This window comes from Diachasma alloeum, unplaced genomic scaffold (assembly GCF_001412515.2).
Source record: "Diachasma alloeum isolate Michigan unplaced genomic scaffold, Dall2.0 Dall_scaffold_00280, whole genome shotgun sequence".
Lineage (NCBI taxonomy): Eukaryota > Metazoa > Arthropoda > Insecta > Hymenoptera > Braconidae > Diachasma > Diachasma alloeum.
Window position 1 is genome coordinate 366,504 of NW_021680419.1, and position 59,950 is coordinate 426,453.

The 59,950-nt window shown below is 37.1% G+C and overlaps 4 protein-coding genes across 18 annotated transcripts in view; 2 read left to right on the plus strand and 2 right to left on the minus strand.

Annotated features, from left to right (window-relative positions):
• LOC107038331 (probable JmjC domain-containing histone demethylation protein 2C) overlaps positions 1-14,358 on the minus strand; it is a 151,144-nt gene extending 136,786 nt beyond the window's left edge. For all 3 annotated transcript variants that reach the window (XM_015257373.1, XM_015257374.1, XM_015257372.1), the window contains exon 1: positions 13,991-14,358. In XM_015257373.1, coding sequence (XP_015112859.1) covers positions 13,991-14,146 — 156 coding nt within the window. In that variant the 5' untranslated portion in view covers positions 14,147-14,358. The remainder of the gene's footprint in view (positions 1-13,990) is intronic.
• Positions 14,359-17,653: 3,295 nt separating this feature from the next.
• On the plus strand, positions 17,654-38,218 carry LOC107038395. Its single transcript, XM_015257476.1, has 9 exons — positions 17,654-17,825; positions 28,081-28,153; positions 28,494-28,573; positions 30,277-30,511; positions 33,021-33,138; positions 33,233-33,380; positions 33,569-33,731; positions 33,844-34,534; positions 35,604-38,218. Exons 1-9 carry the CDS (start codon positions 17,794-17,796, stop codon positions 35,648-35,650), a joined length of 1,587 nt encoding a protein of 528 aa, XP_015112962.1. The 5' UTR covers positions 17,654-17,793; the 3' UTR covers positions 35,651-38,218.
• A 1,047-nt stretch (positions 38,219-39,265) lies between these two features.
• LOC107038387 (deaminated glutathione amidase) lies at positions 39,266-45,814 on the plus strand. Of its 13 annotated transcripts, none has more exons than XM_015257456.2 (6): positions 39,571-39,734; positions 39,808-39,955; positions 40,287-40,649; positions 40,932-41,144; positions 41,245-45,681; positions 45,777-45,814. In XM_015257456.2, exons 1-5 carry the CDS (start codon positions 39,697-39,699, stop codon positions 41,404-41,406), a joined length of 924 nt encoding a protein of 307 aa, XP_015112942.1. In that variant the 5' UTR covers positions 39,571-39,696; the 3' UTR covers positions 41,407-45,681; positions 45,777-45,814. The 13 variants fall into 13 exon arrangements, with proteins under 13 accessions (XP_015112952.1, XP_015112942.1, XP_015112940.1 ...); XM_015257454.2 differs by lacking the exon at positions 45,777-45,814 and having other exon boundaries at positions 41,245-45,269; positions 45,365-45,554; XM_015257464.2 differs by lacking the exon at positions 45,777-45,814 and having other exon boundaries at positions 41,245-44,857; positions 44,953-45,554.
• Positions 43,228-48,560, minus strand: LOC107038388 (ER membrane protein complex subunit 3). The gene is made up of 3 exons (XM_015257467.2): positions 48,357-48,560; positions 47,278-47,534; positions 43,228-46,832 (listed from the first exon to the last, which is right to left on the minus strand). The coding sequence occupies exons 1-3, from the start codon at positions 48,503-48,505 to the stop codon at positions 46,459-46,461; spliced, it is 780 nt and encodes a 259-aa protein (XP_015112953.1). The 5' UTR covers positions 48,506-48,560; the 3' UTR covers positions 43,228-46,458.
• Positions 48,561-59,950: the final 11,390 nt, after the last annotated feature.

The window sequence follows — 59,950 nt, forward strand, 5'->3', positions numbered from 1 at the left end:
CAACTCGGGCTTTCAATTGAAGGCCCGAGTTGAAGACCCGAGTTTGTAGCAGAGATGTCAGACAAGATATGAATGTTTTTTTGGGCTCAAATGAAAGAGCGGGTCGAGAAATGGCGTACTGATGTCTCTAAGAATGATTTTTTAACCAGGGGAGACTCCTATAGCCGATTGGATAATGTTGGCACAACTCGGGTAGGAGTCTCCCCTGTTTGGGAGATCACCCTTAAAATCATTTGCACTAAATTTCGGCACCCACTCCTGCACTCGGACCCCATTAGACAAATCTGAATATCATTAAGAAAACGTTCACATAAAATTTAAAAAACTATTCATTTCATCTTTTATTTATAAATAATAATAAATAATATGCGAATTTTTTATAATTGCATGAAGTGAACTTCTACGAAAATTAACTGATGTAGAAACTTTATAAATAAATCCAAAGGAAATCTTGTAACAAAACTTCTTCGCTCTGAAACTAAAAAAAAATCTTGAATTTTTAAAAAATTATTTAAAAAAATAAATCTGAAGTAAATTTCTAATAATTATCGGAAGTGAAAAAAAGTATTTAATGTGAATTCCAAAAATAAATTGCACGTAAATTTTGCAACACAACTTCCTCTCCCTGAGGCTAAAAAAAGTCCTGAATTTTCTCAAAAAATATTATTTTGGCTGAAAACGAAATTCAACGCTTGCGCCCATCGCCAGAATGAGGGAATGAGAGACGAGATGACGCGTCTCTTACGCACATATACGTATCCAGAGAGATGTTAGGTATATAGAGTTGGGGGGCACGCTCCATGCGCACGTCAGGGCCAACGACCTCCGGTTGATGCACACTACATGACATAACGCATTGGGAGCATATCCTAACATGCATGCGGGACACAAAATATGCTTTTGAGTTGTCCACAGGCCGAGACATCTTTTGTCAAGAGTCAAAAGGAAGATATTCCTTTCATCGAATCAGCCGAGTTTTGTAACTCGTAAAATGGAAAATAATGAGAAGGCATTTCAAAATATTTCTGATAGACTTGCAATTGCACTGACGTTAATTGCGTCCCGAGCTGGGCTGATTACAGAGCCGTCTGCTGTGATGAATTGTGGAGGAATGGTGGGGATATTATGTGGAATGAAAGAACTTTTCGAGGTCTGTCATTATTGAAATTCGGGGGAATTAACGGAAATTGGAAGGATAATTCAATTCCTTTGGTATTTAGACTGCGTTGGTAAAAAAAATTCAAGACAGTTCTATTGAAATTAGGATTTTGCATAAAATGTTTGATGAGAACTTCCCTATTTTATCTCTCTGTTCAATGAATAATTCACGCAACAACTCGATTTTACAAAATTTTGCCACTGAAAAATCAGAAAATCAATCGAAATTGAATTTTATTTCAATTATTCAGTAAAAATGCGAAAAATTCAAGTGATTTCATCAACATTTTGCTTTATAAATCCATGCATCAGAAATCTAGTGGATTGAAAGAATTTTTCTAGTGATGTGATTATCAAAATTCGGGGGAATGAATGGAAATTGAAAGGATAATTCATTTCCTTTGAAATTTAGACTACATTGTTAAAAATTGTCCTGATATTTCTGTATTCTAAAATTATAATGCTCAAGTTTTCACTCAACTTTCGTATTCTATCATTTTATTGAATAAAAGAATTCCTGTAACATCTCAATGAAAAAAAAAATGTTTTCATTGAAAATCAATGGAAACTGTCAATTTAATGTCAATTATTCGTTAAAAATATGGTAAATTCAAACGAATTATGAAATTTCCCATCTTCTCCCTGAAATCGTTACATTCCCTTCGGCTCTCAGCTGACGCTTGAGATTACATCAGCCTTTTCCTTCATAAATCCATACAATAGTGACTAGTGAAATTTATTTAATTGAAAACACTTTCTAGTCGTTTCCAAATTCAAAAGAAATCCCCACTCAAAAGAATTCGTGACAAAATCGTTTAACCCACTCCTCGCCCACTCGTTTCCCAACATTAATTGACAAAAAACATAAATCAAAATTGAAGAAGTGAAAAAAAGCGATAACTCTGCGAACAGAGAAAAAAAATGCGATGACCTTGTGAACGTGCGGACGGAGCTGCACATTGAATTGTGTCTTGTGCACAAGTAACTCTGTCTCTTTCTTTTACTGAAGTGCGTGACGTAATAATAGCTGTGCGCATACCGTAGTGACGTCAACCGGATCACTTGGGACACAAGGACGCGAAGCACAGAGGCGGAAAGACGAATATGAAGAGGAAAACAGGGAAAACAATTAATTGCTGACATCGCCCCCTCGAGTGAAATCAAAATTGAGAGGTAATCGATATCGACATTTCCCTGGGAAATCCAGAGGACTGAATTTTTTTAGTGGGAAAATCTTCACCGATGGAGAAATATTCAACAACAAATTTAATTCCTCAATTGATCTCATGAGTTCGACATTCTCAATTTATTCAGAATTAATTTCAGGGCGATTTTTATTTAATTAATTAATTTGTTATATAGTTATTCACTTATCATTGGATTTTAGTTCAATGCGATGACTTTTGACAATGTGATTAATTCATTAATTATTAATTTTGAATAAATAAATAAATGTCAACAATAGTGAAATATCAAAGATAATGAAATAAAATTTGAAAATTGAAAGTAATTTTATCTAAAATACGCATTCAGAGAATTCAATTTTTTTACTGGAAAAATTTTTACTGATGGAGAAATATTCAACAACAGTTTTAATTCCTCAATTGATCTCATCAGTTCGACATGCTTAATTCATGAAAAATTCATTTCATGGCGATTTTCAATTAATTAATATTGTTAGTTATTTATTCACTTCAGATTTGAATTCAATGCAGTGTTTTTGGAAATTAATTTGAGATAAACAAATAAATATTTTCGTTTATATTTGTTTCTTCATCTCAAATTAATAATTAATGAAACAAAAACAAAATGTACACAAATTCTAAAATTCTAAAAGAAATTGAAATAAAATTTTTAAATTGACAGTAATTTGATGTAAAATTCGCATTAAACTCGCAACTGCTCTCATTACCATCGACCAATGCCCAAAAAACTTCCAGTGACATAATAAATTTTTGTTTTGTTTATGACGGATAAAACGTACATAAAGATATCTGGACCAGTGAAATACGAGAGGGCCCACAGCGATAAACCCAAGCAATCTCACGATAACTTATCGTTTTATTTATCTCATGTTGTACGACGGCATTTGGCACGCGTTCTGATAAGATTCCAAGACTCCAAGGCGTGAAAAATAAATAAAAAGATAGGAAAAAAAAATGCTACATGTATCAGACGTTCATCACCGCGGGACAGGATTCTCGAAGCTCAAATCTCCGATTTCACGAAGACAAAAAAGAAATAAAAATAAATAAGTCCAACGTAACACAACATAACTAACAATTCACATTACGTGCATGCCATGCGAACGAGGTATTCCGAGCAATGGAGGTAAATATTCATGAAATATTTTATCTTCCACTATAGTTATTTAACCGAAGAATGAAGAATAGTAATTAGTTCCGAGTTTTATACGTATCTCTTGGGCGCAGTTAATTTACGAGTGCGTATACGGTTACTCGGAGGACACGAAGTGGGTGGTTTAACCTTGATACCTCCAGCAAAATAAGAGAATTAAAATTCACAAGCAAAAACATTGAAAAATCCTGGTATATCTCTAATGAGGCAGAAATTTATCCTAATAATAACAATGGCATTGTATCATGTAGATTGAAATTTCTGGACCAATTAAAAATCACGAATAGCACGGCAATAGTCAACAAAAGCTGGAGCAAAATGGAACTAGAGAAAATGGGGGAGTGAAAAAAAAATGCCCCGCTGTTTTGTTAAATCTGGGTGAGTGACCTGAGTCCCTGGACTGCCGTCGGCAGTGCCGAGAACCTGTTCTTGTTCCGACCTGTCTTTCCCTCCGCCCCTCGCGCCCTTCTTCACATGAAAACTTGGTGGAACAACCGAGGGAGCGTACAGCATTGTCTTAGATCTGCTCTGGACATTAGAGGTGAAAAAAGTTTTTTTTTCCGTGGAGGGAAAAATGGACGGACGGGGGTGGCCAGAGTTTTGTCCCAGGAATTTTTTTTTGGGTTGAAGAAAAATCATTGTTTTTGGGATTAATTTGCTGAATAGTTTTTTTTTCAGGGTGGAATTCCAATGATACTTTATCTTGATCTTTATCTTGAATGGAATCAATCTTCATGCAGGAAAAATTAGCAATCGATTTAATCATGCGATGGGAATGGTGGTTCGATCATAAATTCCAGGATATTTTCAATTTGAAGATTTCTGGATATTTCAAGTTTGTTTTTTTATTTTTTATTTGAGCAAGCGTGCAGCACTGTCTTAAATTTTTGCCAGACAGAGGTGAAAATTTTTTTTTTTTCTGTGGAGGGAAAATGGATGGACGCGGGTGGCCAGTTTTGCCCCAGTAGTTTTTGTAGGGTTAAAGAAAAATTCTAGTTTTTGGGATTAATTTGTTGAATAGCTTTTTTTTCAGAGTGGAATTCCAACGCTACTTCATCTTTATCTTGAATGAAATCAATCTTCATGCAGGAAAAATTATCAGTCGATTTAATCACTCAATGGGATTGGTTCGATCATAAATTCCAGGATTTTTTGAATTTGAAGATTTCGGGATATTTCGAACATTTTTTTGAATGAAAAAAAAAATTACATTGAATGAAATGAATCTTCATGCAAGAAAAATTATCAATCGATTTAATCATCCGATATGTTCAATCAATGCCCCCACATTGTCAACTTTTTGATTGAAATGTCGGGTACACTTCTCGGAAATTTCGAAGAATTTCGTGATTGCAAATTCAAAAATGCATAAAAAATTGAAAGAAACTGCAATTCAGTTCAATTATTCCTCGAAAAACGACAGAGATCGAAAAAATTCTGCGTAATTTGCTGCTAAACATTCACGATTTGATAGCAAAATTATGAATTTCATCAAACTCTCAGTGAAACCTGAAATTTCGTCATTTTTTCCTCTAAATCAAATTCAATGTCACTCTTCCTAAAATTACCAGTCAACTGCCCCTGAAATTCCATAATTTTTCCAAAACCCACAGGTGCCAAAATGTGCAATGACATACCCCCCAGTCTCACAAATCGCAAATATGTGTCATTTTTCACTTACCCCCTCCCCAAAGCCCGCCGACATTACCCGAACGATCAAAGAGCCCATTTGCCTTTCCACTTTTTGGCCCAGACGACTGAATCCCCTCCACTCACCCCGTTGAAATGAATATCTGTGGGTAGCGAACACTCTCTCGTCCGCAAACCTAGTCTAAAAAGCCGCCCACATGTGCCGTTGCACAGGTGGTGAACTCTTGATCTTATTCACCTCTCTCTTTTATTCCCCGGGTTTTTACTTTTTTTTTACCCGTTTCACGCTACTATTTACCGGTGAAAAACGCCTGAGTCCGAGTGCTACACAGGAGTATAACCCAAGAGGGTTATGCAAGCCGCTTTCTACGCGCAGGACTTGGAAACTGGGTCGGGGAGGTATTGTTTACCATGGTCTCTGTACCAAACGAGACGACTCTCCCTCCGACAATGATTCGAATACACTGTTAGAAAAAATATTAAAATTTCATGGACAAACGACTAGTAATTTTCACGAGAGAGACACTGAATACGATCTATTTTGGGAACAAACAAAATCATGATAATTCACATTTCATTGATATTTCAAGAATACACAGGGAGAAATATTCAATAAAATTTGCGTATCTTTTCCGTAAGTCCAGAGCAAAATGTGGTTGTAGGAAATTTTACGAAACTGTCACGGAATTTTTCTATCTGAGTGATCTGTGAAAAATGTCGATACCGTCACTTAAATTTTCTGAGTCGATTCCGTAATCGGTGAACGAATTGTGAGTTCCGTAATTTTTACTGAACATTTCTCTTTGTGTGTATTCACCCGAATTCTACTCATTTCTATTAATTTTCATGGAATAATTAAACTGAAATTTTCAGTTTTTATTGATTTTTTCCTTGAAATTCGAAATTTTCAATGACGAAATTAGCTGACATTTCAGTGGAACTGGGCTGTTAAAAATTTTCCACTGAAAATTCATAATTTCAAAAATCCGGAAATTCCAAGAATTTTAAAGGAATTCCCTGAACATTCAAGGGAATTTGGTATTGAATAATTATTTTCACTTGAAAATTCACGTAAATTGTAGAATTTTCGTTTTTCTGCATCTAAAAAAATGGGTCTCACTTGAATTTTCAGAGAAACTCAAATGGAATTTCAAATTCCATTGACTGTTGCCCCTTAAATCGAATTCAAGGTCTTTTTTTCGGAAAATTCCGTCAAAGTTTCCAAAAAGTGTACCAGAGATTTCAGCAAAATATTTTCATGAGTGTTCACCTTCCTCACCCTCTGAATTTTCAACTTCCCGCTGAAATTTTCGTGGGAGTGCGCGTAGAGACCAAGTCGTAGGAAAATAGCTCGCGTTACGTTCACGTAAGGGACCTCGTGGGTGTCTCAATTGCGTAATACATGTTCTTGCGTGTGTAGTGGTAACAGTTGAGAGTTAAACGTTTTGCTGTGCCACGAGAAGGAAAGAATTATTCAAATGGAGAACTATTCGAGTTGATAATTGTAAATTACTTTTGCCCAATTGTGGACTGTTTATGGGTCGTGTTGTGATATTACGTGGATAACAATTTTTTCGACTGAACGGGAAAGAATATCTCGAAATGTAGTTCGAGTGGATAATTTATATATTAAATATTTTATTATTCAACTTTTCCAGAGACTGAACTTGTTTTCTACTTTGATCTATTGAAAACAATCTTTAAAAAAAGTTGCTTCCATTAAAAATTACCAGCATTCAATTATTTTCTACAGAATTTTGATTGAAATAGAAGCGTCATTAATTAAAAAACAATACGACTGAATAATTTAAATGTTATTCTGCAATAAATATTTTTTTTTCAACATTTCCTCCCAATAAATAAATAATACATGTCTTTTTGAGAGTTGGAGGTTCCTGTGCCACGAAAAAAAATACTCAAACGTAGAACCATTCGAGTATAGAATTGTAAACTGCCTCTGCCCAATTCTATACTTCATTAACTTCCATTTGTATTGTTTGCCTGTTCATTCCGCAAAGTTACGTTCACAACAAATGTCTTTTTCTAGACAGTACAATAATAATACCTATCGATATTTCACGAACATGCTTGTCCAAACAATTTGCATTGAATGCAATGATTTATTCAGTTAATTATCAAAACTGAATGCAATTTTTAACATGTTTTCGACTCCTGATAAATTAGAATCCGGAGAACAATGCGATAGCGAACAGAATTGATAGGTTGAATTTACAATTGGAAAACGGAAACACAAAGTTGTAATCGAATCCAGTGCCTCGCGAGACAATGCTACAATTGGACATTTCGGTTGGGCAAGGTTATCGACCCCCCAAACAACCGGTGATGATAAATTGATAACGACAGTGCCCTCAATTTTTTTTTCTTCTTGACGGATTATTCCCGAGATGTGAATCCTCGTTCTTCATTTTTCTCCCCCGTTGTAATCCTCAACAATGGGTCCTCAAAGAATCTGAACTCGTGCGGGATTCAAACACGTGAGAGACATTATGTCGAGGAAAAACGAGATGAAAAAAAGACAGAGGCTGAGAAAACGACTACTCTCTTTCGGTAAAAAAAAAATCTCTGAGTGGTGGTGGTGCGTGTGCGTTGGTCTCTTTTCGTCTGGAATTAAGTAGAGCTCGAGGGAGTCGACTGGGTCAACGACCCCACTTTCAAACTATTGCTGGGTCCAACCTGTTTTTCCTCCGGCCTAAAAACACCCAATGCCCATTTCCCCCCGGTCGGCCACACCGCAGTGTTGAAGAAAAATTGGAATTCCGTGGACGGTCTGGGGGCTTTCAGAAATGTCGGTGACAGCTGCGTGTGAACTTTCAATGTGGCAAATTCCAAGTCAACTTGAGTTCAGATGAGTCAATCATATCGTTCAGAGAATTTTTCATTTTTTTGGAAATCTAAGAGAATTGATTTTTTTTTGTTTAAAAGTGCTGAATTTTCGACTGTATTGCCAACATTAAAGATGATATTCCATTAAATTTTCTATGTATTGAGAATTTAGAACAATCGTCTTAATTTTTATAAATGTTTCGGAGAATTTTTAATCTTTTTGGAAATTTAAGAGAATTAAATTTTCAACTGTATTGTAAAAATTGGAGATGACACTCAATGAAATTTTTAGTCGCTTGAAAATTTATAAAAATATTTGCCTCAATTTTCCTAAATTTTCAATCAGTTCAAATGTCCCATGGACTTAAAAATCGAAAATTCATAGAAAATTACAAATCAACTGAATTGTCAATAATATTTCAATTGAATTCACATAGTTTCAAGTAGAAATCCAATAAAAATGTCAAAACTAACTGGAACTCCGAATGAAACGTAAAAATTCAGCGCCAAAATGGCCCGAATTTCCTAGTTACCACTGAATAATTGACCCGAATTCCGCAGTTTAATTGATGTGATCCTCAAATTTCAGTAAAAAACCCCAAATATCCAAAAATTCCGCATTTCACCCCAAAACCCCCACCAAAAATGTCCAACCGTGCGATATTCCCCCCTCCCATCGCAAATTAAATCCACAACTACCGTAGATTCCTTTTCACCTTCACCAACAGCCGCTAAAAAATCCGAAATTAATTAAAGTTAGGTATAAGGGTGGTGAATACCCCGGAAGACTGTCCAAGACGTGGATTCCTCACAGCAAATGAAGCGTGAACAAATGGCTCGGGAGAGCGACCAGTTGACTGCAAAAAACCCGTGTGAAATTGAAGAAGAGAATTATTACCGCGCTCAATCCCTGTTATTCCGTATTAAACTAAATTCCTGAAACTCCGTGTTTCAAAAAAAAAAAAAATACCCCAGCCATTGCTTTCGGTAACCGCCGAATTTTAACGACTGGACACAACGAGCCAGTGGCGCCAATTTTCGGTAGTTTGTACCCGAGCCCCTGCTCGAAAAATATACCCCATAAAATTCCGTAGATGCAGCCAGCCACGCACATGTAGACAGGTAAGCACCTCTCCGGGAGTAAAAAAAACTATACACGTGAGTGCAGTGCAATGGGATGTAGTGTGTGACGCGTCAGAAACCGCGGGGGAGCCTTAAATGGTTTTCGTGGTGCGCCACAATGTTACAGTGCATAACGGTATGAACCCCGGACAGGTGGATAAACAGAAAAGCCACCGGCGTCGTTGGAGACAGCCCACCAAGCACCCGTTCGTCATTGGCACGTGGCATTAAATCCAAAATGATTCTGAAGAAATTGTATTCCGCACAATTTAACGCGTGGCAAATGCACTTGGCTTTCCTTGCTGGGTGATTCGAATGACTCTTGCCATTCCAATTCGAAATGGCATTTCGTTTCTGGATTTTTTTATTTCACAGCCCCGGGAATTTCTATCATCCGTCGTTTGAATTTTATTATTCTGCCGCTGAGTGCGCATGGAGGAATGGGATTGAGGTGAGAGAAGTTTCTCGAGGCGAGAATACGGAAATCAGGGCTAGGCAACCACTGAGACAATTGTTTTTTGTTGAAATCTTTTTCGATTGTTGGGGAATGTGGAATTCCACGAAATTAATTTGATTTTCTGGTTTCATTTGCAATATTTTGGCGAACATGGAGTTATTCAAAAATTGCTATTTTATTTTTAGCGACTGGAATAAAAGAATAATAACAATTTTTTGAACTTTCGAAAGCCCTAAATGGATAGTTATAAATAATTTTCTTTTGCAATTCTGCTGGTTTTGCATTCGGATTTTAACTGAAAACTCTGAAATTTCCCGAACCAACAATTTCTACAATTTATTCATAAAGAGGAGATGACTTGAAAATTAAGAAAATTGTCGAAAAAAAAATGTATTGCAAAATTTTATACGAGTAATGCTGATTACGCATAAACCTTCGTATTTTTCACGAAATATCACCAGAATTTGTTATTAAGAATATTCCCGGAATTATTGACTCAATAATACTGGTTGCCAAATTAAAAATGCAATATTTACAGTTCAAAAAATTTCTATTCTCGTGTGATCCCTCAATATTCATGCGCATGTCTCCTGCATTCCCACAATTACAACTGACATTTATTTATGATTGGCACATGGCATTACCCCGGAGAAATTGTCCGTCCCTGATTTCTTCTGGTTCAAATAAACACGTCATTGTTCAGTGACCTCGTCATTCACATGACAACTAAAACCTATGCGCGCATTGTCACGAGTCATTTTCAATAGGGTTTTACGTTCAAGTACTGTTCAAAATTGTTGACTGAAATTTCCGGTGTACACTCCTTGAAAATTTTTAACACACAGGGGAAATGCAATTTCAGGGAATTTCGTCATTGAAAATTCAAAATATTTTCGTAAAAGCAACAGAAGTTGTAAATTTTAGTTCAATTATTCCCCAAAAATTAAATGTATTCTTGAATTTTTTAATTAATTTGGTACTGACTATTCATGTTTTCATGGAAAATTCCAGTGAATTTTGGGAATATGAAAATTCATGATTTTTGTCCCTAAATCTAAGTCAGTGTCAGTCTCGTGAGAATTACCAGACAACGGCTCATAAAAATTTCATCGCATTATATTTCCACCGAAATTTCAGCGAATTTTGTCATTAAAAATTCAAAATGTCATGGAAAACTCACTGGAAACTATAATTTCAGTTCAATTATTCCGTGAAAATTAATAGAAACCCAGAAAACTCCTCGAAACATACTTTCAAGTTCCCAATAAATTGAAAATTCATCGTAATTTGGTGCAGCATACTGATGTTTCAATTAAAAATTCAAGTAATTTAGAGAATTCTCTTCTTCCTGCTTCTCAAAAATGTGAAATCTTCTTGAAATTGGAAATTTCATGATTTCTCTCCCTAAATCGAATTCTACATCGCTCTCCTGGAAATTACCAGTGGACTCTCCATGAATTTTCAATTTTTTCCTACCCGTGAGCATCAATCCCCGGGTCGCGAAAAAAGGCTGAAAAATAAAATGACGCTGAAAACGCGATAAAACAGAATTTGACGGAAAGGAGAGTCATGCGAAGGCTAGAGGTGCATGGACAATGTACAACGGTCTCGCATTCCGGCTTCAACTACGGTTCAATGAGTCCGATCTATCGATACGTCCTGTTGCGCAATTTCGATATTTCCCTCCAACATAAACAGCCACAGAAATAGCTGAAATAAACATTTAAAAAATATTTGGGTTACGAAATAAGTGCTTTTGGAGGATGTTTTCCATTTTGTAGAACGAATACACGAGAAATTGGAACGCAAGAACTTGTATCCGGTTCGTGGAGCGCTCATGAGGCCGCGCTCGACTGCCTCGTGCCTCGTGTCTGTCCGTTGAGAGCTCCGTTATAATGTTCTATTCACCACATATTTTTAAGGCACAAATAAAAAACATTGAGCGCCAGAGGATTTTTAATTCATCGACACAGTCATATTTTTACGGTAATTCAATTTACCCAAGTTTTTATGAAATTAGATATTCAATGAGGGCATTTTTCCTCCCTAATGAGCCACCACGCGGAGAAAGTTTGCATTCATTAGGGGATAATGGAAATACCATGAATTAATGAGTAGTTGTAGGTGAAGTTGACAGAAAATTGACTGAAGCGGTCGGAAAAATATTTTAATTGTCGTTTTATGAGGAAAATTCTCGTTTAGCCAATTTTTTTGTAACAATTCCAATTTTTCATCAATTAAAATCACTGTTAAATCTAAGCAATTGGCAAGAAAAATGTACACTGAGAGAAAAAATTAACCAACTTGATAGAATAAGAATCAATTTACTCGTGGAACAAGTAAATTGATTCAACACGACAAAAGATCTCTTCAGGGGAACATAATTTTTCGACAGGACTGATTTTTGCTCTCAGTGCATTCGACGCATTTTTGTTTGAATTCGAAGAAAAAATGTGAGGCAACAAATGAGTTTCCCTCTCTGTAATTTAATTTTGAAAATCTGGATGAATCTTACGGTATTTTTTAGGGAATTTTCGAGTAACAGTTGCGCGTCAATTTGCAAAGACAACTTGAATTTTCAGACTGTCAATACATTAAGAATTCCCAATAACAGTTGCCCGATTTTTCGCAATTCTCATTCTCTTACGGACGTAGGAATTGGCATTTCGTTGAATATTAAAAAATCGACGGACGAATCGTTCTACAAAATTTCATCATTTATCACACGAAATTTCTCGTGTTATTTCCACCCAGTGTCACTCGTCTCGTAATTTCCCTCTCAATTGTTGCCCACACTCCTCAGATTTTTCTAATTTTACAACAAAAATAAAAATAAAAACGACCATAAATTTAGAGAAAAACGAATACTCGGGCGCGACTTTGCGCCTCGTTGTTATCGATTTGACCATCGACCCGTGACGATTTCGTGCATGAACGGATCCTCGTTTAGTATCCCCTGGCCTCTGTACTTGGGCCTCTATATTCATCGACAATGTACATATGTACGACGCCCCGGTGTCATCGTATCTCTGTTCGTAAATCGCAAACCCATTAAAACCATCGGCATTTGCACAATGACACGCACTTGATTCTTATTATTTATTTACTGCGTTTATTTAAAATTCAACGGGCATTTTAAATATATACCCGAAGGTCATCCGTCCATTTAACCATCGCCTAAGAATAATCCACATGCGTCGCCATTTAATTTATCATTAGAGACCTCTTTAAGGATATCCAAGTAGCTTTTACAGTTTGGTGCAGAATCATCTAATTTCTCATTAATTTTTTTATTTTATTTTTTTATTTCTTTTTTTTTTTTTCATTTTCAATCATGGAATTTTAATTTCATTAAATTGCGTGAGAAAAATTTGAAAAAAAGCATGAATACTCTGCGTTATTCATATTATATTTTGCACAGACTTATTGTTTTTTAAACATTGAAAAATAATTTACTGACGAGAAAATCGCCAAAGTACTTGGATATCCTTAAAGCCCAATATCTCTTGAACCAAGAAAGCGATCAGGTTGACCCAGGGCTCATTAAAAGCCCTAAAAACCCCTCTAAAATAAAAACAAAAATCCATGAATTTCACTCTGCCGATCCCGCATCATTGAACCTCCAAGAACTCCCCCCACCGCAAAAACGAATGTTTGAATTTTCCACACCTTTTGTAGACACGTTTCAGCCACTAAAAAACGTCCGAATAAAATGAAAATTTTTCTGAATTTCAAACATGACTTAAAATGTTTGAGTACCAGTTCGTCCGAAATTCAGACACATTTTCATTTTATTAATCCATTTTTGAGTGTTTGAAAAATGTCTGCAAAAGGTGTATGAAATTCAGACATTCTTTTTTGGTGCGCGAACTTCGCAACGCATTCCGCGTTGTTGTACCCCATCGCCCATAACTCCCACATGTCCCCGCAACAGCGTACAGCCGACCCTCCCCCGTAGAGTCCCCATGGCCCCAAAAATAATCCCGAAAACCTCGCGGCGACTGCACGCCAATTTCTCCTCAGGTGTCCCCGGCCAAAATCACAATAAAACCCAGTCCACGATTTTCCTCACCGCTAAAAGGAGGGAAGCCAATCGAGAAGAAGGTCGAGAAAGTAGAAAACCTTTTTCCGCTCGATAATAACGTTCTCCCAAGAGTGAGAGAAACAACCGACACGAGAACAAGAGTCACCGACCGGCAAATGATTTGTTGATACTCCATACTCCCCGCAAAAAGCCTCGAAATCCTTCCCAGAATCAAGAAACCGAGTTAAAACGCCCCACGTCGAGTCGAAAATTTATTCTCAGAAGCTTGACTCATTTGTTTTCTCGCCTTGACACTCATCTCGACTCGATATTTTTCGTCAACAGCAATGCTCTACGAAAAAAACGAAAAAACATACCTGAAGATCGGGGCAGTTGTTATCCCTGTGGCTTGCAGCACGAATAACCCCAGCACGCCAGCCCCACTCACTTATTTTATTCACTTTGAGCTTGCTGAAGCCACTCACTGATAGGAACCTCTTTCCCACAATTTCCTCCCGAAACTTGTACGCCATATTAATCGGCTACTATCGCAACACCTTTTTACTGATCATTAACACGACACAAATATAATCCTCATGGGATTCACTGGTCAATCCGGTGGGTTCAGGGGCATAGGCACCATCTCTCCGACACAGGGGAGCGATTCCCGCCAACTGAAGTTATTTTATCCTCCTTCAGTTGGGCGATGTATCCCTGAGAGACTGTCTCGCCTCACGTGACGAGGCCTTCGCCACGTAAACCAAAAAAAACACTGGTCAGTCCCCGAAATCCCCCACCCCCCCGTGATTTTGCCAATTTCACTGCCTCCTCGCCCTTTTCACTCACTCCCTCGGCTGCAAATCCACACGAGATAAAAACAAAAACAACGGTTTCATAACAATCCACACAAACACTCGAACGAAAACTCAGTGTTTCTTTTTTTTTCTTCGTTTCTATTCTGTTGAGCAGTTTGTTCCTCCGGTTTTACTGACTTGCGATGGCTAATTGCACTGGTGGGATTGTTTTTTCACTGGTAAATAAAACGACACAGGTGTTGAGGTTCGGTGGGTGACGGAGGAACACACATGACCGCCCAGCGATATCGCGGAGCGCACACTGCGGCCTAAACAGGCTGGGAGGCACGGCGAAGCCATCGGGAGGCCCTCCACGACCTCTCGTTGTAAGCGCCCCACCCCCGCGACCGCTCGGGGTGGGGAAAGTCGGCGCTATGTGGCGTGGATACTACACCTAGCGGTGGGCTCGAATTTCTGGACCCGAACGAACGCTTTCAACACTCATTTCAGGATTTTTATGGCCATTTTTCGGGTGATGTTTTTGTTTGGACTTTCGTTTTGATCGTCCATGGGGGAAATGGCGCATTTAGGCGGCGGATTTGGAGGGGAATGGCGCGGGAATGACGGCTTTCCGCAGGTCGAGGGACAATTCTTGTTCGTTCTGATGGGATTTGGAGGGGAAAGTGTTGACGCGAAGTGGGATTTGCTCGGAAATTTTGGAAGAGATGATTTTTCGGACTTTGGGACTCGATTTTTTGGGCGGGAGGGGGTTTCGGGGGGAGGGACGGTCGAGGGGGAGGGGGCGAGGAGATTTTCTGGGGGATAGGGAATTTTTTTGGGGGAATTTTGAAAGGGCAATTGTTTCTCGGTGGGCAGTGGAGGCAATATTCTTGGCTTCCCGCCTTTTTCATATTGAGGGGAAATATGGAAAATTGAGGGATTTATCCGCGAGCAATTCAGAAATTTTCATCAATTTTAGTTTTTTCTTTTGTTCAAATTTTTCTTTTCTCTTTGATTCAATCGAAATTGAATTTATTCGTGAGAAAAATGCGTTTATTTGTTGAATTTGGGGTAAAATTATTTTTCTCGTTAATTCATCATTTGTACTCTCAGAACCCAGAAATTTTCCCCAATCAATTTTTTTTCGTTCACCTCTTGAATTTTTCGTCTCCTTTCCCTCTCAATTCTCCCAAAAAATTATGTCTCTCACCGTATCACAACCAGAATTGAATTTATTTATTTAAAAAATTGAATAAACAATTGAATTCTTATTATCACTCATCTCCCCCCAACAATGAATTTGAAATGGAGCATCGATAAATGTTTGGACCTAATTTTTGAATTCTCATACTGAAAAATTAATGGATTTATGCTCTCAAAACACAGAAATTTCTCTCAAACAATTTGTTTGATTCACCTCTGGAATTTTTTTCTGCTTTCCCTCTCAATTCTCCCAAAAAATTATGTCCCTCACCGTACTACAACCAGAATTGAATTTATTTATTAAAAAATTGAAGAAATAATTGAAATCGTATTATCACTCACCTCCTCCCAACACTTCACAAAAAAAAAAAATTTATAACCGCTTGGATTTTATTTCGGACTTCTCATATAAAAAATTCTTAGAATTGTGCTCTCAAAGCCCGGAAATTTCCGGCAATAAATTTTTTTGATTTACCTCTGGAATTTTCTTTTCCTTTCCCTCTCAATTCTCCCAAAAAATTATGTCCCTCACTGTACCACAACCAGAATTGAATTTATTTATTAAAAAAATTGAAGAAATAATTGAAATCTTATTATCACTCACCTCCTCCCAACACTTCACAAAAAAAAAAAAAATTTATAACCGCTGGGATTTTATTTCGGACTTCTCATATAAAAAATTCTTAGAATTGTGCTCTCAAAGCCCGGAAATTTCCGGCAATAAATTTCTTTGATTTACCTCTGGAATTTTCTTTTCCTTTCCCTCTCAATTCTCCCAAAAAATTATGTCCCTCACTGTACCACAACCAGAATTGAATTTATTTATTAAAAAAATTGAAGAAATAATTGAAATCTTATTATCACTCACCTCCTCCCAACACTTCACAAAAAAAAAAATTTATAACCGCTTGGATTTTATTTCGGACTTCTCATCTACAAAATTCTTAGAATTGTGCTCTCAAAGCCCGGAAATTTCCCGCAAAAATTTTTTTGATTCATCTCCTGAATTTTCATTCCACTCTCTCTCAATTCTCTCAAAAAAATTATGTCTCTCACCGTATCACAACCAGAATTCCATCTATTTATTTAAAAAATTGGATAAATAATTGAAATCTTATTATCACTCACCTCCTCCCAAACTTCACTAAAAAAAAAGTATAACTTGGATTTTATTTTCGACTTCTCAAATAAAAAATTCATAGATTTATGCTCTCAAAGCCCAGAAATTTCCCTCAATCAATTTTTTGATTCATCTCCTTTCCCTCTCGATTCTCCCCAAAAAAATTTCTCTCACGATATCACGACCAAAATAGAATTGTCTCAGTGTAAACAACTGAATAAACACTTAAACTCTTACCATTTCTCACATCAGTTCCCCTCAATTTTCACCCAAAATCAAATCCATAAACGTTGAGCCCGTTCATCTTTCGCCTCTCCTTACAACTTGAATTTTAATGGATCTAAAATTCAATTTACACATTATCATCACAATTATTATTCATCATCATCATTATTATTAAAAAAAACAGATTTAAGGAAGAGTGGGGTAAAACGGCCCCTTTGAATTTTCTTTTGAAACTCATAACTCAGAAACAAATTCATTAATTGAGATCAGTCTAGGCTCATTTTTCAAGGGGAAGATAACAATAATAAGAATAATAATGATAATAATAATAATAAAATGTAATAATTATAAAACTGATGATAGTTTATTTTTGTAGTTTCTATGGAAAAGAAATTATTCCAGTTTACTTAAAATGAATGAACTTTCGATATTTTTGAAAAAATCAAAAGTCGCCATTTTACCCCACTCTCCCCTGCCGATCTGTTTTTCGCGACACAACAAAAAACTGATTTATCCCTCAACTCACCCCGGAATAAACAACAAATTCGTGTTGTCCCTCGCTTGCTCTCCCATTTTCATAAACAAACGAATCAATAAACATTTCCACAGTCTCCAGAACCCATCCCCCACCGAGTCCCCCAACCTCTTCGTCCCTGGCAAAATCACGTGACCAAAACACGACGTGACGTCAGCGGCGCAGCACCAGCCAGCTGCCAGTTCAACATGGCCGATCAGTGAGCTTGGCGGTGTTACGTTCTCACGTCCGCATTGTTAACATCACATCATTTTTTTTACACCAACAATCGTGTTTATTTTGTGTTCACAATAATCAACTAACATGATATCATCGATAATATCGCGTCTGGTAATGTGAGTATTATTTCCCAATTTATAATTAAAATCTAATGACAAAAATGTCGCATTCCTGCCCCTCGAAGCGATTAACGAGACCCAGGGATTGCAAAATGGGGTTGTAAAAGCATTGCTCCCAATTTTCCACGAGAAATTCATAAGCAAGAAGGAAAAAATGGCGATTTTTCTCGCTCCGAAGACTCCAAAACCCCCAGAAAATTGCAGAACCCCTCCAACAATTTTAATTCCCCAGATCGTCTCAAATTCTCATAAAATAAATCTCTGAACAATGGAATGTCTAGTGGTGAATATTGTGTCGAATAAAGTCTTAAGAATCATTTGAGTGGCACGACAAAGAGAAGTGAATGAAGCTCAGTGTTGTGACTCAATAGTGAAAAGAATGAGGGAAAATCGATTGCGAAGGGGAGGAAATATCTTCTGCGTCTGAATAAACCCGATAAATAACATTCCCGAGTGCTCAGAAGCTTGAAACACCCGACGTGTCAATGTCAGGGTGCCTGATGAGGTAACGCTAATTGTCCAGCCTTCATAATATCATCTCCTTAACCGTACGACAGGGGGGAGAGACATAAACAAAGAGAATCTTTGAAGCGTGGTAATTACATGTGCCCAAGTGAAAGTGCAACGAGTTTTATCGTGGAGAATCCCTGAAGTCAGTGTTGCGCAGTGAAAAGAGAGAAACGAGTAACCGAAGGCCTCACTCACATCCTAACCCAACCTGAGACAGTAGATTGAATACAACGTTGTGTCAGGTCTCCTCTGCATTGCAAAACACCAAACAAACGATTCACTGTTGACGAGACATTACATTCACTCGGGGGGATTAAAGGTCTGAGTCGTTTATTGTAGCATCTTTGCGAGCACAAAGGAAGCCTGGAAGCCTTTCCAAGGATTGTTATCCAATATTTTTCCTTTATTTCGCCTGATCGAATCTGAATTTCAATCTTTGTTTCATGATTTTCGAGAGAAAATGCAAAAAATGGGCGAAAAACGATGGAATGAAACAAATCAATCGCAGGAAAAATCGTAATGGGGGTGTAAGACCTAACGATCATATGACGGTTTTTTTTACAAGTCAGATCAAGTTTACTCATTACCTAAAAATATTTGTAAGCCCATAGATTTTCCTAAATTGAATTTTTTGTCAATTTCATCCTCATTTCAAAATGATGAATGATTTTTTATGATTTGGAGCAATGGTGAAGTATTGGAACACAGCAATAATAATTTATTCCACCATATTCAAGGAAAAATGCGATAAATCGTTTAAAAAAATAAACAAACCAAAAAAATCCCAGGAAAAAATTCTAATGAGGGTTTAAGAGTTGAACAGTCATCTGAGTAAATTTTATGACTTAAAAATATTTCAGTAGGAAGTGGTAAAACGGTTTAAGTCGACTTATCTCCCAGTTGAGTTTTTAAGGAATATTTCCGAATCTAACGGATATAGCGAAATTTTCGTAATTACACTTGTTGTAGCTCTCAATCGGCTCTACAAAAAAGGTTATAATAACAATTTCGCTATCTCCCTTAGATTCCGAGATATTCATTGAAAACTGGTCAATCGTCAAAATCGATTTGTGCCGTTTTACCACTTCGCTACTGATTTGTATGCCCCTAAATTGTGGATGAATTTTTATGATTTAGAGCGATGTAGAAGCATTGGAACAGAATTACTGAGATTTATTTTATCATAGTCAAGGAAAAATGCAGAAAATCGTTTGCTCATTACTTAAAAATGCGTGTACAACCCTAAATGCCTCTAAGTTGAATCTTTCACCAGTTTCAGCTTCAAATTGTGAATGAATTTTTATGATCTGAAGAAATAGAAACAGACAACATAATTACCATGAATTGAGTGTGCTCATCCCCAGATCTTTGTTTGATAAAAATGGTAGTGATCTAGATCGACCTTGTTCTTCTTAATTCACCCGTTGCCGAACAAGGCCTATCATTAGGCACTAAAACCCGAGGTCCGGCCATCTAAAAATAACGAAAACAGTCTTGGCCTCAAAGGAGAACACGGCACGATTGGCACGCGTCTTTAGAAAGTCACTGAAAACAGAGGTGGATGGGGATTCCCTTTATGGTGATGAGCGGGTTTTCAAATTTGGATGTACAATTTTGAATTCGTGTCGAGTTGAGGATAAGGTGGTGCAGATGGAGGAAATAGCCTTCGTCTAGTTGCATAATTGAATTAATGTCTGGCAGAGGTGAGGGGATTCGTGATTCGATGAAATTATTTCGGTGATTGTTCTGTGAAAAATTCTCCTTGAAATTATCTCTCATTTCTAATTTTCAATATCAGCTCCAAGAGATAGTGCAAAATTTTAGTACAAATTACGGTATTTTTGGGGAATTTTCACTGAATTGTTCATGATTTAAAAATATTTGCACACAGGTTCAGCTTTATTTCAAATTGGGAATAAATTTTTATGATTTGGAGCAATAGAGAAGCATTGAAACATAATTACGAAGATTCATTTCATCATATTGACGAAAAAATGCAAAAACATTTTCAAGGAGAAGATGCATTGATTTTAGTGGAGATTATGATATGTTTACAAAATTTTTGCCTGAATTATTGCTTTTTTAGTAGAATTTCGGTGGAAAATGAAATGAAAAGATAATGCTGAACAGATTTCAAGTAAAAGATATTGCGGTTTTCAATGAATTAAAAACTCAAAAATGTCTTCCCCTCAATTTTCTCATTTCTAAAATTTCCTATGGAACAATTCACCTGAAATTGACAGTCTCGGTCGATTACTTCATAAAATTCAGAATTATCAGTTACAAAATTCCTTGAAAATCCATTTGAACTGTCGCTAGATAAAAATTTGAGATGAGTGAGCGCAAATCCACGACCGATTTCATTCTGAGTAGCACTCAAAACCCCGAAATTGAAAATTCCCATTGAATTTCCATTTGGAGCAGTGCACCGAACAAAGAAACCGAACTGGCGAAGCCACCAACACATGTCCCTTTTGTTTTCCTTTTAAAAACCCAGCGATATCTCGAACATACGGCGTCAGCTGATCGTCTACGTCACGTCGGGTTGGTGCACTCTCCTAACGCATGCACTGTATCTCTCTCTCTCTCTCTCTCTCTCTCTCTCTCTCTCTCTCTCTCTCTCTCTCTCGCATACCTCCATCGCATCGTTATCTCGATTTCGCCTTTTTTGTTTGACATTCCCCTTCTCCTCGGTGTACACGCGTCTCCGGTTGTGAACGCACGCCTTCCGTGCGGGGCGTACACACGACCCAGCCTTGGCACTCCATGACTCATGGGTACTGGCAATAAACACGCGGCTTGGTTTATTATAAACTGGAACGGTGAAAACGAGATCGAGGAGAATGGGAGGGAATTTTTTTTTTTATTTTATTTTTTTCCTAAACGAAGGCAAATTGTGAAAAATCGCTGGGCATGTGATGTCAATGGGAAAAAATGGTTCCCTCGGCGTGTGGCTGATGGGATGGAGCACTCGGAGATGTGTGCTGATGGTTCCAGTAACCTCGTAGCGACACTGCACTCGTTGGATCAATGCCTGGCTGGCAACAGCAGAGAGCCTCGACACTACTTGGAGATTGAGGAAAATCTCTATCCCCCTTTTCTTGCGCTTCCACCGCGCTCTTACCCTCGTTCATCACGTGAAACTCGCTTTCTGGTGTTTCCGGGGATCGATTTTCGGGGCAACCGTAGTCCAAACTCCGTGCGTTCGTTCTGCGAATGAATTTCACCCTTGAGAGGAGATGGGTGACCTCAATTCGAAGGGAAAATCAATTCTCGTTAGGAGGAATACGATGGTAAATTTTTGGATGATATTTGGGGGACATTTCTGGGGATTTTTTTGTTACATTGAAATTTCCAGAAATTTTGTCATTGAAGATAGAAAATTTCATGGAAAATCAATGGAAAATTCACTCAAGTTCAATTATTTGGGGGAAAATTAATTATTTGAAAATTAAGCGGAGTTTAGTACTGAAAATTCACAATTTTCTGAATAATGCTTTCTCGCGTAATTAATGCAAAATAATGTTGTCCCCTAAAACTCCTTTTTTCAAATTCATAATAAATTTATTCAAGTCCAGGCCACTTGCACATTCCATAACAAAAAATGAGGTTTCCAGAACTCTGAAAAAGTTCTATCAGTTATTTATAAGAATGAAACATTCAGAAAAAGGAAAATAACTTCACAAAGTGTCATTGAGATGATTACTCCACTTTTTCCATAAAAAATGAAATAAACTGTTAAATAGTATAAAACTAGACTCATAAAATAATTTAAAATACAAATAATTAATAAAAAAAATATATAAATCATGTATTCACTCAATTCATGACAAACAAGTCCAGATTTTTCAATCAACAAAAATGAAAATCCCAGCATTATTTCCCCTGTCTCTCATTAAAAATAATGCAAATGAAGAGCATTGATTAATTCCCCCAATATTTCAAACCTCCAACTCGGAAAAATAATCAAGCACAAAGTATTGTTTCGATATCCCCCACGTCAGAGGAAGAGGGATCATCGACCCCCAGCATAAAGCACATGAACTATTGGTTATATTTGCGTGAATACGAAAAGTCACGATAACTGGAGTCTCGAAACATGCCCACATTTGTAACACGCGAACGTGACAACGACTTTGAGTGGCATTTATCCCCAAATAAGAATTAATGTGATAACAATTTACCCCCCCCCCCCCCCCCCAACAAACGAAACAACAATTCGTCTGAGAATTTCCACACGAATAAAGGAAAGAAATGTTTTCCTCAAATGACATGAACTCCTCAACGGGCAAAGCAGAGGAGCACATAAAAATTCAATAGGCGATCGACAACCCGTCGGGAGAGTGATGACTCTCTCGTGCACCGTCACAGCGAAGAGGTGTAAATAAAAAAGAAGAGAAAATAAGAGAGAGAGAGATGGAAATATTCCCCAGTGCGTCACATTGCCGTGGCATTTGAGGTTGCGTGGGAGGGTAGCTTTGAAATCTTTTATAGCCAGTGGATTTCCCAACGACTCACGCACATCTCTACAGATGCATTGTGCATGCGACCTATCACTCCTGAGGAATTGTAGCGCAGACTTGGGTTATTTTTCCGGAGGACAGGGGGAATAAAAGAGGACGAAAATAAATTTTCACGGTGTTAAATGGCCTTTGTTCGCATTTTCGTGGAATTTATATATATTTTTTTCAATAAAAATGTTCAAAAAACATCAGAAATGTTGTTAGTGGAAATTTTTGTTCATTTTTTTCTCTCAGTTGATGGAATAGAATTTTTTTTAAGTGGATAAAAGGTTTTAGAACAAGTTTCATGATTTACTTATGAAGAGGAAATGTTGAGGAAAATTTTTGACACAGTTTTGTTGGAAAATCTGACAATGAAAAATATTCGAAACTGGTTTTAGTGACAAAGCTACTTAAAAGCTTGTGTCAAAGCACGGCGATCGATCTCTCCACTTTTATTTTAAATATAAAAATGCCGGCTTTGTCCTCATTTTCATGTATTCTTTTTTTTTTAACAAAAATGTTTTAAAAAATGCTGAAAATTTTGGTTGAAATCACATTTTAGATTCACTGGCATTTCAATGCGTTTTGTCATTGAAAATTCAGAATTTCGTGGAAAAATGAACGAGGATTGTGAAATTCAGGTCAATTATTCCACGAAAAATCATTAGAAATCGGGACAATTCCGGGAAATATGTTCCTCACCATTCAATTTATTATTTTTCAATTCATGTTTTCATTTAAGATTCAAATAACTTGAGGAATTCTCGTCTTAATGCTGCTGAAAAGTCTGAAATTCCATTGAATTTTCTTTGAAATCGGAAATTTAATTATTTTTTCCCCCTAAATCGCATTTAATGTCACTCTCTTGGAAATAATTAGTCGCGTGTCCACGAAAATTCAGTTTTCTTCAGCGTGTCACTTTTTTAAACATAAAATTAAAAAAAAATCCCACAGTTTAGTTGAAAATTTTGACAATTATAAATACTGAAAACTGTCTTCATTGATGAAGCTACTTAAAAAACTGTCACGTCAAAGCCCAGAAATCAATCACCCCACCTTTATTTTCAATATAAAAACCTATTAATCCTCAGAGCCCACACTAACTGGAAATAGTGACGTCTCCGACTCCGTCACTATCACATTCTTTCGTCGTTAGGCACCAAGATCCCAACATCCCAACGTTTAAATATAAATTCGAGTGTAAGAGTGGGCCAGGCTCTAGTCTTGGCGTCGCGACGCTTCGCGAAACACCCAGGAGTGCCTTGCGCCGTACCTCCAGATCCCAGTGAACCATTGAAATTCATAAAAATCACTCCTCATCAACACAAACTTCATTCCTCCGTCTGTTTGATGTGCGCAAAATTGTCAAGTGAAAATACAAAATCGCCACCTATCTGTTGAAAAAATAAATACACCTCGAGACACTCGGGGATCCAGCAGCAACAGTAAGTCAGTGTGAAGGATCGTGGAAGAATCAACAGCAGTAAAATTTTATTCGAGAAATGTCATCACCTGTGCGCCACGAAATACGGATAACCGTTTTTCTCCAGAACGGCGTCGTCGTCATTCACATATGATTCATTCCACCCGCGAGCCCACAAACACCCATTCAACAATTGCCTTTGACTCGAACAAATATCTACCTGATAATAAATAGGGACCCCAAAGAACTTTGAAAAGTGGTCGTTGAACCTAGCGTGACCATACACAAAGACGTCAGCCACAAAGGAGGCAATCGAGCGTGGAAGCGAAACTAGTTGAGAGGAAAGAAAATTGAATAAAAAAAAAATATTGACTCTAATTGGAGCAACGAGAGAAAGTGAATTGATTCAAAAATCGTGATCGATTGCAAAACGAGGAGTTGAACGAGGGCTGGAACTTGGTCGACGACCCGATCATTGGGAGCAATTGAGGCCAATGGTGAAGTATCTTCGATCGATTTCCTCGGGACTTGAGAATTCTTGGTAAAGTCCTCAACACTGCCTTCACCATCTCGCCAGGGGCCAGTATGGCGTGCTTCAGCCCCCCGAATCATCGAAGTGCACCTGTGATTGCACCCACTGCCGAGAGATACTCGAGAAATTATCATGCACCTGTGTTTAGACGTGTCACTGTTGTCAATACTGCCTCTGTAAAACACTTGCCAGCGCCGATTAAAATTGTATACAAGTAGACGATGATTTTGATATTTATTAAATTTACAGAAATGTTTTTTATAGTAAACTATTGTTAAATTTGTGGTTAAAAATCCCATCCTAAAACATTAAACAGTTCTTGAACATGAAATATGTAAAAACACGAAACAATTTACGTTGGGGAGTGTTCCTACACTGAGAGAAAAATGACAAAGTTCTCAAACAAGTCTTACTTGTGTCAAGAAAATAGTTTTTTGAAAATTATCAAGAAAGAATTTTTTTTGTACTAAACATGCAGAGAGTGCGCTGGAATGAAAAATTTTTGTCGCAAAAATTGATTTAGTAATTAAAAAAAAATTGCATTCTCTGTGCACGCGAGAAATGTCATTTCTGGCACTACTCCTTCGTTATTCGATACTCCCATACGTATTTTGCTCCCGAAAAATCTTTGTTTTATGCGAAACAAGGGATACTATTTTTTCGTTTCGGCTGTCTAATAATCACAGACAAGAAATGAACCCTTAAATGAAACAATAATAATTATATGATAGCAATCTTGTTACTTAGGGATAAAATATTTGTTGTTATATTATATGAGATATTTTCATCCTGAAAAGGCACCGTCTGGTGTGAATTATCCGCCTCTTGAGCCAAATATTTCGTTGCTGTCAAAAGCAGAACAATTATTCATGTTTGAGACTTTCCAATTCTAACCAAACAAATTCTTTTTTGGCAATTTTCAACTAGCGATTTTGTTGGCCCAAACAAGACTTGTTTGACAACGTGTTTGTTTTTCTCTCAGTGTAATTGGGGATCCCAAGGGGGTGAAAAGTTAGTTTTTCGCATGATTTTATCTAGAAAATTGTTCTGAGCGTGAGGATTAATAAGGTCTCATTCATTCAATATTAAACATTCCCAAAAATGTGGTTTTCATGATAAACCTTTGTTATTCAATTTATTTGATCGCCCTTTATGCCCCAGTGGACTCTCCCATTACACAATGATTCAAATTACATCACAAAAGGCCTGAGGGAGATATGGTAATGCAGCAATTCGAGCGCACTCAATCATTTTTATTATTTCCAATGGCGAATTGATGACGGACGATTATTCTGGCAACTCCTCTCGCTCGTGTCGTTCACTCGGACTTTTGGAAGACATCCAGGGGTGAACACTCATCGACCAGTCATTTGCGTTTTTTTTTTTTAATTGTTTTCATCCTCGAGTTTTGCTGGAGCTTATTGATCTTGACCGAAGGGGCGGCGGGGGGAGGGAGAAACGCGTGGAGAAAATCCGGGATTAGAGATTGAAAGTGATCATTGCTAGGCATGAAACGTCTCGATGTCCTCGTGAATGCCATAATTGAGCCAAGACTAATGCAATTTACGGTTTTGTGGTGAAAAAAGTGGGAAATAAACGAGAACAATGACCATATTTTTCGTTGCCATCCGGAGTACTCGGCTGCGCACATATTCTTACGTAATTCCTCGCACCCGACATTGACAATAATCATCGAATTACCTGGTAACGTTGAAGCTCGCGTTAACAGTGGAGCCGTCCAATGAATTCAATCGACAACTGTTCTCCAACGCCAGTCGTCTGTGTCTCCTCGAACGCTCATCATTTCGGAATACCACAGTGTTGGGAATTTTTTGGAATTCAAGTGATAGGTGGTTTTGCATTTTTAATGCTGTGAATTTTAATTTTATCTGATATTAAATTATGGAATTGTTCATTCGCCCTGGAGTTGGAAAAAAATTGAATTTTTCGTGCTAAGGGAGCGGTGGATTTTCAATGATGGCTTGAATTTTGGATTTTTTATGAGATTTCGTAATTACATTTAATTAAAGTTTGTTTTTGTCGAGAACTTAGAGATGTTGCCGGAATTTTGGACGATTTTCAATCATTTTTATTGCAGAATGGATGAGAACATTGAGGTTGCATTGAATATTAGTCATTAAAATTTTCAACATTTTTTTTTCTGTAAATTTGAAGAGTAATTTTCTAAGAGTGTAAATCGTAAAAAGCTACACTATCAGAATTTTCGGATTTCGACCAACAGTTGCTCGTGAATGTCAAATGTTATGGATTTGAGTTCAATTTAAAATAAAATCTTCCATGAAATTTCTTATTTATCTTGTAAGTTCAACAAAATTCATGTTCTTTCGTGTCAATTGTTGAAATTCAACGCTATATTCAATTGAATTCTCAATGCATTGAGGATTCTCGACAACATTTGCTGAAATTTTGTTTGAAAAATTGAAATTTCGTTTAAAATTCCGCAAATTAACACATTCATCATCACCAAGTTAATATAAATCTCACATCTCACCCAGTAATAGTTAAAAATTCCTGAATTTTTCGCTGGAAATTTCTCACAGAAATCTTTCAACCGTGCATTCCCCCAACAGCCCAACCCAAAACTCTAAAAAAAAATTAAAAAAATAAACAGCCTTTCCCAATCTCCCTTGCAACATCACCACAAAAACTAAAGCAAAAATAAAAAGGAATCTGGCTGTGAAGTGCGGCAGGAGCCCCCGGAAGGGGTCACACACTGAATCCCATCGTGGTACCCGGCTTTGCGCAAAAATAGCGCGTGCAGTTGGTCGTCAGTCCCGACGAACGCAGCACTGGAGTACGAATACGAACGACTGCGTAGAAGAAACAAAACAAAAAAAACGTAATGATTTCGGTGACAACTTCAAAGTACTTTCTCCCCTGGGCGCAACATTGAGGGGCCAATTACGGGCATCAAGAGACTGCTGGAGTGATGATGGGTAACGAGCGAAAGACCCTGAGGAGGGGAGCAACTTATCCCGATGGGACATTAACGACAACTGACGATTGTCGTTCCGTCATTGATGTGTGCGAAGTGGACACACACTATGATTATCCCACCGATCTCGAAGATATGGCAGTGTCAATGGCTCGGAGAACGAGCATAACTCGCATATTGGCACGAAAATCAGTGGCCTGGGCTCGTTATTCACTTCAGAAATTACCTATACGATTGACCCTGGGGAATCTGGGTTTTTTGGCTGTCATTCTTGCCATTGTAATGCCACGTGCATTCACTTACATTATCATCTATCCAATTTTCAGATTGGTCTTTGGGACTCTGTATCCAGCTTACGCCTCTTACAAAGCTGTACGCACTAAGAACGTTAAAGAATATGTGAGTAATATTCCATCAGTGAACAGTAAAGCCAGGGAAATGACTAATTTGTACCGAATGAAATTTTATTTTACGTTTTTTATTCACTTCGACAGTATTTTCGGTTCACGTTGAAAAATTCATATATTTATTTCAATGAAAGTGACAATTTGCGAGTAAATAATCATTACATGTTCGTAAATTTCCTTTGTTCGTGATTTAAACAATAATTTCGCTCCTAACTAATAATGTCTTCAATTGAAAACGATTGGTTATATTGAAATAAATTTTTCTCTGATGTGAATAAAAAAGCAAAAAATCATGGGATAAATTAATAGTTTCAATTTTTGATTTTATTAAGGTAAAATGGATGATGTACTGGATCGTATTTGCCCTATTCACTTGTGCCGAAACCTTCACAGACGTATTCTTCAGTTTCTGGTAAGAATAATAAATAATTTCTCCCCACATGCAATACAATGGCGAATAGAACTGCTGCATTATACGTTCATTATATTCACATTCCACCATCAAGTCTTTCGGGTTCATGTAAATCTCGTACCTCTAGGGAATACCAACATGTCTAATTTTGGACGGGGACGAGACAGAATATTGGCTTGGAGTTTATACCCAACTGCTTCCGCTGATTCTCATCCAATGTAACGAGCGTAAATTTATATAAATGCGAAGAATATTGATTTAACGGCTATTGAAAATTCACTTTGGATTTCCATACTTCATGGGTCTGAAAATAGCCATGTGACAATTTAAGTGAAATCTTTCATTATTCACAGGGTTTAAAATTGCTGCTGAAATTTTCAGTGCACTTCGTGGAAATTTTGATTACGTTATAGTTCCACTGGAATTTCACGGAGTTTCGTTATTGGATGTTCCGAATTTTTGCGTGAAACACACAGGTGTATAAAAATACAACTGCGTGAAACACACAGGCGTATAAAAATGCAACTGCGTGAAACACACAGTAGTAAAAAACTCCAACTGCGTGAAACACACAGTAGTATGAAACTTCAACTGCGTGAAATACACAGCAGTATGAAAATTCGGTTGCGTGAAACACACAAACTTCACGCATGCGTGGAGTGTATGGAGTGTACGGGAGTGACTCACGCAATGGTGCGAATAGTCACGGCCATGTTTTTTTTGGGTCAAATGAAAGAGCGGCTCGAAAAATGGCGTGCAGAAGTCTTTAAAGATGACAATTGTCTCTAAAGATGATGTCTGTTTTCAATTGAAAAGCGCAATTGTAAGAACATTGTCCAGTGGGGTCTAGGAGTCTCCTCTGGTTCAAAACCATCTTTAGAGGCCCTAGCAAGCCATTTCTCGACCCGCTCTTTCATTTGAGCCCAATCAACATTCATATCTTGTCTGACATCGCTGCTATAAACTCGTGTCTACAACTCGGGCCTGTCTCTAAAGATGATGTCTGTTTTCAATTGAAAAGCGCAATTGTGACAACATTGTCCAGTGGGGTCTAGGAGTCTCCCCTGGTTCAAAACCATCTTTAGAGGCCCCAGCACGCCATTTCTCGACCCGCTCTTTCATTTGAGCCCAAAAAAACATTCATATCTTGTCTGACATCTTTGCTACAAACTCGGGTTTTCAACTCGGGTTTTCAATTGAAACCACTTGCCTATAGGGGATCCACTTCAAAAAACATTCNAAAAAAATTAATTTAATTCATCTTGTATAGGGTGTGGGAAGTGGAAAAACGCAATTCTGAGCCGTCTATATCTGCCTATACGGAACCCAAATTTCCTCAGGAATCGAATGGAATAGGTTTTAAGGCTCTATCTCTCATAGTTTCCGAAATAATCGCGAAAAACGAAAGTGCCAAAAAAAATTAATTTAATTCATCTTGTATAAGGCCTAGGAAGTGGAAAAACGCAATTCTGAGCCATCCACAGTCAGCTTTTATTAAAAATTTACGGAAATTGAGGAATTATTATTTTTCACCTGTTGAAAAATTTGGAATTCCATTGAATTTCCAGTGAAATCTAAAATTTCATGATTTCTCTCTCTGAATAAAATTCAATGTCATTCTCCTGAAAATTACCACTCAACAATCCTTGAACTTTTAACTTCTCTCTAATATTCAATTTGCTTCTTTTCTCATCGTGTCAAAGGTTTCCATTCTACTACGAAATCAAGATAATTCTCGTTCTCTGGCTTCTAAGCCCAGCAACAAAGGGTTCAAGTATTCTCTACCGACGTTTTGTACACCCAGCATTGATAAGACGTGAAGCTGAGATTGATGATGCCCTAGCGAGGGCAACCGAGCAAGGCTACACAGCTGTTCTTCATCTCGGCACAAAAGGTGTCAATTATGCCACAACAGTACTGATGCAGACGGCTATTAAGGTAATTATTTCACAATCACCCTGATTTTGTCTGTACCAAGATAATGCGTGATTTTCTTGCTAGAATAGCAACAGATAACACGCAATCAGCTTGTCCACATTTCATATTATTTACATTTTTCTTTTTTTCTTTTTTTCTTTCAATTTACCCTCGCATTCCCATTAAAACCAAAACAATCATCGTCGATCATCGCAATCAATTAACAAAAAACAATCATGGTTAACTCGCTTGATTGATGGGTCATCCTCATAATTTAACGCAAAAATTAAAACAAAAAAAAAACCAAAAAACCAAGAATTTGCCGAATGCACTGCTGAATCCTCAAAGCACGAGTCCACCAGAGAGCCAATCAGACCCGGCGATTTCTAGCTTAGTCAACCGTACATCGCCGATGAAAAGCGAAACGAGGAAGGACAGCGGGGACAGTACTTCTGGTCGTCAACGAAGTCAGAGTGATAAAACCAAGGATACCAATGACAGCCCAATGATTGTTATCGAGCCGTCCTCCGACGACGATGGACAGGAGGATTTTGTTTTCAAGGACGATGAGACACCGATTTTCGAGGATTTCAAGGCACCTGAGAAGCCGAAGAAGACACGACGTGTGACACGTCGTAAAGCAAATGCATCACCCAAGAAAGATGTGCGATGCTACGATGCTGAGTACAGTGATGGCACTGATGCTTAAGCGTATGTCGGTTATATGAAACGAAAATTGGAATGATGGGACAAAATTTTTTATGAATTTAAAGACTCAGAGAGATCATTCGTCAGTTCAGTGATGCTGAACTGCATTCGAAGGGTCTTTCATCTCGTCTTTTAATGAATTTATGTATGATTGATAAGAAATTATAGGATAAGAGTGATTAAAGAAAATAGAACAATTGTTTCCAGTCATGAAATCATTGAATAATAAGACTGAGGCAAGGATGAATGGGTTGATCAATGTTGTTAAATCATCGGTGAATGAATTAGTGTCTCGTGTGGAGTTTCCACTCTTAAAAAATCAATTTTTCAATCAATGAGATGATGTAATCATGAATTATTGTGCCACCGAGTGCCTTTTGTAACTCAATGTGATAGAAGCTTTTCTGAGTAATCCTCATCAATTTATGATAGATGATAATTAATGTCACATTTTTCATGTTACCAATTATAATTTCTCAAGTGAATTAAATTATCAGTTATCTTTTTTTCTCATCTGTAATTTATAAAACTGGATTGTTGAGTAATTAACGTATGTAATAGGTTTTTATAATCCAAAGATGATTGAACTATCGAATTATAATATAAAATACAAGAATAAATTTACTTTTAACGTCATGCCAAGTGACTTTGTCTTCATCATATCGCTTAATGCTTCAATTACCCTGTTATTCAGCTATTTACATTATTACGAGGTGAATTTTATATGAACTTGAGCCTGATACATGAAGCACTGTAAATAGATGGACCTGGTACATACAGAATTAGATAGAGATTTAGAAAACACTGGTAGCCCAGCTGCAGATTGAAATATGCACCAATTATAAAAAGCACTCACACCTAGAGATGTTACCAATTCTAATGCGCGCCTGGTGATGGCAGATAACTCATTAACATTTTTAGTTCGTTGGTAAGACTTTATTTTATTTCAGTTTTAATTATTTCATTCATTCAAATTCATTTGGAATTTTTAATTGATATTTTATCCTTCTTCACCTCAGCCTTAACGATCACAAATGTGGTTTAAAATGAGAGAAAAAGAGAGAGAGAGAACTCAAGACGAGTTCGAAGTTTACCATTCAGATCTTCAGTGGGAGAAAGGAAATATAAAAAAGTTAGTTTATTTCTCATTTTTGCGAGGAATGACGGTTTATCAATTCGAGGAGATACGAAAAATTGTTGGGGGTTGGGTTTGAACCCTCAACCCTTGGGTTTCGAGTTTGAACCTGGTTGATATAATAAAAAAAAGTTGATAAATTTAGTGACTTTCGTGGCTGAGGTGCAGTAGAGGAGAAAAAATACGTGCGAACAAATTGCACAGACAAACCTGGTGATTTCGTTTGAAAATTCTATGGGATTTCTATTGAATTCTTTAGTTGTTAAACGTTTAACGGAAAATCTTCTGTAAAAAAAATTAATAGAAATCGATTTTCCTACACAACTTATTCTATTGATATACTGTCTACAGAAATTCCTCGGCGCAAATTTTCCAAGTTTTTTTTTTATGAAAAAAGAAGAAAAATAGAGTGAAAAAAAATGGAAAATTCATTTCAGTTCATTCATCATTGAATAGTTGTAAAGATAAAATTTTACTGATTTTTTCTGTAAAACAATTTCATTGAAAATTTATATTAAAAAACGCACATTTAATGTAAGTTTAATAGAAATCCAATAGAATTGGCTATGAAATTCGCTCGGTTTCGATGTTTTCCCAATTTTTTTCGTGCGTATATTTAATTTATTCATCAACGAATGAGCAAGGTGTTCATCCGGATAATTGTCGAATGCCTGTGGAATTTTTCAGGGCGGAGGTGGATTAGTACAGCAGCTAAAAAAGAGCTACAGTCTGAGTGATTTGACGGGTGAAAAGGAGGATGAAAATAGAAATACATCAGCGATGCATGACGAGACAGACATGACAGGTACACAGCGAAAATTGCTCGGGTTCATCGGCTGACGGGAAATTTATAACTCGGGGGGATTAATTATTCTTGGGGGGTGGGTGTTTTTTTTCAGTGGAACCTCGTCGGAGAGAGCATCCTGGGAGACGTGGATACAGTCCTAGGCGGACGCAATCGAATTGCAATAGAGTGGAGATGTATTTTTCGGAGGTGGATGTTGATGTCAGACAACCGAGGCCTAGAGATCCAATAGCTAGCTTAACGTAAGTCCTTTGGGAGAACTTTTCACCATTTTAGTGAAAATTGGGAAAAAGGGAGGTAAAACGAAGCTTCTTAAATCGTCAATACACTCAGAGAACTGGTTCAATAAATAGTTTTGCAAGTGTGAATAGATATTTTCTTGATATTAAAAATTACGACGATCTAATATAGTCAATTCCACCTCCAACAGTAATATTAGGTCATCCGACGACATATCCAGTGGCTACAGCAGTGGGGAAGCACTCCAAACCCACCGCATGACCCCCCACACCGAATCACTCCTCAGGACATCGAGTGTAGGTGCGAGAACGAGGTCATCGAAACCCCGGGCAGCAACGAAAAAAGCCCCAGAGGTTGGTAAAAAAAAATTCCCCAATCCCCCCTCCCTCTCTTGAACCCTCAATTTACGTCCGGAGAAATTGAATGATTGAGACGCATAGTCACTGAAATTTCTGGGATTTGAAGGATGAAGAGGAAGATTGGGAGTTGGCACCGGGGTCCAATCAATTACCCCTGACACTATCTGAAATAAGTGCTAAACAAGCCCTGGAGCTTTTATTCCTTCTCTCCCGAGTTAACGTCCCCCGTAGTTGGTCAGAGCCAAAATTGACTGAAATACAGGAAAACCAGACTGACTCTAGGAGCGAGGAGATATTCTGTGACGCCTCCTCATCGGGGCATGTCACAATTCACGAGGAAATGGTAGAAATCTCACAAGTCGATTCTGAAAAGACTGAAGACAGCCTCAGCCCTTCCAAAGGCTCTCCATCAGAGGTACTAAAACGTCTCGAAGATACTCCCGGAGAGCTGAGCCAAATAGACATGACGAAAATAACGGAAGAAATATGTCAGGAGAAGATGTCAGAGCTGAAGAGGCTCCTGAGTAATGCCCAGAGCGCGGTATCGAGTCTTGCGAATTCCCAGGAAGACTTGAGAATTGAATCTGAAGTCGATTGCGAAGCGATGGAGTGTCCCGATGTGAATCCTGCGGAGGTCTGGACAACGCCAGACACTTCGCGAAGTTATTCAGAGAGCAACGATAGGGCGGGAAAGTACAACAAGAAGCCAGCGCCGAGGGTGCCAGTGGCGTACACTCATGAGCAGCAGGAGGAGATGGAGGAGAAAGCCCTCAGGGCAACACTTGTCCTCAAACCCGGTACCGTAAAGACTCTCACGCATATCGATAATGCAGTGAAAAGTGTCCCTGCTAATCCTGCATCACCATTAAGTACTAAAAAAAGGGGGAAAGTTAAGGATGGCCTTTCCAGATTCCTGGCTATGCCTAAGAATTTATTTCACACAACTTTCCACAAGGATCAGCGCGAGGATGATAGCGGCTCTGTGTCGACGAGATCGAGATCAACGAGTCTTGATTTGCAGGATGGTAGATTTCATTTGAACGCTGATGCGAGGATTCAAGAGTCGAGTGAAAAAAATCCACGCGATGTAGCTTCGTCGGGTTCGTTGGATTCATATCAGGAATTGCGTGAGAGTGAAATGAGAAAAAACGTGCAGTTGGAGCACACGTTTCGGTCTTCATTATTCATACTAATATCTTTTCTTCGTGTAACTTGTGGGGCTGAGGATGTTTTAATTAACTGGTTTGATGGGTTTGGTTTGATCTACGTGTGATGACTGGCAGCGGGGAGTCGGAAAAATTTCGTGGAGAAAACTTTGTCAAGATGTCTGGTTGAATGAAAATTCATTCTGTTTGTTTTTGCGGTTATTTTTGGTGGAAATTTGCATATTTGCAGTTTTTTAATATTTAACAGGAAATCAGTGGATTTCGATAAATTTAGACAATTACTTGCTTCAGAGTTTTTCAACTGTATTTTTTCGGTTCAACGTTATAAAAATAAAAGAGGCATTTAGAAAATTGATACCCAATAATTCATGCAAAGGAAGAACTTGTTCCATTTGAAATTAAAAAAAAAAAGATTTCATTTCTTATTTGGGCTGAAATGTGGTTTAAATCAATTTGAGAAAATGCGAAAAATCGCGGGAAGTTGAGCCTTTAGACTTCTTCGTAAAATTTCACCAGAATTTTTCCACACGAAATTTTTTTGCCGTATTTTTTTTGTCCTCAGGTTGTTTGGAAGGATTTTTTTTAATCGCTTTTTTTTAGATGTGGACCTTGCCATCCCATTGCTCAAATGAGTCCATTTATCCATTGAAAAAAGTCCCAAAAATCGAGTGGTTGATGAGTCTGTGTTTTCGATTTCTAGATCACCAGCTTTGCGACTCTCCCCCGGAGCAAAAAGACAACCTCTAAGAAGAAGGTGCCATGAGACACGAAAAGTGGTCGTTACATTAGAGAAGAGAGTGATTCACTCGTACCAGTATGAGCGATATTTGTCATCGCTGCTGATAATTCTTACTCTACGCATTGAAGGATCGCACAAAGTATTTCTGTGGGATCAGCTGAATAAACTCAACGGCCAAAAACGCGCAATAAAAAATTTTTTCAATATCACGTCATGCCATTTCAGTTTAACGGGTTGAGATCATTCATGGAGCGTGACGCTTTTTTTATTCATCGGATGTACTATGGGTTTTGTTTGAACACTACGCTTTATCGATGCTCATGTGTGAGCGAAATCATAATGCTCATGTACAATAGATGCAGTGAGGAAAAAATTATTGAAATGGGAAGGTATTCTCCGACATTTAGTCATTTTTTCAGCATCGCATATCTCTATACCAAAACAATTTATGCTTTGTATTGTAATTTTTAATGGATGTGTAGGCCACACGGAAAACGATGAGAGAATTTTTTATTTGGGTATTTTACTATTTTTTGCCTAGGGGATGAAACAACTCTGTTTTTAGGGAATATTCACACTGTTGAAGAATAAATTTCATGACGAGTTGACCTGTAATTTTCAGGAGAGCGCAATAAAACTCGATGTAGGGAGAAAGAAATCCTTAAATTTCAGGGGAACTAAAAAATGTTTAACAGTGTAGCATTTTTCTAGGCAAAAGCGTCTAAAATATGATCGAAGACGGATAAAACACCCTAAGGGTTGGCCCTCACCGTTCAATGTATGAAGATTGATGAAAAATACTTGTGATATGTTAACCGAATCGAGGGATTGACTGGATACTTCATTTAAAAAATAGACGAAAAATGGAGGCTCTTAGGAATGATTCTAGTCAGCTCGAATTTTTCTAGGATCAGCGAGCAACTAGATAGACGTTATTTCTAAAGAAATATTTACGTGTAAAAATGAACTTCATTGGAGAAACGCAATGAGTGAGTGATTTGACGATTTTTTGTTCTTGAATTTTTGTTTCTAACAGGATTTTTTCTATTAAAAATTTTGACGAGCAATTTTTTGAAATAAATAATATTCTGCTCTTGTGGGCCTGTCGGCAAAGCTCGTTGAATGGCCTCGGCAATAAAAAAATACTAAAATGTAGGGAAAATTGCGCCATGAATTTTCAGCCAAAAGGGGATAAAAAAATTTGAAGAATAGCTTTAAACATTTGTTCCTTTTTTAGTTTCCATTTACTCCATGAAATGGGTGGAGGGTGACCTGAAGAGGATAAACAGTTTCGAGAAATGTTAAAAAATACGAGGTGGTTCACAGCTGTGAACGCCGCCATCTTACGTGGAAACCGCCAGGGACTTTAAGATGGCGGCGCCCTCACCTCGCATTTTCAAACACTTCATAGAATTATTTAAGCTCCTCAGATCACTCTCCACTCATTTCATGCAGTTCCTAAAAAGGAACAAATGATTAAAGCTATTCTTCAAATTTTTTCATCCTTTTTCGGCCGAGAATTCATGGAGTAGTTTTTCCCGCATTTCAGTATTGGATTTTTTACGCCCGAGGCCTTGTAATGACTGCATGAATTTATCGTGTAAATGATTAGTGTGAATGAATTATCGGTGGATTTGACGCACAATTTTCATGTTCTCGATTGAATACGTAAATAAAGGGGAGGGAAATTGTTTAAGAAACGTTGAGAGATTTGGGTGTATATATTTTATGGTTGTATGTTCTTAGTATCGTTTATCCACGTTTAAATGTGAAACATGAACATATTATAGAAGACATATATGCGAAATAAGAAAGGGTAGGGCAAGTGGGGTAAAATGGACACTTGACTTTTTAAAATTTTAATAACACGTTGAATTGTTACTGAAATGGGATAATTTTTTTTTCATGGAACGTACAATTCTTTTTCTTTGGGATGAGTCAGATAGAAGTAGATTGTCTTATTGAGAAATCCGTTTCTAAGTTATGAACATTGAACAAAATGTCAAAAGTGCCAGTTTTGCCCCACACTCGCCCCTTTAATTTGTAAAGTTCGATTTGTTAATCCATCAATTGATATTTTAGGTCATTAAATGTGATCATATACTGTCTTAAGAAGATACTAACTCTCTAATCATCATCCATGCGTATCGTTAAACATAGGTAGCTAGTAATCATTTTTTATGCATGACTGCAGACTTAGGAGAATGAAATATCGAGTTGTGAAAATTAATATTAAAATTGAAAAGAAAAAACCAAGTATTACGAATTAAGTATCACGAGATTGTAATGATCCTCATTTTTGCGGGGGAAGAATTTGAATTTGAAAATTAAATGACGAGTCCTTCGGGCTCCTGGTGCTACCGATACTCGCTTCTTGTTCATTTTTCACGTTTTCATTTTATACATGTATAAATGTTGGCTATTTAGATGCGTTAACGATAACTAATTACGGAGAGAATTAAGAATTGAATTATTGTGAGAGGAGAATTGTAATGAGGTTTTTGAGGAAATGTGAGTGAAATGTTGTGTTCTTGGCACTTGTGTATTGAATAAAAAATAGGGAATTATCATCTTTACTTTGGCGTTTCACTCATTTGTATTCGGAAGTGCCAGAAATGTTGAAATGAAATTTTTTTTTTCACCCGGAGCCAAAGTGTCAGATCTTGGTATTTTTTCAGGTGGAAAATCGACTTTCGCCAAAATCGAATTTTTTAGCCGGGTGAACGTTGATTCCAACTATTTAAGCGACGGGCTATTCAGAACTCTCAAAAGTATGTGGAAAAAGTGAAAACTGAAAAAGTCTTTTTTTTTCAGATTTTCAAAGAGTCAGATTTTCCGGATTTTCAGGGGGAAAGTCGACTTTCGCCAAAATCGAATTTTTTAGCCGGGTGAACGTTGATTCCAACTATTTAAGCGACGGGCTATTCAGAACTCTCAAAAGTATGTGGAAAAAGTGAAAACTGAAAAAGTTTTTTTTTCAGATTTTCAAAGAGTCAGATCTTCCGGGTTTCCAGGGGGAAAGTCGACTTTCGCCAAAGTCGAATTTTTTAGCCGGGTGAACGGTGATTCTAACTATTTAAGCGACGGGCTATTCAGAACTCTCAAAAGTATGTGGAAAAAGTGAAAACTGAAAAAGTTTTTTTTTTCAGATTTTCAAAGAGTCAGATTTTCCGGTTTTCCAAGGGGAAAGTCGACTTTCGCCAAAATCGAATTTTTTTGCCGGGTGAACGTTGATTTTATACCTACTAACGATTCTGATGCCAATGAAACCTTCGGAGGAGCGAGAAGTGTCGAAATAAAAAAATTTTTTTTTTCACCCGGAGCCAATGTGTCAGATCTTGGATTTTTTCAGAGGGAAAGTCGACTTTCGGCAAAACCAAATTTCTTCATCAATTGAATGTTGATTCTTAATTAGTTCGTCTTTAGTTTTTTTAAATTACTTAATCAATTGAGTAATTCTTAAACACTGCAAAATGCATTTAATTCATCTGCTAACGAATTACAAGTGATTTACCATCGTCATTTGTTTATAAATCTAATCTAATTTCTACAAATCGCAAATTTCAGCAGGAAAAGAAGACACAAGGACCATTTATCTCATTTATCTCATCTGTACAGTAGCCTTCACTTCCACTTATCTCAATCGTTATCAACGATTTTCCTATTCTCAGATAATGTGATTTGCTGCATCCAACCATTCCCATTCAATAAAAAAAAAAATACTTCTGAGTCATTATTAGTTATCACAGCAATTTATTCAAAAAACAAAAAAATTGAATGAGTTAACAGCAAAATTCAGTCTACGTTGTCTTAAAATTTATTTCAACATTTCAAGAGATCTTGCAAGAAAGAAATGATTCCTTCTCTGCTGAAAATTGAGAACTACCAGAATTCTCTAAATTGATAAAATCAACTGATAAGGCAAGTATTAAAAACAATTGCAGGTTATGATCATCTGTCACAAATGTCTTCATCTCTTTCACAGTCAGTTCACTTGCTATTGCAGTTATTTTCAAATGTTTGACTGTTCATAATTCATTTCCATTGTTGAATAATGATCCGAAGTCTAGTGATTTTGAATGGATTGTGCAGGTAATATAAAAAAATATAATAAACACCAATTCGAAGTGTTCTTTTTTTAAAAATGAAATCAAGTTAATTTCAGGTCTCAACAATTTAGTTCAATCAGACTTGTATCGACAGTAATGAATCCTCTAGTAGCGGTATGTCAAATGACGTCGACAGCTGACAAACAGAAGAATTTCGAAGTTGTTAGGAATTTGGTAGTTCAAGCTAAAGAACGTAAAGCCCAAGTATGTACATCTCCTCCTGATTTATAACACCTGAATCGAATAAAAATCTTTACTTGAAATTAAGTTTTATCATTTCAATATTGGATTGAAAGGAGGCGTAACAATAAATTCATAGTAATTTCAATGAAGATGTTTTAATAATATAAAACAAATATTCAATTAATTATTACACATTAATAAATTTGTTTCTTTCCCGTCCAAAGAGTAATTTCAGTTCGATTTGATAAGTAATTAATTGAAATCAAAATTTGTTTATTGAGAAAAAAATCGAATACAAATGAACTTTTGAAGAAAAGCTCTACTACAAGATATTTAAATGAATCATTCGCAGATAGCTTTTTTCCCCGAAGCTTGCGACTACCTGGCGGACAATAAAAAAGACATAGTGGCCTTCAGCGAGCCCCTGACAGGCCCCACAGTATCCAAATACAAATCTCTAGCTGCAGAGCATGACATTTGGTTGTCACTGGGTGGACTGCACGAACGGCAGTCAGAGGGCTCCGAAAAAATCTCAAATACTCATGTTCTGATAAATAATGAAGGGTCCATTGTTGCTGCATACAGAAAAATCCATTTATTTGATATGGATAATAAAGATACCGGGGTACGATTGATGGAGTCTGATTACGTGGTGCCAGGGGGTGAGATAATTCCGCCAGTTTCGACGCCTTGTGGGAGAATTGGACTGAGCATTGTATCCTTGAATTCAAATTTATGAATTTATGAATTTGGTAACAAGTAGGGGGAGAAAATATTGTCTAATGAAGAAATTTATACTTCGTTCAACAATTTTAAAGTCATTCTATTTAATAATTTTGAAATAATTAATTTTTTCTCGCAGTTCTTCATTCGACAGTAAATAAAATGCTTGAAGGAAGTGTGAAAAATTTGCTTATATGCAATATAAACATACGATGAAAATGATGCGTTCGATCGATGCATAAAAAATGCCAAAAAATCCTTAACAAAATGTCAGTGCTACGACATGCGATTCCCCGAGTTATCCCTGACCCTTCGAAAATCAGGAGCTGAAATCCTGACATTCCCTTCAGCATTTACGTATCAAACCGGTGCTGCACACTGGGAGGTTCTCCTGCGAGCCCGAGCGATCGAGACCCAGTGCTACGTCGTAGCAGCAGCTCAAACTGGCTCTCACAACAAGAAGCGAACCAGTTGGGGTCATGCAATGGTAAATAAAAGTTCTCGATGCTACGAACATTGTCTAGTATTCAAATTTATCCAGTACACATTCACATTGATTCATTGCCCATTGATGTCTTATTTTTCAGATTGTTGACCCCTGGGGTGCAGTTGTCGCACAGTGTCCGGAAAAAACAGGCATTGCAGTTGCCGAAATCGATTTGAATTTGATAGAGACCGTTCGTAGAAATATGCCCTGTGAGAATCACCGTAGAACGGATTTGTACCCCTCGATGAACTTCTCCAGTTGATGATCTTACGATAAATAAGAGAAAAGGATTGTTTTCATGGATTTTCCAAGTTTTTACACTACACTGGTAATTTTCTCCGATTTAACTCAAGCGAATTAATTCACGAAGATTAATTCAGAAAACAGTAGTTTTCTGAGGAATGGGGGCATGCAATGGTGAATAAAATTCCTCAATTCAATCATCACTAGCTATTATTCACATTTATACAATACACATTCACATCTTTGCACATTGATGTTTTATTCCTCAGATTGTTGACCCCTGGGGTTCTGTTATTGCACAGTGTGCAAAAAAAACAGGCATTGCGATTGCCGAAATTGATCTAAATTTATTAGAAACAGTTCGTAGAAATAGGTCCTGTGAGAATCATCGTAGAACGGATTTGTACCCCTCGATGGACTTCTCCAGTTGATGATCTTACGATAAATAAGAGAAAAGGATTGTTTCCATGGATTTTCTAAGTTTTTACACTACACTGGTAATTTTCTCCGATTTAACTCAAGCGAATTAATTCACGAAGATTAATTCAGAAAACAGTAGTTTTCTGAGGAATGGGGGCATGCAATGGTGAATAAAATTCCTCAATTCAATCATCACTAGCTATTATTCACATTTATACAATACACATTCACATCTTTGCACATTGATGTTTTATTCCTCAGATTGTTGACCCCTGGGGTTCTGTTATTGCACAGTGTGCGAAAAAAACAGGCATTGCGATTGCCGAAATTGATCTAAATTTATTAGAAACAGTTCGTAGAAATAGGTCCTGTGAGAATCATCGTAGAACGGATTTGTACCCCTCGATGGACTTCTCCAGTTGATGATCTTACGATAAATAAGAAAAAAGGATTGTTTCCATGGATTTTCTAAGTTTTTACACTACACTGGTAATTTTCTCCGATTTAACTCAAGCGAATTAATTCACGAAGATTAATTCAGAAAACAGTAGTTTTCTGAGGAATGGGGGCATGCAATGGTGAATAAAATTCCTCAATTCAATCATCACTAGCTATTATTCACATTTATACAATACACATTCACATCTTTGCACATTGATGTTTTATTCCTCAGATTGTTGACCCCTGGGGTTCTGTTATTGCACAGTGTGCAAAAAAAACAGGCATTACGATTGCCGAAATTGATCTAAATTGATTAGAAACAGTTCGTAGAAATAGGTCCTGTGAGAATCATCGTAGAACGGATTTGTACCCCTCGATGGACTTCTCCAGTTGATGATCTTACGATAAATAAGAAAAAAGGATTGTTTCCATGGATTTTCTAAGTTTTTACACTACACTGGTAATTTTCTCCGATTTAACTCAAGCGAATTAATTCACGAAGATTAATTCAGAAAACAGTAGTTTTCTGAGGAATGGGGGCATGCAATGGTGAATAAAATTCCTCAATTCAATCATCACTAGCTATTATTCACATTTATACAATACACATTCACATCTTTGCACATTGATGTTTTATTCCTCAGATTGTTGACCCCTGGGGTTCTGTTATTGCACAGTGTGCGAAAAAAACAGGCATTGCGATTGCCGAAATTGATCTAAATTTATTAGAAACAGTTCGTAGAAATAGGTCCTGTGAGAATCATCGTAGAACGGATTTGTACCCCTCGATGGACTTCTCCAGTTGATGATCTTACGATAAATAAGAAAAAAGGATTGTTTCCATGGATTTTCTAAGTTTTTACACTACACTGGTAATTTTCTCCGATTTAACTCAAGCGAATTAATTCACGAAGATTAATTCAGAAAACAGTAGTTTTCTGAGGAATGGGGGCATGCAATGGTGAATAAAATTCCTCAATTCAATCATCACTAGCTATTATTCACATTTATACAATACACATTCACATCTTTGCACATTGATGTTTTATTCCTCAGATTGTTGACCCCTGGGGTTCTGTTATTGCACAGTGTGCGAAAAAAACAGGCATTGCGATTGCCGAAATTGATCTAAATTTATTAGAAACAGTTCGTAGAAATAGGTCCTGTGAGAATCATCGTAGAACGGATTTGTACCCCTCGATGGACTTCTCCAGTTGATGATCTTACGATAAATAAGAAAAAAGGATTGTTTCCATGGATTTTCTAAGTTTTTACACTACACTGGTAATTTTCTCCGATTTAACTCAAGCGAATTAATTCACGAAGATTAATTCAGAAAACAGTAGTTTTCTGAGGAATGGGGGCATGCAATGGTGAATAAAATTCCTCAATTCAATCATCACTAGCTATTATTCACATTTATACAATACACATTCACATCTTTGCACATTGATGTTTTATTCCTCAGATTGTTGACCCCTGGGGTTCTGTTATTGCACAGTGTGCGAAAAAAACAGGCATTGCGATTGCCGAAATTGATCTAAATTTATTAGAAACAGTTCGTAGAAATAGGTCCTGTGAGAATCATCGTAGAACGGATTTGTACCCCTCGATGGACTTCTCCAGTTGATGATCTTACGATAAATAAGAAAAAAGGATTGTTTCCATGGATTTTCTAAGTTTTTACACTACACTGGTAATTTTCTCCGATTTAACTCAAGCGAATTAATTCACGAAGATTAATTCAGAAAACAGTAGTTTTCTGAGGAATGGGGGCATGCAATGGTGAATAAAATTCCTCAATTCAATCATCACTAGCTATTATTCACATTTATACAATACACATTCACATCTTTGCACATTGATGTTTTATTCCTCAGATTGTTGACCCCTGGGGTTCTGTTATTGCACAGTGTGCGAAAAAAACAGGCATTGCGATTGCCGAAATTGATCTAAATTTATTAGAAACAGTTCGTAGAAATAGGTCCTGTGAGAATCATCGTAGAACGGATTTGTACCCCTCGATGGACTTCTCCAGTTGATGATCTTACGATAAATAAGAAAAAAGGATTGTTTCCATGGATTTTCTAAGTTTTTACACTACACTGGTAATTTTCTCCGATTTAACTCAAGCGAATTAATTCACGAAGATTAATTCAGAAAACAGTAGTTTTCTGAGGAATGGGGGCATGCAATGGTGAATAAAATTCCTCAATTCAATCATCACTAGCTATTATTCACATTTATACAATACACATTCACATCTTTGCACATTGATGTTTTATTCCTCAGATTGTTGACCCCTGGGGTTCTGTTATTGCACAGTGTGCGAAAAAAACAGGCATTGCGATTGCCGAAATTGATCTAAATTTATTAGAAACAGTTCGTAGAAATAGGTCCTGTGAGAATCATCGTAGAACGGATTTGTACCCCTCGATGGACTTCTCCAGTTGATGATCTTACGATAAATAAGAAAAAAGGATTGTTTCCATGGATTTTCTAAGTTTTTACACTACACTGGTAATTTTCTCCGATTTAACTCAAGCGAATTAATTCACGAAGATTAATTCAGAAAACAGTAGTTTTCTGAGGAATGGGGGCATGCAATGGTGAATAAAATTCCTCAATTCAATCATCACTAGCTATTATTCACATTTATACAATACACATTCACATCTTTGCACATTGATGTTTTATTCCTCAGATTGTTGACCCCTGGGGTTCTGTTATTGCACAGTGTGCGAAAAAAACAGGCATTGCGATTGCCGAAATTGATCTAAATTTATTAGAAACAGTTCGTAGAAATAGGTCCTGTGAGAATCATCGTAGAACGGATTTGTACCCCTCGATGGACTTCTCCAGTTGATGATCTTACGATAAATAAGAAAAAAGGATTGTTTCCATGGATTTTCTAAGTTTTTACACTACACTGGTAATTTTCTCCGATTTAACTCAAGCGAATTAATTCACGAAGATTAATTCAGAAAACAGTAGTTTTCTGAGGAATGGGGGCATGCAATGGTGAATAAAATTCCTCAATTCAATCATCACTAGCTATTATTCACATTTATACAATACACATTCACATCTTTGCACATTGATGTTTTATTCCTCAGATTGTTGACCCCTGGGGTTCTGTTATTGCACAGTGTGCAAAAAAAACAGGCATTGCGATTGCCGAAATTGATCTAAATTTATTAGAAACAGTTCGTAGAAATAGGTCCTGTGAGAATCATCGTAGAACGGATTTGTACCCCTCGATGGACTTCTCCAGTTGATGATCTTACGATAAATAAGAGAAAAGGATTGTTTCCATGGATTTTCTAAGTTTTTACACTACACTGGTAATTTTCTCCGATTTAACCCAAGCGAATTAATTCACGAAGATTAATTCAGAAAACAGTAGTTTTCTGAGGAATGGGGGCATGCAATGGTGAATAAAATTCCTCAATTCAATCATCACTAGCTATTATTCACATTTATACAATACACATTCACATCTTTGCACATTGATGTTTTATTCCTCAGATTGTTGACCCCTGGGGTTCTGTTATTGCACAGTGTGCGAAAAAAACAGGCATTGCGATTGCCGAAATTGATCTAAATTTATTAGAAACAGTTCGTAGAAATAGGTCCTGTGAGAATCATCGTAGAACGGATTTGTACCCCTCGATGGACTTCTCCAGTTGATGATCTTACGATAAATAAGAAAAAAGGATTGTTTCCATGGATTTTCTAAGTTTTTACACTACACTGGTAATTTTCTCCGATTTAACTCAAGCGAATTAATTCACGAAGATTAATTCAGAAAACAGTAGTTTTCTGAGGAATGGGGGCATGCAATGGTGAATAAAATTCCTCAATTCAATCATCACTAGCTATTATTCACATTTATACAATACACATTCACATCTTTGCACATTGATGTTTTATTCCTCAGATTGTTGACCCCTGGGGTTCTGTTATTGCACAGTGTGCAAAAAAAACAGGCATTGCGATTGCCGAAATTGATCTAAATTTATTAGAAACAGTTCGTAGAAATAGGTCCTGTGAGAATCATCGTAGAACAAATTTGCAACCCTCGATGAACCCCTCGAGCTGATGAACTTACGATAAATAGGATAAAACGATCGTCTCCAATTACAAGATTTAAATAAAATTAATTGAACATTATTATTGAATTGTGATAGTATTAATGATATCGGTAGGGTCAGTTGACCTTACTTTGGTGATAAAGATTTTCGCTAAATTCCCCTCTGGATTGGATACCAGACAACTCGAGGTCGACACCAGTCAACGCCCAGTTGTGATCGCAGATTTCGAGAGCCTCCCATTCGGCCTTGAAGGCGGCTTTGGGGTCTGGTGGCATCGACATGGCAGCTCCTGAGACCTGGTCTTGGAGGAGGCGTGAGGTGTCTGCTGCGTTGTTCTCACCGAGGACTAGGGTGTAGATCGACCTGAGACCGAAGACGTTGAGGAAGTACCAGGAGGCTGATGACACCCAGGCTGCGTCCAGGGTTTGCAGCTCGACGCCTCGTTGCAGCATCGGTTTGAAGCGAAGGGTCAGGGGGAATGGCACTTTGGCTGCAAAAGATTTTTAATTCATGAGAATACACTTCGAAAAAGTCTTGAGTTCGAGCGACCGTTTAGTTGAAATTTCAAGAAATCGAAAATTCGTCAGTAAAATTCACAGGAATTATCTTTCTGCTACACAAAAAATTGAAATTTCGTAATCTTTTCTTGGCAATTCCTGTCAATTGATAACTTGATTCAAGTTTCAAGGAATTCCAATTCATTTGGAATTCACATTTGATGTAAAAATCTATGAAAATTGTCTGTTTCAGTTCAATTATTCCATGAAAATTGATGGAAATCTGAAAAACTCAAGTAAATATATTTTTGAATTTCCAATTAACTGAAAATTGTGCACAATTTGGTGAAGAATATTCATGTTTTGATAAGGAATTCAGGGAAGTTGGAGAATTACTATTATTCTATTTGCAACTCAATTAAAAAATTGAGAACCTACTCGTAACAAAACCAGAGAACATCCAATTGATCCATCCTCCGATGAGAACCATTGGCAGAACATTGGTGACGTTCCCTTTAAGCATGTCAGTCATCATGCTAGGATCCGTCATTGGATTTTGTGACACTGGTGCTCGCTTTTGGGTCTTGAAATAACCAGTCTCCTCATTATTGAAGAAGTGACGTCTGACTAGAAACGCTGATTTCGGAATGTACTGGCCGTTTTCTCTGAGTAGCCTTGAGCGAATCATCACTTGACTGACAAAAATCCCAGAATTAACCACACGGAAAATATATTTTTAATAATGTGTCGTTAGCCCATATCACATATTATTATTATTATTATTATTATTATTATTATTATTATTATTATTATTATTATTATTAAGTATGAAATAATTTAATGGAAAAACCTGGAGTTTCCCCTAACAAATTCTATTGAAAAATTCAATTATTTTTTGTGTTAATTCTATTAAAAATTATGCAACATACCCGGGCATTTTTACATAGCTATTTGTTTATTTAAAAAAGTCTGTATGTGTTTTTTCCATATCACATATTCTGTTGGCATTTTTTTTATAAGAATATTCTTGGGCACAAATTTTCAAAGTTTTTTTCAGATTTCATTATGAGAGACAATTAAAAATATAGCGGAAAAAAATTGGAAAATTTACGCCCAAGAATTTCTATAGGAAAATGAAAAACCATCGAATTGTCCTATTAAATATCTCTTAATAAAATGATAGAGTAAAGTTGTATAATCTCCTACAGAAATGACGCAAATAACAAATAAATTTTTTCAATAGACAGAATTTGAAGAGAATTCTTACCGACGCCCAATCGAAAATCCATAAAATTTCTTTTCCATTGAACTTTTGTCATGCGTGACATTAGACTGATATTTTAAATAAGGAATTGTATTTTAAATTGAAATTTAGTGAACACATGACATATCTATTTTTTATATTTTTTTCCATCGTAATGACAATTCCAGAATTCAGAGATAAATCCACAGTATCACTCAAATTATTCCAATAAAGAACACGTAGTCAAAGTTAATTGAAAGTAACCTAAAATTACCTGTCTTGCACCTGATGAATTTCCACTTTTTTCTGTGAAGCCAGTAAAATGGACACATAATGTCGAATAATCCCGACGAGAAACGTGATGACAACTATTGGAAGGAACACCCATCCTCGGATATTAGGGTCTAGCAATAATTCTGCCATGATGTGAATGTGGCAGTCCCTGATCTACCGTTTCTACACAACAAACCCACATACGATTGATAATTGATTCTAGAATTCGTCGGAGCCTCGGAACAGAGCTGGGGAATGCAGACGTCGACTTGGTCGGCGTGGTACCCTCGGTTGCCACCGCAGATATTCGTCGATACGCCTGTTCCCCAGGGATAATAATGAAGCGTGGATCCCCACGTTATCCTCAGTTGGCGAAGAATCGCGGGTTGTTCACCGCCACCGCCCCAGGTGATTCGAATCAAATCAATTATGAATCATAACCCACGATTTACGATCGACACTTCACCCACGTAACCCAACTAACACTCGTGGTTGGGTCTATTTGTCTCGGACAATCAATCTCATCTGTTCCTCCTTCCCTCCCACCTTTCTCGATAATTTATCGCTTATAACGCGCATACCTCGGGCTGCCTCCCGCACCCAGTGCCAATATTGAACGGCAATGAAATTGATTGCGTTGGAATTTTCACTGAAAATAATTCCTATTCATCAGTTTCCGAATTTTTAATTCATTCGGCGAAAATGGAGAGAAGAAAATTTCGCGTGATGGATAGCAGTATGAAAAACATTAATGGAAAAAATCTAGCGAATTCGCCGGAAAACTCTTGCGTTGGAATTTTCACTGTGAAAATAATTCCTATTCATCAGTTTCCGAATTTTTAATTCATTCGGCGAAAATGGAGAGAAGAAAATTTCGCGTGATGGATAGAAGTATGAAAAACATTAATGGAAAAAATCTAGCGAATTGGCCGGAAAACTCTATTTTTGATTCAATAGGAAGGTTCAATGGAAAATATTCTGTTGGAAAAACGGATAATATCTGATTGCGTTGGAGTTTCCAATGTGAAATTAATTCCTAGTCATCAGTTTTTCGAAATTTTAATTCATTCTGCGGAAATGGAGAGATGAAAATTTCGTGTGATGAATAGACGTATAAAAACATTAATTCGCCGGAAAATTCTATTTTTGATTCAATAGAAAGATTCAATGGAAAATAATCTGTAGAAAAAATTAATAAAATTCGATTTTTCCATTCAACTCATTCTATAGAGATATTTCCTACAGAAATTCCACGGTTCAATGTTTTTTTGATTTCATTTTTTAATCAAAAGAGAAGGAGAGTAGAGTGGAAAAAATTTGGAAAAGAAATTTCATGTCGAGATATTCCTATGAAAAATGTTTGAATGTTTCATTATCATTGATTTATTATTAATGAACATACAACTTCATAACAAAAATAACACAAACATCAAAATTGAATTGAATGAGGCTAATAAAAGGCGAAAAGGGAAATAAAAACACTATAAAAAGCTTAAACCACTCTAGATAAATCGTAAAGAGCTTTCGCTGCACTCGAACAACCCATTTCTCTCACTACACAAACCAAACGAACCGTAACAAGTGCACAAAGCTCAATTAATTACCCCCAGGATCATTCAAAAGTTTATTTGAATATTTCATTATCATTGACTTATCATTTTTGTAAATTAAATTTAAAGTTTGATTGAATATCTCATTATCATTGAATTATTATTATTGAAGATACAACTTTGGGGATAATAAAATGCTCAAAGATTAACGAAAACAATTCAAAAAGCTTAAACTGCTCGAGATAAATCGTAAAGCATTTCTTTCACTCCACGAACCAAACGAATCGTAACAAATGCACAAAGCTCAATTAATTACCCCCAGGATCATTCCAAAGTTTATTTGAATATTTCATTATCATTGACTCATCATTTTTGTAAATTAAATTTAAAGTTTAATTGAATATCTAATTATCATTGACTTATTATTATTGAAAATACAACTTTGGGGATAATAAAAGGCTCAAAGATTAACAAAAACAATTCAAAAAGCTTAAACTGCTCGAGATAAATCGTAAAGCATTTCTTTCACTCCACGAACCAAACGAATCGTAACAAATGCACAAAGCTCAATTAATTACCCCCAGGATCATTCAAAAGTTTATTTGAATATTTCATTATCATTGACTTATTATTATTGAAAATACAACTTTGGGGATAATAAAAGGCTCAAAGATTAACAAAAACAATTCAAAAAGCTTAAACTGCTCGAGATAAATCGTAAAGCATTTCTTTCACTCCACGAACCAAACGAATCGTAACAAATGCACAAAGCTCAATTAATTACCCCCAGGATCATTCCAAAGTTTATTTGAATATTTCATTATCATTGACTCATCATTTTTGTAAATTAAATTTAAAGTTTAATTGAATATCTAATTATCATTGACTTATTATTATTGAAAATACAACTTTGGGGATAATAAAAGGCTCAAAGATTAACAAAAACAATTCAAAAAGCTTAAACTGCTCGAGATAAATCGTAAAGCATTTCTTTCACTCCACGAACCAAACGAATCGTAACAAATGCACAAAGCTCAATTAATTACCCCCAGGATCATTCCAAAGTTTATTTGAATATTTCATTATCATTGACTCATCATTTTTGTAAATTAAATTTAAAGTTTAATTGAATATCTAATTATCATTGACTTATTATTATTGAAAATACAACTTTGGGGATAATAAAAGGCTCAAAGATTAACAAAAACAATTCAAAAAGCTTAAACTGCTCGAGATAAATCGTAAAGCATTTCTTTCACTCCACGAACCAAACGAATCGTAACAAATGCACAAAGCTCAATTAATTACCCCCAGGATCATTCCAAAGTTTATTTGAATATTTCATTATCATTGACTCATCATTTTTGTAAATTAAATTTAAAGTTTAATTGAATATCTAATTATCATTGACTTATTATTATTGAAAATACAACTTTGGGGATAATAAAAGGCTCAAAGATTAACAAAAACAATTCAAAAAGCTTAAACTGCTCGAGATAAATCGTAAAGCATTTCCTTCACTCCACGAACCAAACGCATCGTAACAAATACACAAACGTCAATTAATTACCCCCAGGATCATTCACCCTGAGTATCAAAATCATGTAATAAGATTAACGTTATCCCATGTCAACGTCCATCCCGTTTTTCGTCTATCCCCCAGTATCTCCCCCCAGCATCATGGCTTGATCGATGAGGCATGTGTTTAAGAATGTTCTAATCGTCGATCGCAGGAGCCGTCGTGCATATGGGGCTCATTAAAAAACGGTCACGAATCCATATCCCCGGTTACACGGATCGAGACGTCCAATGTTGTACCCAAAAACTCCTTCATTCTTTTTTCCTCTCATTTTATCTGGAATCTCAATCGTGTGGACACACTGTTAGCAAGCACGCCAGAGTGACCATTACACTGCTCCTCCGAATCGATATGACAGGTGGTTGAGAAAGAAAAAAAATCATTTCTCCGGAGAGAAATTGCCCCGAAGTAGGATTTAACTAGCCCCTGGGAACAAATTTGTGGGATAATCAAAGCAGTACGAACAAATTCCCCTCGAAATTCTGACGAGTTAATAACAGAGGCGTCCCGAGGAGTTCCCCAATGAGAGAATTTTCGTTGGTTTCATCAACGCTTTGGAGATGAGGTCTCCGGCACTCTGTCATCCGGGCTTGGACAGCGGTGATGCCTAGGAAGCGGTTTGTTTAAGTTCTCGGTGGACCCTGTAATCATGAGGGAATAATGGGGGGAATCAGACTGGTATATGACGATATTATAGCTGCATAAGAGGACCGATGCGGGGGGGGGGAGGGCCTAGACGGGGCTCCGACTTAATTCTGGGTTATGGGGATATTTTTCGGCTACTTTGTGGCGATTGTTGGGGGATAGCTACTCATTAATAGACTACTACGGGGTAATAGAATTTTTAAACAGGTTGAGTGGGAAGGTATGGGGAAATAGAAGGCTCTTCGGAAATGGAGGAATTGGTTTTCTTGAATTATGGACAGATGTCTGTACTGCTTCTTAAATTTACGAGAAATTTACGGGACGGAATTTTATTTGAGGCGAATGAAGAGGTTTTGAAAAATTTAAACAAATATTTTCTGAATAATTGAACTGAATGGAGAGGACGGGTTTATTAGTTATAAATTAAATTATTGTTTTGACGGAGAACGGAGAATTATTTATTTCATAGGATTAAACCAATTTTATTAAAAGGAATGGAAAAAATTTTAATGAGCATTATTTCATTTGATTACAGCATTCTCATCAAAATGAATGCAAAAATTTTGAATAAAGATTTTACAAATCATGTAATAAACGATATTGTTATGTGACAGGGTGTGAAAAAACTACTGAAGTACGAGGAAAACTTCCCACCATGAATTCTCAGCCAGAAGGAGATGAAAAGAATCGGAAAGGTGTCTTTAAAAAATTATCCACTCTGTAGAAACCGGATGAAGCGAGTTGGGGTGATCTGAAAAGAATAAACAATTCCAAGAGATGTTTAAAAATGCGAGGTGGAGGCGCCGCCATCTCCAAAGCCGCTTGCGGCGGAGGTATCCAAGCGAGATAGTGGCGCCCACACCCGTCAGTCAATTCGTATTTTTTTATAACAATTTCTTGAAGTTATTCATCCTCTCGAGATCACCTTCAACTCGCTTCATCCACATCTTTAAAAAATAACGAATTCTCTGTAGAAAAAAATTATAAACTAAAAAATGAAAAAAAAATTGAGGAATTGCGGGAAAAAAAACTTGAATTAAGTATAAAATATACTTGATTCGAGTATATTTTATACTCAATTCAAGTTTTTTTTTCCCGTGATTAATTCATAGCGCAAAGTTTTCGCGAAATTGCATTAGTTTTTTTAGTCCCGAGGGCTCTTAAGTGCTTCGAAAAGCCCGAGAGATTTCAATAAAAAAAAACCCAGAAACAAGAGGTATCAGTGAGGGTATAAGCTGGAGAAATCGAAAAGGTGGAATGCAATGGCCGATGGCGAATATAATTGAAGACGCACAGTTGTATATCCTTTTTCTCGGGCATACGGATTAATCCCCCTGGGTACATATACACCCATACCAATGGTCTTGAGAACTATTAATTTATTCCCTCGGGTCCAAAGTATCCACCGCAGCCCTAAGTACGGGTGCTGAGAGAAACGCTCTGGCGATCGGTTGGCGCGATAGCCGCGCCACCACACACTCTAACGCGCGGCGGTTTCGAGGTGAATCCCGCACGTCTCCTTTTCCGCCGTATATATGTACTCTTGATTGCAGGGTACTCCGATGGTGTTTGCTTTATAAATCGTGCACACGAGGGAGAGAGAGAGAGAGAGAGAGAGAGAGGGGAAACAAATAGAAGTTGGGTGAGGATATAACAAAAAAGGGCAGAGGGAACGGGGAATAAAAATGGTGGAGTGTATGTGCTTTGATGATATCAAATCGAAATGGACTGGCATTCGACGATTGAAAATTAAGCCCTTGAGCCCTTTTTTACCGGGGGAATACAGCTGTCTATGGAGAGTTCATCCCCTCGATTACTTTCCGTGTTTTGCAGAGGAGAAGCAACAAATTGAGATTTTTTTGAGAATTTCTAAGGCTGCAGTGCTTTTTCGGGAGGAAATTGATATTCCGGGGACAGTTGATCAGTTTTCACGAGATTATCGTTGAACTCGGTCTAGGGGGAAATCTTGAAATTGCAGATTTGTGAGAATTTAAGGAAATGACGAGAATTGCCGAACTTTTTTTAATTTTCAATGAAAATGTGAATATTTCGAGTAATGTTCAATAAATTGAGAATTAGTGAATATATTTACCTGAATTTTCCTGATGTCTGTTGATTTTCAGGGAATAATAGGACTGATATTTACAGTTTTTATTGAATTTTTCATACGGTTTTTAGTTTTCAATTGAAATTTAATGAAATTTCAGGGTATCTATGATGCGATAAAAATTTTCAACAGTGGGGCAAATTGGAGTCTTTTTGTTTAAATTCCATATTGAGCGAAAAATCACAGAAAAAAGTTCTGCCAAATCTACGTAATCGGAGAGCGAAATTTAATTTCCGCATTTTTCATCTGAAATGAAGAAAAAATTCGCCGCGACAGGTGAACTTTCCCTTTTGCAATGTAATTCTTCATAAATTTTAAAGCATTTTCAGCAAACTTTCGGGGTCCATCGCTCAGTAATTCCCGGAGAGAAATTCTTTACAAAAAGTTTAGTACTCTTACCGGAAAAAATCCCGATTGCTGATAAAATATCCGGGTATTTCTGTAAAAATTTCTCGTGAGAACAGAAAAAATTCGCGTGCTACTCAATAGAATTTCCCGTGCCGGCAGTGGAATTTTCCCCTGGGCGTCACTTAGCGCCCTTTTTCCAATGCCAGCACTAGAATTTTTCTAGAGAATTTCTCTCCGCTTTTTACTGCATTTTTCTTTTTCAGTACATGAAATTTCCCTCGATGAACTTCTCTCAAATTATTTTCTGCTACGAAACTTTCTCAGGATTAATGATCAAGCCGCTCATCTCCCAATTTCCCGCCGAATTCGTAAGAATGGGTCTCTGATTTGTTTCTCATCCAGGGTTGACTGCCACTGGTCTCTGCCATTGGGTAACGCCCCCTTGTTTGAGAAACTAAGGAGTAAGAAACGCGGGATGCATACCACATAACGCGTACTCACACATCGCCCGATGGAACATCAGCAAATCGCCTCCTCCTCGTTTCGCCCGGTGGTTGAAGGAGGAGAAGGAAATCGAGGGGAAAAAAACAATTCCGGAGAAATGAAGAGGGAAAATGAGAAGACGATACAGCGGCCGGGTGTTAACCCAGTGTATGATACCCGAGGATGGTGGGGCTGTTTGCTCGTGTTGGTTCCCATAAGGTGGCCGGTAGTTAGCACTCCATTACACATGCTCACCTATCATCAACTTCGTGCACCAGTTTCCCCCTCGCGTTCTGTGTACGTCTTAAGCTCTGGAATTAGTATTTGGATAATGGGGAATTCGCATTGTGCGTGCCTGGTGGAATACAAGATTGAGAGATCTCAAGTTCAATCAGATTTTTTGGAAATTTGTCGTGCTGTTTTGGGAAAATTGTATCGTCATTTTTTAATTGCGTCGAGTTATCGAAATTTTTAAGTGACATTTCACGGAATTTCGACGCTAATAATTCATGATTTTATGAAAATAAAATGGAAACTCGAAAAAAGGAATTATTTTGATGGAATTGACTTTATTTGAGTTGAGTAAATGGCTTTATTCGAGGAGGAAGTGATGAAGATTTTATTCAAACGCAAACTGGAGTTTTATTCGCTTTTTTATTCACATCAAACCCATTGAAATTTCGGAAATTTTAGGCTGAAATTTCAAGGAATTTCTTCATGGAAAATTGATCAATTGATGAGAAATTTAATGAAGCTAGAAATTTCGGTTCAATTGTTCAATGAAAACTTATGAAAATGAAGAAAATGCAGGTAATGATCTTCTTGAATTTGCAGTTAATTAAAAATTCGAAGTTCACAATGCTCGGAAATAAGGTAAAAAGCGCGTTAAGAGGGAAAGAGAAAAATAATATATCCCGGACGTGTAAATATAATTTTTATTTGCTCTTTTATTTACATCAATTACATTTTCCGACCAAATTTATTTATTTATTCATCTATTTACTGTAATTTCACGAAATTTTGTATATGGAAGTTCACAAATTAATGAAAAAATCAATGAAATTAATGAAATTGCCAAAACATTCTACTCAAACAATTTTCCACAAATACCCATCGCCCCATAAAAAATAAAATAGCTCCACATATGGAATTTCTCCCAAAGAAATAGTGCGCGACGAAAAAAGTGTGAATATCCCCCATAAATTTGCCTAAACGATCAGATCATTTGATGTGTGGAGAGAGAGTCTAACTACCTGGTGTTTATCGAAAAAATTATTTGCGCTCTGGACCCATGGAAATTGCCAAAAGATGATGATGAAAAGAGAGGAATCCAGAAATGAAGTTAAAAAAATGCTCGGAAATAAGGTAAAAAGTGTGTTGTAAGGGAGAGAGAAAAAATAATATATCCAGGAAGTGTAAACATAATTTTTATTTGAATCAATAACATTTTCCAACCAAATTTATTTATTTATTCATCTATTTACTGTAATTTCAAGAAATTTTGTATATGGAAGTCCACAAATTAATGAAAAAATCAATGAAATTAATGAAATTGCCAAAGCATTCTACTCAAACAATTTTCCACAAATACCCATCGCCCCATAAAAAATAAAATAGCTCCCCATATGGAATTTCCCCCAAAGAAATAGTGCACGACGAAAAAAGTGTGAATATCCCCCATAAATTTGCCTAAACGATCAGATCATTTGATGTGTGGAGAGAGAGTCTAACTACCTGGTGTTTATCGAAAAAATTATTTGCGCTCTGGACCCATGGAAGTTGCCAAAAGATGATGATGAAAAGAGAGGAATCCAGAAATGAAGTTAAAAAAAATGCTCGGAAATAAGGTAAAAAGTGTGTTGAGAGGGAGAGAGAAAAAATATTATACCAAGGAGTGTATAATAAAGCCGATACGGGGCACCGGTAATGGGCCATAATGAGGCATCCATAAGTATAGGTAATGATCCGTGGACCCCTCTCGGCGTATATACCTTGAGACGCGATGGTGCATCTTACCCCCATTTAAAGATCCTCGAACACGCACATCAGACGCTGTCGTTCGCGCGCGTTCCTTTCGCCTTATTTACTTATTTAGTTTATATACACTTATTTACTGCACTCGTTTCAGTTTTATTAGATGATTCTTTTCCCTCGGCTCGCGGGATCTGACGAATGTGCATATGCACTGAGAGAATCGCCGCTGTGCTCAAATCAATTTAATCGTGTATGATCGCGTTCCGAGAAAATCATAGGTGGCGTGTTAGTTATTTAGGTTTGTAAGATGCCAAGAATGGACCATCATGGAGGTTCTCAACTCTTCCCTCCTTAGATGATTTTTTTCCACGGCTCGAGGGGCTTTGAGGGAATATTTTTCATCATTCGAGGGGAATTTTGGCTGCTTGAGGAATCGGTAGAGTCTCAATGATTCAAGTCGTGTCATTTGAAAGGACAGGGCTTCATTGGACATTGTAAATTAAATAAGTCAAGTACAGGGGTACAATGGGCAATTTTTTCATTGGGGAAGTCGAACTTTGACGGATTTTCAATGGCACCAGACGCAATTTTCAATTGAATTGCAAAATATGGACTTTTTTTTCTTTATTATGAATTTTTATTATTTGACATGTCCGGTTAATGTTGTGGACAAGTAGTTGATTAGTTGCGAGAGTGAAAATTAGTGGAAATGTGTTGATCCTGGAGTACATGACGAAATTTCTCTCGAGTTTTTCGTTAAAATGTGACAATTTTTACTAAATTCATTGAATTTTTAACTGTACTGTTGAAAATAGTGATTTATCGAGGGAAGAATCATGAGATTTAAAATTGCAAGTTGAATCGGGGTGAATTGAAATAGTTTCAAGTCAAAATAAAATAAAAATTTTACAGTTTAATTGAATTTTCAATTAATATTCGGTTGAATCAATATTCAAAATGATCTAAACTGTCGATTAATTCAAATTGTTACAATATATTCAACTGAACGTATGAATGAAGAATTTCAATGAAAATTTCTCCCCATAAAGTCAAAAATTGGGTCAACGCTTCTTCCAAATCGTCAACCGAAAAAAATATGTCTCGAATCAATCACAATATTCTCAATGCAATTCTGTCCTCTGTATACCGGCCCAATTCTCTAGAACATACGTCACCCCTGAAAGACGCATGCTCAACCTCTAGTGTTCGACCACAATTCCCGAATTATCCCAAATACCAGCCCCTCCCCACTCTAAAATGATCAGAAATAACCCCGGATAAATAGCTTGATTAAAATCATTATTTTCCTCCAGCCCAATCCCTCAGTAACCGAACCCTTGTTGTACAAAAGCTGAGTGGGACTGTAATAAATAGACAGCGCGTGTGCCATTGTCTGGCCAGTAACACGCGTTACGTTCTCGAAACGGCTCGTTGATCATTCCTACAGCTACTCACCTCGCCCCCTCCCCCCCCCACTTCCCCGGGAATCGAATTGAATCGTTAATTGTGATTGAAACTGTTGGAAAAAAAATTGAAATTTCGTACAGTGTTTTTTTCGTACAATTTTGAGGAGAGTGACATTGAATTCGATTTAGGGCAAAAAAAAATGAAATTGCGATGAAATTAAAAATTTTTAAACAATTGGAAGATGAGAATTTCCAAAACTAATTAAATTTCAAGCGGAAAATGAATATTTTCTGCCAAATCACGATCGGTTTTCAATTGAAATTTCATGCAGTTGAGTAGTAATTTTGAGGAGAGTGACATTGAATTCGATTTAGGGCGGAAAAAAATGAAATTGCGATGAAATTTAAATTTTTTAAACAATTGGAAGATGAGAATTTCCAAAACTAATTAAATTTCAAGCGAAAAATGAATATTTTCTGCCAAATCACGCTCGATTTTCAATTGAAATTTCATGCAGTTGAGTAGTAATTTTGAGTAGAGTGACATTGAATTCGATTTAGGGCGGAAAAAAACATGAAATATCGATGAAATTTAAAATTTTTAAACAATTGGAAGATGAGAATTTCAAAATCTATTCAAATTTCTGTCGAAAAAATGAATATTTCCTACAAAATCACGCTCGATTTTCAATTCATTGAACATCCAAGAATATTTTCATTCTAATTTTCCTACACGGAGAGAAATTTTTGATCCCCGCCGCACCCCAGCCCCCGAAGGATCCCCACCAAAGACGCAACCTCGGCTCGCGCACCGCGCATTACCCCCTCCCCCCCCCATCGATTGAATGAAATAGTTCCCCTATATCTCTCCGGAGACGCAGTCCCGATGGTGTCGGGAGACCAAGGGATTCAAGTTCCCGCGATATCTCGCCAAAGTGGGGGGCACCAAGACCCCTTCAAACGATGGTAAAGCGGGCGTGCTCGATGCTCGCGCATTGGTCCTACGCTCTTCACCGCCAATGTGTGCACAGTCGCCATGTTTGAATCTCCCACCCTTCAGTACCGCTAAAGGAAACTGTGATGACGCTGTTCATCTCCCCGCAAACAATCACACGGTTGACAATAATCCCCAAACACCCCATAATATCCCCGATCCCCCCTCACTCGCCCCTAAAAAATTCCCCCAACGCCCAAAAATACCCTTCCCCTCCCCCTCCCCTAAGCCCTCCCCTAGAACGTTGGAAACCCCCTAGAATCCGCGAAATATTCACCGGAATAATCGACAGGATCTGACGCGCGAGGCGTTGACCCGCCAGTAGAAATACCACTGAAGAGTCAGGCGTGGGCGCGCAATTGTCTCCCCGCCAACCCTCCCCCCCGGCTGGACCATATCCCCCTTCATGCCCCTCCCCCCCAGACGTATTAATTAAACGTCTCATTTTAATCGTACGACAAAAACGTGGTTTAACGCCCATCGCCGACTAACAGGACCCCCCCCCCCCC

Excerpts from the sequence above, each read along its gene's own strand:
- LOC107038388 (XM_015257467.2), bottom strand. The coding sequence starts at position 48,505 with ATGGCAGAATTATTGCTAGACCCTAATATCCGAGGATGGGTGTTCCTT. Across the intron at positions 47,535-48,356 it reads ATTCATCAGGTGCAAGACAG|TCAAGTGATGATTCGCTCAA; the intron begins GTAATTTTAGGT and ends GATTTTTGTCAG. Across the intron at positions 46,833-47,277 it reads GTTCTCTGGTTTTGTTACGA|CCAAAGTGCCATTCCCCCTG; the intron begins GTAGGTTCTCAA and ends AATCTTTTGCAG.
- LOC107038387 (XM_015257456.2), top strand. The coding sequence starts at position 39,697 with ATGATCCGAAGTCTAGTGATTTTGAATGGATTGTGCAG. Across the intron at positions 39,956-40,286 it reads CTAAAGAACGTAAAGCCCAA|ATAGCTTTTTTCCCCGAAGC; the intron begins GTATGTACATCT and ends AATCATTCGCAG. Across the intron at positions 40,650-40,931 it reads GGAGAATTGGACTGAGCATT|TGCTACGACATGCGATTCCC; the intron begins GTATCCTTGAAT and ends ACAAAATGTCAG.
- LOC107038395 (XM_015257476.1), top strand. The coding sequence starts at position 17,794 with ATGATATCATCGATAATATCGCGTCTGGTAAT. Across the intron at positions 28,574-30,276 it reads GACGTATTCTTCAGTTTCTG|GTTTCCATTCTACTACGAAA; the intron begins GTAAGAATAATA and ends ATCGTGTCAAAG. Across the intron at positions 33,732-33,843 it reads CAACGAAAAAAGCCCCAGAG|GATGAAGAGGAAGATTGGGA; the intron begins GTTGGTAAAAAA and ends TGGGATTTGAAG.